Raw genomic sequence first — 72,089 nt, forward strand, 5'->3', positions numbered from 1 at the left:
TTGATCTGTGGTTTTGTGGACCTGCTGCCATTGAGTGTCAATTGGCACAAGGCAGGACTTTCATCTGTACATGGAAAGGTGTCCCACCATGGAGAATTGCCAATCTATCCAATTAGCCGACAGCTCTTCAATCCCCGCACAGGCAGGAAGGGGGCGCTGCAGTGATTTGCCAGAGGCTAAGTCTTAGGGCCACATTTCAGGTTAGTAGCAGGGGACTCCCAAAAGGGAGGGTAGGGAATGCCTCAGTGACTCAGGAGTGAGGACCAATTTTGGCGTTGGGGGTAGGCTGAGGAGTGGAGGGTGGGATGGGGAGGAGGAAGGGCTGGAGTACCCAGGTCCCTGAATAGAGGAGACTGCCTATCTGAAGGGTCCTTATGATTGAGGCACCACTCTTCCCCCTTTCTGGCCTGAGATCAAGGGTGAAATGAAATCCTGTTTAGTTTCCGACTCTGGGCCAAAAATTGAGGCTGGCCAGAAGTGACCATTAAGTGGCTGCACTTAACAGGGAGAAGGGCTGGCTTGTTGTCCAAGTTCCTGCCTGTTCCACCATAAAGTACACATTGCTATCTCATTACCATAATATTACCACAATGCTACATCTCCCCCAAGTATAATATCAATTGCAAAATTAAACTATTTCTTCAACTATTTATGATACTTTTTTGAACTTCTGTAACTTTCTTTACTATTACAGATGCCATTCAAATACTACTTCTCTCTCTCCTTGTTATAAAGGATTCAGTCTCCCTCAGTCTTTTCTGCCATCTAGGAGAACATTGTTCACCTTTCCCCTGGAAGATCATTGGCGGAGTGGGGCAGAAATTTTCCACACTACTGGCAATCCTGCATTCCGTGCTGCTTCTTAGCACCGCTGTGTAAGCACCCCAAGGTACCTGCTACAGGGTTTCCCACTCTGAATTCTATGAGGACAAGAAGATCCCATATCCTGGTCATTTATATCTAAAAATGTGTCAAATGTCCCTGTGATGAAAGATCAAAAAATTGGGATTACAATATCAATGGATGCAAAGTAAACAAATCCCAGGACTTCTGAGAGGAAGGAGATAAAGCTATCCTTATCATTTCCATCAGGATGCCAAATAGCTATCATGTCTTTTATTCTTCCCCCTTGTCCCTTTCTCTGCTTAGTAAGAAGTCTCACAACACCAGGTTAAAGTCCAACCAGTTTATTTGATAGTAAACCCACAAGCTTTCGGAAACGGTGTTCCTTCGTCAGGTGTGAGATTACGATCAAATAAACTGGTTGGACTTTAACCTGGTGTTGTGAGACTTCTTACTGTGTTTACCCCAGTCCAATGCCAGTATCTCTACATCATGACGACCTTTTTCTGCTTGGCAGAGCTGGTCTAATTTCTCTATATTCCTGGGATTTGTTTACTTTGCATCCATTGACGTTGTAATCCCAATTTTTTTGATATTTCATCACAAGGACATTTGACACATTTTTGAGATATAAATTACCAGGATATGAGTTATTTTTGTCCTCCACTGGAGGTTTTGAATGTCTGGTAGGGTGTAACTGCCTGGATAGAAGTTTCCGTTGTCTTCACAGAATTATAGTGGATGAGAAGTCCAGTATTTTGTATTTTTAACCCTTTCATTTCAAGAGTCGCTGTTTGTGGTGGACGCCTCCAAAAGACTACAAGACATAGGAGCTGGAGTTGACTATTTGGCCCATCGAGTCTGCTCCATCGCTCAATGAGGTCATGATGGCTCTGATGTGGAAACCTCAACTCCACTTTCCCGCTTTTTCCCACAACCCCTTATTCTCTAACAGGAAAAAAAAACTATCTTTCTCAGTCTTGATCGTACTTAATGACTTAAACTCTACTGTCCCACAGGTTAAAATTTGTAACAGGTTTGCAATGCAACTTAAATGGACTTTCCACCATACTGACACTACAGCTAAGAAAGCCCACCAACACCTTTACTTTCTCAGGAGACTAAGGAAATTTGGCAAGTCAGCTGCAACTCTCACCAACTTTTACAGATGCACCATAGAAAGCATTCTTTCTCATTGTATCACGGTTTGGTATGGCTCCTGGTCTGCCCAAGACTGCAAGGTGTGCTGTTTCTGTATGATGTGGGAGCTGGTGGACCCCAGGGTCCTTCCCAGTGACCATGTCTGCAGTAAGTGCAGGTTGCTGGAGGAGCTCCAGCTCAAGATAGATGAGCTGGCCTCTGAGCTTCAGACACTGAGGCTCATCAGGGGGAGACAGGGTGCCATTGTCAATGGGCTGCAAGAGACATCCACCCCCCCTAGACTGGCTAACTCTAAGGGTCAGGAACAAGAGGGGGCTGCTGAGAGGAGGAAGGAGGGCGGGGACCGGAGGAAGGAGAGTGGGGACCGGAGGAAGGAGGGTGGGGACCGGAGGAAGGAGGGTGGGGACCGGATGCCTCAGCCTCTCAATCTGCATAACAGGTTTGAGGTTCTTGCTTCCAGTGTGGACGAGAACGAGGGAGGTGAGGTTGGAGAGCAAACTGCACACGGTACAGTGATGCAGACGCAGGATATAGGCAAAGAGAAGGTGATAAGGAGCGTAGAAGTAATTGGGGACAGTGGGGTTAAGGGTATTGACACTGTCCTTTGTCACAATGACAAAGTGCACAGAAGGGTGTGTTGTCTGCCTAGTGCTCGGGTCCAGGATGTCACATCTGGGCTGCAGAGGAACCTGGAGTGGGAGGGTGAGAATCCAGTCGTTGTAGTACATGTGGGTGCCAACGACGTAGGCAAAATGCAAACTGAGGATCTGGGGAGGGAGTATGAAAAGCTGGGAATGGAATTAAAAAGTAGAACCAACAAGGTGGTTATCTCTGGACTACTGCCTGAACCGAGTGCAGACGGGCGTAAGGTTGATAAGATTAAGGAAGTGAATGGGTGGCTCAGGGATTGGTGTGGGAGGAATGGGTTTGAATTTATGGGGCATTGGCATCAGTATTGGGGTAGGTGGGACCTGTTCGGGTGGGATGGGGTTGGTCTGAACCGTGCTGGGACCAGAGTCCTGGCAAATCGTGTAAATAGGACTGTAGGTAGGGCTTTAAACTAATTGGGGGGGGGGGGGAGGGTGTGAGGGTAGGTGACATTACAGGATCTAAAGTTAAGGAGAGGGTACAGGTAAGGATAGAGGCCGAGGATGTCCCAATAATAAAGGGAGTTGGGGGCATGAGTATGGTTGGTGGCGTTCTGGCAAATAGGGTCCAGGTGAAGGCTGGGATGAAGGCACTTTATCTAAATGCACGAAGCATTCGGAATAAAGTGGATGAGCTGGTGGCGCAGATCAGCACAAATGGATATGATCTGGTGGCCATTACAGAGACGTGGCTGCAAGGTGACAGGGACTAGGAGCTGAATGTCCAGGGGTATCAAGTGTTTAGGAAGGATAGGCAGGAGGGAAAAGGGGGGTAGCTCTGCTGATTAAGGATAGCATCAGGGTGGTAGCAAGGGATGATATAGGAACCAAAGAGCAGAAAGTGGAATCGTTGTGGGTGGAGATTAGGAACAGCAAAGGGAGGAAGATGCTGGTGGGTGTCGTCTATAGGCCCCCAAATAATGATCTTGAGGTGGGGCGGGCTGTTAACGCACAAATAAATGCAGCGTGCCGGAATGGAACGGCGATAATTATGGGGGATTTCAATCTACATATTGATTGGTCGACCCATGTTGGACGCGGTGGGCTCGAGGAGGAGTTCTTGGAATGCTGCCGGGATAGTTTCCTTGAACAGTGTGTGTTGGAGCCGACGAGGGAGCAAGCTATCTTGGATCTGGTGTTATGTAACGAGGCGGGTAGAATTAGGGACCTTGTGGTGAAGGATCCTCTTGGGGAGAGTGATCATTGTATGGTGGAGTTTCTGGTGCAGATGGAGGAGGAGAAAGTGGGTTCCCGGCCACGCGTCCTTTGTTTGAACTGAGGGGAGTACAGAAGGATGAGAGAAGAATTGGCAAATGTGGACTGGGGGAGCGCATTGGAAGGTAGGTCTGCTGAGGAGCAGTGGAATATCTTTAAGGAGATCTTTCTTGGTGCTCAGCAGAAATTTATTCCGATGGTTAAAAAGGACCATAGGAGGAGAGGTAATAAGCCGTGGATAACGAAGGGGGTGAAGGCAAGTGTTAAATTAAAAGCGGAGGCGTTTAGAGTAGCTAAGAGTAGTGGACGAGAAGAGGATTGGGAGAGGTTTAAAAATCAACAAAGTTTGACAAAGAAGTTGATAAAGAAGGGTAGGAGAAACTATGAAGCTGGGCTAGCGCTTAATATAAAAAAGGATAGCAAGAGTTTTTATAAATATATAAAAAGGAAGAGGCTGGCTCGGGTGAACGTTGGAACCCTAGAGGATGAGAGGGGGGACTTAGTGGTAGGGGATGGGGAAATGGCTGAGGCCTTGAATAACTTTTTTGTTTCGGTCTTCACGGAGGAGGACGTGAATAATTTGCCGGGTGTTAGCGATGGAAAGATGGTAGGTCAGGAGGGTCTCAATTACATTATTATTACCAGAGAGGCGGTGCTCGACAGACTGGAGGGACTGATTGTGGACAAGTCCCCAGGACCGGATGGAATGCATCCAAGGGTTCTGAAAGAAATGGCGGAGGTGATAGTGGATGCCTTGGTGGTTATTTTCCAAACGTTGCTGGATTCCGGGGAAGTGCCGGAAGATTGGAAAACGGCTAATGTTACGCCGTTGTTTAAGAAGGGTGCCAGGCAAAAGGCAGGGAATTATAGGCCTGTCAGTTTAACGTCTGTTGTAGGTAAAATGTTAGAATCCGTCATCAAGGAGGAAATAGCGAGGTATCTTGAAGGGAATTGCTTGATAGAGCAGACGCAGCACGGTTTCGTTAAGGGGAAGTCGTGTCTGACAAATTTATTGAGTTCTATGAGGATGTGTCTAGGGCGGTGGATAGAGGAGAGCCGCTGGATGTGGTCTTTCTTGATTTTCAGAAGGCGTTTGACAAGGTACCTCACAAGAGGTTATTGCAGAAGGTAAGGGGGCATGGAGTTGGGGGTATGGTGTTAGCGTGGATAGAGGATTGGCTGTCAAATAGGAGGCAGAGAGTGGGGGTTAATGGGTGCTATCCGGATTGGCCGTTGGTGACTAGTGGAGTGCCCCAGGGGTCGGTGTTGGGGCCTCAGCTATTTACCCTTTATATAGATGATCTGGAGGAGGGAACCAAGTGTATGGTGTCGAAATTTGCTGATGACACCAAGATTGGGGGAACGGCAAATTGCGCGGAGGGTGTGGAGAGTCTGCAGAAGGATCTAGATAGGCTGGGCGAATGGGCCAGGAACTGGCAAATGGAATTTAGCGCTGGCAAGTGCGAGGTGGCCCACTTTGGTAGGAATAATGGTAGGAAGGACTATTACTTACGTGGCAAAAAACTGCAGCAGGCGACCGTGCAGAGGGACCTCGGGGTCCTTGTGCATGAGTCGCAAAAACCCAGCTTGCAGGTGCAGCAGGTGGTCAGGAAGGCGAATGGGATGCTGGCCTTCATAGCGAGGGGGATTGAATATAAAAGTAGGGAGGTCTTGCTGCAGCTGTATAGGGCACTGGTGAGGCCGCAGCTGGAGTACTGTGTGCAGTTTTGGGCGCCGCACTTATGCAAGGATATTTTGGCCTTGGAGGGAGTGCAGAGGAGGTTTACTAGGCTGATGCCGGAGTTGAGGGGGTTGAGCTATGAGGAGAGGCTGAATAAACCAGGCTTGTACTCATTAGAGTTTAGAAGAATGAGGGGAGATCTCACTGAGATGTATAAGATGATGAATGGGATGGATAGGATAGAGGTGGAGAGACTCTTCCCGCTCAGAAAGGACAGTAGGACTAGGGGGCACAGCCTCAAGATAAAGGGGGGGCGGTTTAGAACGGAGTTGAGGAGGAACTTCTTCACTCAAAGGGTGGTGAATCTCTGGAATTCTCTGCCCGTTGAAGTGGTGGAGGCTGCCTCGCTAAATATTTTTAAGACGCGGGTTGATGGGTTTTTGATAAGCGAGGGGGTTAAGGGTTATGGGGAGAGGACGGGAAAGTGGAACTGAGCCACGACAGATCAGCCATGATCTTATTGAATGGCGGGGCAGGTTCGAAGGGCTAGATGGCCTACTCCTGCTCCTATTTCTTATGTTCTTATGAACTACAAAAGGTTGTGAATGCAGCCCAATCCATCATACAAACCAGCATCCCATCCATTGACTGTCTACACTTCCTGCTGCCTTGGCAAAGCAGCCAGCATTATTAAGGACCCCATGCATGCTGGACATTCTTTCTTCCACCTTTCTCCTTTGGGAAAAATATACAAAAGTCTAAAGTCACGTACAAACCGACTCAAGAACAGCTTCTTCCCTGCTGCTGTCAGGCTTTTGAATGGACCTATCTTGCATTAAGTTGATCTTTCTCTACATCCTAGCTATGACTGAAGCATCACATTCCGTACTTTCTCGTCTCCTTCTCCATGAACGGTATGCTTTGTTTGTATAGTGCACAAAAAACAACACTTTTCACTCTATGTTAATACATGTGACAATAATAAATCAAATCAAATCGTTATGCTATTAACTATTAAGTGATTCATGGCAGCCATTTTTAATCAGTATTTCTCTTGTTTTTTTTAAAAGAAGCAGGTCTTTAAACAGTAGAATATGTATGTGATCAGCTGCTCAAATTGAAGATAGTTCTTGTTCAGTGAGTTTCCTATGGTGGTGATAAAATGAGACTGAGAATTTTAAAAGAGGGACATGACTTTACTCAGAGCCAATATGGGTCTGTGAGCCCAGAGATGATCAGAGAACAGGGCGTGCTGTGAGTAACGAGTTGGACAACAGACTTTTGAATCACCTCATGCTCACTAAGACTGCAATGTGGGCAACCAGCCAGAGGTGCATCGGATGAGTCAAGCCTAAAGGTAACAAAGGCATGAATGAGGGTTAGAGCAGCAAATGAGTAGAGACAAGGGTGAAATGGAACAACGTTATGGAGGTCAAAATGGGCAATTTTAAGTGATGACACCAATATATGATTAGAAACTCATCCCACAACTAAAAAGGACACTAAAACTGGTTTGGTCTCAGTAAACCGTGATGATGTAATAATTATTGTTCACCAGTTAGATAAATAATAGAATAGAATCACTGAATCCCTACAGTGCAGAAGGGGGCCATTTGGCCCATCAAGTTTGTATTGACCACAATCCCACCCAGGCCCTTATTCCTATAACTCTCATTTACCCTGCTAATCACCCTGATGTAAGGTTCAATTGAGCATGGCTGATCAACCTAACCCAAACATCTTTGGAGTGTGGGAGAAACCAGAGCACCCGGAGGACACGGAGAGAAATACAAACTACACGGTGACCCAAGGCTGGAATTGAACCTGCGTCCCTGGTGATGTGAGGCACCAGTGCTAACCACTGTGTCACCATGCCACCCCAAACAATTGCAATGTTTATTTATATGTAGTGATAATACAAAGACTTGCAACCTCCTGGATGCCAGTCAGCTTCCCAGAAGCTTCTGGAACAGAAACCTGAACTCATCAGGGTGATCCCCCACACTGCTCCCTCTTGGTTACCCAGATCATGTGACACTTATTCTGCAGCTGGATCCTTAAAGGGACAATCACCACAGGTAGTTTAACAGGAGCAGTAAACAGGGACACAGATTTAAGATAATTGGCAAAGCCTGGGGAGATGTTTTTTTAAAAACTAAGTGAGTGGCACAGTGCTTTGCACTGCTGCCTCACAGCTCCAGGGACTTGGGTTCAATTCCAGCCTTGGGTGACTGTCTACGCTGAGTAGGTACATTCTCCCCGTGTCCATGTGGGTTTCCTCTGGGTGATCCAGTTACCTCCCACACTCCAAAGATGAGCGCGTTAGGTGAATTGGCCATGCTAAATTGCCCCTTCATGTCCAAAGATGCGTAGCTTATATGGATTAGCCATGGGAAATGTGTGGGCTTATGGTGATAGGACTGGAGAGAGGGCCTGGGTAAGATACTCTGTCAGAGAGTTGGTGCAGGCTTGATGGGCCAAATGGCCTCTTCTGCACTGCAGGGATTCTGTAATGATTCTATGATTGAAAATGCAATGGTGGTGAAAGCAGATTCAATAACTCCTTGATTTGTGGGGGTCGCCAACAAGGCTGGATTTATTGCCATATCTAATCTCAATTTAGGATCGAATATATACTTAACAAGGAAAAAAACCTGAACAGCAGAAGTATAAGACGAACTGGAGAGCCAGCACAAGTACAATGGGCTGAATGACCTCATTCTCTGCCATACGATCCTGTGCTTCTCTTCACATCCAAGCAACCCCTTGTGATAATTCACGCACACAGAGAAGGCTATTTCCCTCCAGCTTGTGCCAAGGTCAGGAACATAAGGTTGAGCCATAGGTAGTAATGAAGGAAGCAGCCTGATTAAGACATTCTGATTGTTGGCCATGTTGGGGGCACAGCAAATTGCTGGAATGTAATGAGCAAAGATGTAAGTTGCTTGTGCTGTCTTAAAAGCCATCTGTATTGTGAAAGCTCTGCCAGCGTGATCCAGCTGAATCATTCCTGGAACAGCGTGCAGCTCTGATTGCACACAAATTGGATATCCTGCTCTCCTTGTGTTTGTGAACTGCTTTTGCTTGTGCTACAAAGGCGGCCAGAGTTTGGTGAAGGATTTTCTTAGACCTGAAGCTGGGCTGGCAACAGAAAAAGAATTGCACAACTTTAATATACGGAAAATAATAGCATCGTGCTAACTATGGAGCCAGCTCGCCATTCATTCATCATTCATGAGGATATGGGTTCAACCTTTTAGAACTGAAGTGAGGAGAAATGTCTTCACCCAGAGGGTGGTGAATATGTGCAGCATGCACTATCACAGAAAGCAGTTGAGGCCAAAACATTGTCTGACTTAAAGAAGGAATTAGATATAGATCTTGGGGTTAAAGGGATCAAGGAATATGGGAGGGAAGGGGCATCAGGATATTGAATTCCATGGTCACCCATGATCAAGATGAATGGCAGAGCAGGCTTGAAGGGGCAAATGGCCTACTCCTGCTTCTACTTCCTATGTTTCATTCCAGGATGGTGAGGAAGGCTTGCTATGTGATGTCCCGTAAGTACCACTTCTATATAGTCATTGTCACAGTGATACTGTAGCTTTGCATTTCTCACAAGGGTTAACCTTAAAATGAAATTATACCTCTCATTTTCCCAATTTTTTAAAAAAATAAGTCAGAGCTTTCCTTCAGTGAAATGTTGTACAAGTGCAGCAAAATATTAATATGTTCACTTTTCGTCAAACATGCCAAGGAAATTCAGCATTTTTTCATTTAAAGTGGAGCAAGTGTTTCTTCAATGTGAATGACTAAATTTGACAATGCCGTCCCATAGGCGGTAAGTCCCACCTTTGCAAAACTTGAAAGTAATAATGAAGTAAAAAAAGATCCTGAACATTAAGCATTCTAATCGCTTAATGTTAATTGTTGTTGAGTAAAATGGCAAAGGCCGAAGCAGCTATCAAAATCACAGTCCGGCTATGTGACTGGAACCAGCTGTGAGTTTAAGTATAAGTTTTAAGTTAAAGTTTATTTATTCGTGTCACAAGTAGGCTTACATTCTCACTACAATGAAGTTACTGTGAAAATCCCTCAGTTGCCACACTCCGGCACCTGTTCAGATGCACCAAGGGAGAATTTAGCATGGCCGATGCATCTAACCAGCACAACTTTCGGACTGCGGGGGGGAAGCTAGAGCATCCGGAGGAAACCCATGCAGACACGAGGAGAATATGTTTACTTGGCACAGACAGTGGCCCAAGCCGGGAATTGAACCTGAGTCCCTGGTGCTGTGAGGCAGAAGTGTTAACCACTGTGTTGGGATATTGCAGGAAAATGACATCAGATTCATAGAAACATAGTGCAAAAAGAGACCATTTGACCATTGAGTCTGCACCGATCACAATCCCACCCAAGCCTCTCCCCATAACTCCACTTATTTTCCCTGCAAACCTCCTGACACAAAGGGGCAATTTAGTATAGCTAATCAACCGAACCCATACATCTTTGGACTGTGAGAGGAAACTGGAGCACCCGGAGGAAACCCACGCAGACATGGGGAGAACATGCAAACTCCACACAGGCAGTCACCCAAGAATTGAACCCGGGCTCCTGGCACTGTGAGGCAGCAGTGCCAACCCATTGTGCTACCGTGCCACCCCACATTGCTGGGGCTTTGAGGTAGATCAACCATGATCTAGTTGAATGATGGAGCAAAGCACCATGCCACCATGTTCAATGAAACAGGGTGACCTGTTTTATCAGAAGACGCCTAAAGTATACGTATCTTTTTTAACGCTATAATGCATTGAAACGCACGCCTCGCTTCAAACACCCACCTCATTTAAAATCAATCCCTTGGAAACATCTTCATGACTTATACCGAAGTATTGCACATTGCTCACACCCCACCGGCAACTTCAGATGATAATCAGTGTGTTGAAATGTCGCCCCTTAATCCAGGTGAAGGTTCGCACTTGATCTGCGCCATCAAACTATTATTGTATTTGCAGGCCATCAGCCAGACTGGCAGCTGGCTGTTAAGCCAAGTGTAGGTTTTGTTTAATTAAATTAGAAACCTATTGGTTTTGAGAAAATTAGCTGCTGAAGGTAGGCAGCTGTTAAATCAAGGTTGCCAGAAGGACACGTTTTATTGCATGAAATTTAATACTCGACTAAAACACAGAACATCACAATACCTTTGGGCTTAGTGCATGTTGCACTGCCATATTTAGCAGGGGGAGAATTTTAAATGGGAGCATGGCTCAGGTCAAACCTCATTAGGAAGGGGCGTCTGGGTAGTCCAGACTCTGGGCTTCACTGCGTGCCTCCTGTTGGTCCCCCAGCGAAAATTGGCGGAAAGCAGCAGCTGGCTGGCAGACCGGAAACTCTGTTTGGGTGACAAGCGGCCACTGGTTAAGCAGTATCACCAGGAAGAAGGAAGCTGTCAGAACTTTGGCTCACCAGCTGGCTGTGAAACAACTGACATTTATTTACAACATGCCACCTTACAGAGTCTGGTAGCTTAGTCGCCACCAGTTAGCGTCCAGGATCAATCTGAGGCAAAAGCTTGCTATGGTGAACCCCCACCTTGGTCCCGTGATTGGTTTTCCGAGTGCCAGAAGCCATGAACGGAATTTTCCCATCCTGCCCGCTATGACATGGAAAGGTCCATTGACCTCGGGCAGGATTTTACAGTATTGGGGTGGGCGCGACCAGAAAATCCCACCCCACATCCCTCCCCCTCTAAGTCCTTTTATACAGTGGTTCCCGAAAAATGTAAAATTTATCCCTTTCAAACAGGCCGTCAAAGATTTTGTCTCTCTACACTTTTCCACTTTCTGGTAGAGCGATGATGGGTGTAACTCCACTGACTGAGGTGCTTCTGCTGGGGTACCTTCCGGGGAGGCGATGGCCTAGTGGTATTATCGCTAGACTATTAATCCAGAAACTTAGTTAATATTCTGTGGACCTGGGTCCAAATCCTGCCATGGCAGACGGTGGAATTCCAATTCATTACAAAAATCTGAAATTGAGAGTCTACTGATGACCATGAAGCCATTGTCAATTGTTGGAAAAACCCATTTGGTTCATTAATATCCTTCAGGGAAAGAAATCTGCTGTCCTTTCCTGTTTGGGTCTATATGTGACTTCAGAACCACAGCAATATGGTTGACATTCAACTGCCTTTGTAAAAGTAGGGATGGACAATAAATGTGGGCCAGCCAGCAACACCCATGTCCCACAAATGAATAAAAAAAATGTTCCTTTTTACGGTGGCGATAGGCTATCCTGCCACAGGTTAACTTGATACTTCACTACTCTGACAACTAACATTGTTTCCTGCTGAAATATAGTTTCAGGCTGCAGTACTGGCTGCCGGGGCAACTCACATCCACCTAAGTGGTCCACATGTTTCCTGACAATCCTATCTTGTACATTCACTTGATAAGACAGCAGTCCTGTCTTGACTACAATGACACCTGGGGCCAGCTTGGTCTGCTTCTGAAATTTCTGACATACACTGGTTCATCTATTATAAACCATCTTGCTGCTTCCCCTAAACCCTGGCTTTTCGTCTGACTGCTCCGACTGGCCTTGACCCTCTAGTCGGAAACACCAGATTAAGTCTGCTCCTCGGATGCCAGCCCATCTATAATTCTGCTGGTAACACTCCTGTCTTAGAACGTAGCATTGTCTGGTATCCCAGAAGAAATTGAGACACTCGGGTTTCCAGAGTCAGATCGTACTGCTTTTTCAGATCTGCAGTGGGAGCTTTGGTCTGCTCATTCAGCCAGTCCACTGGATGCCAGATGGTGTGGCACACTCCTAATATGCTTCATACCACTCATGGAGGTAAAGCTTTGACAATTCCCCAAATATGGAGGTGACTTCATTTCAAACACTTCCATCCATTTCGAATGGGCATCTGTCAAGAGGAAAAGCATCATTCCCAGAAATAGTCCCACTTACTCAATGCAAACGTGGCTGAACAGGCCATTCCCAATGGTGTAAAGGGGCTGCAGCAAGCAACTCTTAATGTCGGTGTCAATGCATCCAAGAAATTTAGCGCCATCACAGTTTCCAAATTCCTGCTTTATTGGGTGGTGAGGTGGGGTGGGAGAGTTTTGGTGCTGGTCAGCGTTAGAGCGTAAATTATTCTGATAAAATTAATGCCCAGCACTGAATCCTTGCTGATGCGATTGGCAGATGGTCTTGTCTTCCTTAAAAAGACTCAAAAGAGGTTTGTGGTCCATTATGATGGTAAAATGCCTTCCATACACGTATTCTTTACTCCACACATGGCAGCCAAACCTTTCTTTTGAATCTGAGAATAGCCCTTTCCAGGCTCTGAGAGGGTTCTGGAGCCACATCCTAAAGGTCTTTCAGACCCAGCATCGATTATAGGAGACAAAACTGAACCAACAGTGTGAGGAAAGCCTCACAAGTTAACATCGAATTCTTGGACAGGTTTTGTGAGCTAGTGAATCAGGTATGATAGTAACTTTTAAGGGGTGTCTTGACAAATACATGAATAGTTTGGGAACAGAAGAATATAGTCCCCAGAAGAGTTGGGGATTTTAGTTCACACGGGCAGCATGGTCAGTGCATGTTTGGAGGGGAGAAGGGCCTGATCCTGTGCTGTAATTTTCTTTGTTCCTTGTCTTAGGTCAAAGTGCACCATAAACAAGACAAAGGTATTAACTGCTTTACTTTGTCTCTCAGAAGCATCCTCCAAAACCAACGCTAATTCTTTTTTAGTAACAGAGAGCAACAATGTAAACAAATTCAGCAGGAAACACCTATAATAGTTCAGCATTCTTAAAAAGGATTTAAGCTTAGGTGTGTTTCTGAGGGGTTGGTGCCTTCTTTATTGCTCTAAACCTGTCCTCCATGGAGTACAACCCTTCAGTATCTACCTGGTAACCCAGGAAAGCCACTTCATTGGTCTTGAGGTGAACTCCTCCTGAAATATTCTTAGCATTTCCTCCAAGTTAGCTAGGCATTCAGTTTCCATTGATCCCATTATCAATACATCATTCAGGTACACTATTACACGTGGCAATCCTTGCTGCAAACTTTCCATTGTTCTTTGGAATAGGGCATAAGATGATGACACGTTGAAAGGCAGGCATGTTTATTGAAACAAAGTCATGTGCGTGTTAATTGTAACATAAATTCAGGAAGCATCATCCACCTCATGCTGCTGATAAGCATGCACATGTCTAATTTAGTATAAAATTGGCTTATAGCCAACTAAGCATACAAATCTTCTCTACTTGGAATGGGGATACCTGTCCAGCTTCAAAGTCTAATTCACTGTCAATTTATGGACTGTCAAAGAGCTATGGGGGCTGCCCATTTTGCAAACTTGACTGGTTGGATGATTCCCAGTTCTTCCAGCATTTTCAATTCTGTGTCTACCTTTTTGAACAAGATAGAGGGCAGGGGTCCGGCCCAAAAAAAACACTGCCTCAGGTTAAACGTGGATCTTTGACACCCTTAATTTTTCCAAGCTCATCATAAAATGCATCTATGTACATCTTCATTAATCCCAGCAGGCCTCTTTCTTTAATGTGAAAAAAATTTGCCCAATTGAATTTGATTTCTTTGAGCCAGTCCAGTAGACTTGACCACTGGCCTGATACAACTATTAGTAGGAGTTGTACAGATTGCTGCTGTTGTTTCACTGGTAGGATGGTTGCACTGATGGTCTTGATTGCCCCTCCCTTATAGGTTGTCAATTTTGCCTTAAACTCAAAGGCTGAACCTCTATGACAGTAACAGATGCTTCCTGTGTCTATTTCCATCTCTATAGGACAATAAACTCTCCTTCAATGTCAGTAAAACAAAGGAGACAGTCATTGACTTCAGGAAGTATAGTGGAGGACATGTTCTTGTCTACATCAGCGATGATGAAGTGGAAATTGTCAAGAGCTTCAAGTTTCTAGGTGTCCAGATCACCAACAACCAATCCAGGTCCCTCCACACTGACACTATAGTTAAGAAAGCCCACCAACGCCTCTACTTTCCCAGGAAATTCGGCATGTCTGCTACAACTCCGACCAACTTTTACAGATGCATCATAAAAAGCATCTTTTCCAGATGTATCACAGCTTGGTATGGCTCTTGCTCTGATCAGAAACTACAAACGTTGTGAATGTAGCCCTGTCCATAACGCAAACCAAACTCCAATCGATTAGCTCAGTCGACACCTCCCGCTGCCTTGGAAAACAGCCAATATATTAAGGGTCCTGCGTAAGTGGACATACTCTCTTCTATCTTCTTCCATCGGGAAAAGATGCAAAAGTCTGAGATCATACAACAACAAACTCAAGAACAGCTTCTTCCTTGCTGCCACCAGACTTTTGAATGAACCTGCAATATATTAAGCTGATCTTTCTCTACATCCTAGCAATGACTGTAACACTACTTTCTGCACTCTCTCCTTTCCTTCTCTATGTATGGCATGTCTGTATAGCATGCCAGAAACAATACATTCTGCTGTATACACGTGACAATAATAAATGAAATGAAATCAAACCAAATCAGGTTCGCCAGTAATCAACAACACCACTGCGACTGGAGTTACCTTGTCTGCTTTCACGTTGTTCAATGAATGAATACTCAAATCATTAACGGGGAAATCTTCTACACTGTGTTTCTGAGATATGATACTATCTTTGGCACTGAGCAGATCTGGATTACTTTTACACTGGTGCCACTTCCCATAAACAAATGAATTAAAAAATTATTTTTTAAGGAACCAACAAAAAAATCAAGTCTTCAATTTCATTTCTCTTTTCTCCAAATATTTTTTGAATGCAAGCTAACTGATCATGTTGAATTATGAATATTCAAGCACTTAATGACCTTTTCATTACTATTCAATTTTTTCCAACAGGTCCATTTCATTATCACCCAAGCAGAAAGTTACACTGTACCATTATTTAATATGATGAAAAACTGGCATTGTATTATGATTCCTCTGCTTCCTTTTTACCTGTTATCTCTCAGTTCCTCCAGGTTAATAGCTCCACATTTGATTCAAAATTGTTGCCTATGAAACTTGATTACATAACTCAAGCTGACATTTCAAGCAATACATGGGATAAAAGCAAATTACTGTGGACGGTGGAATCTGAAACAAGAAGAGAAAATGCTGGAAAATCTCAGCAGCTTTGACAAAGGGCCATCCGGACTTGAAACATCAGCTCTTTTCTCACCATGAAGATGCTGCCGGACCTGCTGAAATTTTCCAGCATTTTCTCTTTTGGTTTCAAGCAATACATTGTTAGATAAATGCGAAATACTGCAGTTACTGGAATCTGAAACAAAAACAGAAAAATCTCAGCAGGTCTGACAGCATCTGTGGAGAGAGATAATGTGATAAGGTGGGTCTACTCTCTCTCCACTGTCAGACCTGCTGAGATTTTCCAGTATTTCTCTGTTTATTGTTGTTATACATTGTTGGAATTGTTCTTTCAATTGATAATTTTGATGGAATACTCCCAAGCCCCCACTGACAAGTTCGATGGTGGGCTTGAGGGGAGAATATGGTTAGAGGCTCGGAAATCAGTTTCGTGCCAGTGTGAATTTACAGAGGCGAAAGTCCCGTTACTTAGTTACTTTATTTACACGATACATCTGTACACAGCCAGCTCTCCAGTTGCTCCCTGCTGAATGCAGGCTGGGAGTCTGACATACCTGATTTAAATAGGGAGCCTGAGGCTTCCTGAGTTAAGCATCAATTAGGACCCATCAGGGAGTTCATACTCCAGCAAGCCAACCTCATTAACCTGGCTGAAATCATCACACGAACCTTCCACCATGCCCACTATGTGGGTCAGGGAAGCCACTGCAGGTTGTCTTGTAATTAACGTGCTTCACATTAATCCCTCACAGCAGATTCCCCATGGTGCCAGTGGGAAAATTTGCCAATGAAACAATGTGGCGTGCAGATATCTGGGTCTCACCTGAAAAGTGCTTGGGGGTGCCTCCGGAGTTCAGGATGGAGGTCACCCACAACTCTGAACTCTGGAACACCACAACACAAAGTAGTGGACCTTCTAGGTTTGGTGGCCTGTATGGGATCCATCTTCAGGCCCCAGAATGTGGCTGGAGATCTATCTTCTTGGTCAGAAGCTCCATCTTCAGGCCTCAGAGTCTTCCCAGAGATCCCACTTCACTTTCAGGTGGTCCACAACCTTTCAATAGTGGGTCAGTAATGTCGGGCACCTATTTAACATGGTGCCCGGATAGGAGAGCAGATTCTACACCATCCAAAACTGCCCTGCTACAGTATATGGTGTGAAATAAACCCATTGCATAATTAATGAGGTTGGGGCCAGAAGATTTATCATGTTTTTCTGTTGCCCCCCTCTGTGTGAAGCACTCCACATTCCTGCCCCTACATTTAGTTGCAAAATGGGAGAATTCTGGCCTTGAATACTTCATCCCAATGCACTTGTCTACAGAAAAAAAGCTCTCCCAGTCTCGTAACCACACTCCACCCTCAACCAACATTAGCAAAAACAGCTTAATTAGTCATTATCTCATATATCATCATTGGAGCCTTGTCCCACACACATTGGTTGCTGAGTTTACTAATGGAACAATAATAACTCTTGGAAAATAATTCACCAACAGTTAAACACTTCCAATAATTTGAAAGCTACCATTTAAATGTAAATTATTTATTTCTTTTTAAGAGGTTTCACTTATTTATTTGACACTTAAGATATACTCCATTCAAAATCTTCACTGGCCATTTTGCCAGTAACTGCTTTTCCTTTTTTTTTCATTTTAAGGTTTTTAAAACTAGTTATGTAAATTTTTGAATTGATTCCTCATCTCACTTTCCATCAATCTTTCCTAATTTATTACTTTATCTTGTCACAATTTAATTTTTTTTTACTTAATTGTGCAGGTCCGGGTTTTGATATTGTGTTTCTATTGTGAAATGTGAAACATAATAAGTTACAAAAATGTCTTTACTTCTGTTTTCTCACCAAAAATTACTCCCATTTTGATCTGTTAAACAATCCTCATTCCACCTGAAATAATTAAATTTGAAGTTTATTTATTAGTGTCACAAATGAGCTTATATTTACGCTGCAGTGAAGTTACTGTGAAAATTCCCTAGTCACCACACTCCGGCACCTGTTTGGATACACTGAGGGAGAATTTTAGCACGGCCAATGCACCAACCCAGCAGATCTTTCAGAATGCGGGAGGAAACCGGAGCACCCGGAGGAAACCCAATGCAGACGCAGGGAGAATGTGCAGACCCTGCACAGGCAGTGACACCAAGCCGGGAATTGAACCCAGTGCTGTCAGGCAGCACGGGTTACCTTAATGCCATATGGTAGTAGTAAAACATACTAAGCCTTGTATTAAATTATACAACATTACAGCACAGCAATCGGCTATTTAGACAATCAAATTGCAGCGAGCAAGTCCACAAGTCATCTAAACTATTGATACCACCCTGCTTGCATCCCATAAACTTCAATATGTTTTATCTATTAAGCATAAAAGCACGTGTGTGCTAAACTTCAAAAACATTCTGTGACAGAAAGTTCCTTATTCTAACCACCCTCTGTGTAAAGATTTCTTTTTCTGACACTTCTTCTTTAATTCTTCTGACTTTATCTTAAAAGCGTCTTCGCTTTTTTATTGATGAGTGAAAACAATCTGTCACTATTTACCTTATGATAGCCCTTCATAATGTTGAAGACCTCTTTCAGATTTCCCTTAACCTGCTCAGCTCTGGTCGAATAAAGCTTCGGCTTTCAATTTTCTCTTGATAACAATAATCCCTCATCCCTGGCGATATTTTATTGAATTTATGCAATCCTTTTCCCAATGCTTTTATAGAGTCAGAAAATAATACAAAAGGAGGCCATTCAACCAATTGGCCCTGTGCTAGCTCTTTTGTGAAGCTGTCCAATTTGTTTGATGCCCCTGCTGCATTTTCTCTTTGTTGTTCAGGTGGTTGTCCAATTGTCCTTTGAAGGCTATTATTGAATCTGTTTCCACTGTCGCTTTGAGCAGAGTATTCCTGATCGCAACAATAAAAGTTTCCTCATGTCATCTCTGGTCCTTTTGTTAATCATCCTAAATCCTTTGATTACCAATTCTTCTGCAAACGGTACCAGTTTATCCTTAAATCCATGAATCAATGATTCTGAATGTCATCAAATATCTTCTTCGCCTTTGTCGCTCCAAGGAGAACAACCCCAGCCTCTCCATGGTACCATCCCACTAATTCTCCTGTTTGCACTTCCTAAAGCATTCTTCCTGAATAAAGCCCAGAATGTTTTTCTTATTCAAGCCCAAAACATTGCCCAGAATATTTTTCTTATTCAAACGTGGGACATGGGCATCACTGGCTGGCCAGCATTTATTGCCCACCACTAGTCGCCCTTGAGAAGGGAGTGATGAGCTGCCTTCTTAAATCGCTGCAGTCCACAAGCTGTGGGTTGACCCACGATGCTATTAGGGAAGAAATTACAGGATTTTGACCCAGCGACTGTGAAGGAATGGTGATATGTTTGCAAGTCAGGATGGTGAGTGGCTTGGAGGGGAACTTGCAGGTGGTGCTGTTCTCCATGTATTTGCTGTCCTTATCCGACTCGATGGAAGTAGTTATGGGTTTGAAAGGTGCTGTCTAAGGACCTTTGGTGAATTGCTGCAATGCATCTTGTGGATAGTGCACGCTGCTGCTACTGAGTATTGGTGGTGGAGAGAGTGGATGTTTGTGTATGTGGTGCCAATCAAGTGGGTTGCTTTGTCCTGGATGATGTTAAGCCTCTTGAGTATTGTTGAAGCTGCACCCATCCAGTCAAATGGGGAGTATTCCATCATATGCCTGACTTGTGCCTTATGGATGGTGGACAGGCTTTGGGGGAGTCAGTAGGTGAGTTATTTGACACAATATTCCACGCCTCTGACCTGCTCTGATAGCCACCATTTGCACATAGCTCTCAGGCTATGGCTAACTCTCTTTGTTCATATATCACCTTTGGTTGTCTGATGGTTTACCAACTATGGCTCTCTATCACACATCTCTACCTCCAGCAGCCTTTCCACAATGTCTCGATATCACAGTAGGGCAAGCAAAAGAAGCAGACCCCAAGAATTACCTCAGTTTATATGGGGATTGAACCTGCACAGTTGGAGTTATTGTACATCACACTTCAACCATTCGAGATAGCCAGTGGGACAAAATAGCATTTTATAAAGTTGGAGCCGAAGTTCCTTGCTTTTGAACTATACGCTTCAGTTAACATATCTGAGGATCCAAAATGACTTTTTTGACAACTACTTGAACTTGCACATTTGTGTACATGCATTCCATGGGTTCTGTGTTCTTGCACCCACCATTGCACCAAATTAAAATTTGACATCTATCTTCTGATGATAAGTGCACAAAAATCTCTAAATGTTGTACAGGTTCAACATTGTCTCCTTGCTAAAGGCAAAATACTGCAGATGTTGGGATCTGAAACAGAAAATGCAGGAAAATCTCAACAGGTCTGACATCATCAGTGGAGGCAGACTAGAGCCAACGTTTCGAGTTTGCATGACCCTTTGTCAGCCTGAACCTACTCTGACGAAGGGTCATCTAGACTCGAAACATTGGCTCTATTTTCTCTCCACAGATGCTGTCAGACCTGCTGAGATTTTCCAGCATTTTCTGTTATTGTCTCCTTGCTGTTGTATTCTAAGCCTCTGGATAAAAATGCCTTTGAATGATTATCTCTTAATCCACTGCTACCGTATGTGACCTGTATGCAGGTTGTATGAATCCTTTTCAAGTGTTATTATCTTTAGTAGATTACCTTTCCCTTCCTTCACACTTGAATATATTACCATTTATTTTGGCATTGTAGTTAAGTTTATTATACTAAGCTGCATTTTCCATTTCTCCGCCCATTCTGCTAAACTTTCCATGTCCTACTGAAGTTTTTTTTTAATTTCGTGAACATGTAGCTGAGTGGGATAGTACAACTGAATAAGTTTTACTCAAGGCACGGGTTCTGCCCCAGCAAAGATAAAATGATCAGGAATTATTTTGTTTTTACTGGGCCTGCATTAGATCATGTGGTTCATTTCATCACATGGGCAATGCACAATGCTCAGTAATTTACACTATACCAGATACCTGCCTCTTCAAATAGTCATGGTATCATCTCTGAAGGTTGCATTTACAATCATAAAATTTAACTGTATTAAAATCCCACCATATAGATTGCCTCATGTTTAAGTTTTAAGTTAGAGTTTATTTGTTGGTGTCACAAATAGGTTCATGTGAACACTGCAATGAAGTTACTGTGAAAATCCCCGAGTCGCCACACTCCAGCACCTGTTGGTGTACACTGAGGGGGAATTTAACATGGCCAAAGCACCTAACCAGCACGTCTTTTTGCCTCTGGGTCGAAACCGCAGCTGTTGAAGAAAACCCACAGAGACACAGGGAGAACGTGCGCAGGCAGTGACCCAAGCCGAGAATCAAACCTGGATTCCTGGTGCTGTGCGGCAGCGGTGCTAACCACTGTGCCACCACGCTGCCCATGTTCCTGTATAGAAGAAAGAACGTATTGAATTCAGAGATGACTTTAGCCTCCGTACATGAACTGCCGCAAACATACAGCGGCGGTTTCTTTAATGGTCTCAAATAATTTAGCATTCAGCAGCTTTAGGGACCTTTAAAACCTTAGGCTGATCATTACAATCATTTTACTTGCGGCATGTGTTAAAATGTTATCTTTTATGTGAGAGACCTAAGAGAAATCTGTTATGCAAGTTCCATTTCAACTGTGATTAAATACAGGAATGTGTAAGCTCCCAGGACTGTTACTGTGCTTGATTTTTAGTCAGATGTAGGCATTGTTTTGAAGCAAATCTGATCAAGACTGTACTTGGGCATTTATTTTCAGTCAGTTTTCTTTCATAAGCTTGCGTGTGAAAACTTGCATAGAGTCAGTGACCAGTCAGACATCAACAAAAATTCATAAATAAGTTAGGAGTGCACAGTCATTAATGAGTGTGAAATTTGTTACCCAGGCAACCAAAGAACACACATTTTAGCACTTGCTGGTTAGTATTAAAAAAATCCATTACTACAGTCAAAGGTCACTGTTCAAAGGCGACAACTGATCTACTGTGCATGACGGTAACGCTTCCCGTTTAGATACATTGGTCCAGATTTTGCTTTTGCAGTATCTCTAACAACAGCTGCCACAAGATGCAGCTGCCTTCACAAGATTAGGTTCCTGTAAAAAAAAATTGCGGCAAGCCGTTGTAAGCGTGAGCAGGTAATATAGCCGATGCTATTGTTAAGAAAGCCTACCAATGTCCTGACTTTTTCAGGAAGCTATGGAAATTCGGCTAATTTGCCAAGATTTTCACCAATTTTTACAGATGCATCATAGGAAGCATCCTTTCTGGGTATCTCACAGCTTGCTGTGACTCCTGCTCTGAGCAAGACCTCAAGAAACTAAAAAGGCTCGTGAACGTAGCCCAGTCCATCATGCAAATCAGCTTCCCATCCATTGACTCCGTCTGCACTTCCCACTGCCTCAGAAAAGCAGCCAGCAGAATTAAGGACCTCACACACCCCGGATGTACTCTTTTCCACCTTCTTCCGTCAGGATGAAGATACAAAAGTCTGAGATCATGTACTAACCAATTCAAGAACAGCTTCTTCCCTGCTGCCATCAGATTTTTGAATGGACCTACCTTATAATAAGTTGAACTTTCCCTACACCCTAGCTATGACTGTAACGCTACATTCTGCATCTTTCCTTTTTTTTGCCCCCGTGTACTCCATGCTTTGTCTGAATAGTGAGCAAGAAACAATATTTTCACTGTATACCAATGCATGTGACAAAAACAAGTCAAATCTTCAAAACTATCGCGAGGGAAGTTAGGATGCCTGGAACTTCAGTGAAGAGCATAAGCAATTGTGTACATGTCTTCAACCAATCAGATTAAAGGATTAGAGGCATGCCATCATAGTGTCACTGAAGGAGGCCAATCAGCACGTTAAGATGAAGAAATAAACAGCACTAAGGCAAAAAAGGCATGGACAAGTTGGGCCGAAGGGCCTGTTTCCATGCCATAAACCTCTATGTCTATATGACTCCAGCGGGTGGAATTTACCACCTACCATCCTGCATCCCATGGTGTACTTACTGGTGGTGGAAATGCCTTACCATTGGCCAGGGGCAGGATCTTCCATTCCTGCTGATGTCAATGGCGTTTTGCATTGTTCACCGGTCACACAGCTGGGAGCCGCCATCAGCAGGACTAGAAGATCCTGCCGGCAGCGAGAGCCGAAAATTCAACCCGGTGTCAAATCAGAAAATCAAATAAAATGAGGAAAAGAGATATTGAAGGGAAATGCAAAAGAAAAGCACAAAGGAAAAGTAAAAAATAGTTTCAAATTCATTATCCTTCACATCTTTAACAATCAGCAGCTGAAAGAATGAAACTCTTTGATTTTTACATTTAATTTTCAATGCAGCGTGATTGATTGGCAGTCAGTCATAGTTCCTGAGTCAATAAAGAGCTACCTTCACTTGAAATGACAACCATAGAACCCCTATAGACAAGAGAGAGGCCATTCAGCCCATCAAGTCAGCACCAACTCTCTGAAAGAGCATCCCACCCAGACCGTCTGTCCTTGCCTAATCCCCATAACCCCGTGCATTTACCATGACCAATCCACCTAACCTACTCATCTTCAGGCATTAATTGGAAATTTAGCATGGCCAATCAAACTAACCTGCATATTTTTGGAGTGTGAGAGAAAACCGGAGCACCCAGGGAAAACCCATGTAGGCATGGGGAGAATGTACAAACTTCACACAGTCACCCAATCGAATCGAATTGACACAGAGATTGCTCTCTGTGGCAGCAGTTACAGAAATTTCACATCATCTGCTGTATTTTAGTGGTGAACCAGATAACTAGATACCATATCCTTAAAGCCAGTGGAACTCTGACAGAGGCCTTTGGATATTTGTCTTTAACCACACATCTTTTTCATGCCTGAAGTTGCTGTACCATTTATGCCTAAATAATGCTGCATGCCATTAGTTGCATCGTGTTCATCACCCTGCCCTGTTATACCCACAACCAAAATGGATTCCCCCCTCCCCCCAATCTCACTGCTGAGGTCAAACCCCTTTGCCAACTGCCTGATAAACTCCTGTGAATTGAAGCCCTCCCTCTTCTCTTCACCCACCATCTCCTCCACCTCAGTGTAAGGGACCACATTTTTCTGACTTCTAGGTTCCCAGCACTCAACTGAACACATACCAGCTCCCGTATAAATACACTACATTGCACAACAACCATCCCCTACCCCTCTCACCTCTCCCATTGCCCAACGGTGAAAGTTAAAGTTCATTTATTAGCCACAAATAGGCTTACATTAACACTGCAATGAAGCTACTGTGAAAATTCCCTCGTCACCCCACTCTGGCACGTGTTTGGATACACTGAGGGAGAATTTAGCATAGCCAATGCACCTAGGTAGCACATCTTTGGAGGAGGATACCGGAGCATCCAGAGGAAACCCACGCAGATACGGGGAGAACATGCAAACTCCACACAGGCAGTGACTCAAGCCGGGAATCGAACCTAGGTCCCTGGTGCTGTAAGGCAGCAACGCTAACCACCGTGCCGCCGTATGGAGGGGGTCAGGTAATTAAAATCCCGTCCCTTCACTCTGTTTCTCCACAGATGCCGACTGACCTGATTGATGTTTCTGGCATTTTCTATTTTGATTTTGCATTCCATGGTTACTGAAACAAGGGCATCAAGAGGAGAGCAGATGGATAATTCCTCAGTGCATGAATAAAATCTAATCTTTCACATAATTCACAACAATAAATAGATTGAATCAACTGGACTAACATCAGTCTCTCTCTGAGAGGAATGATGCCATACTTGAACTGATCTGGTCTTGGCATTCCAACACAAGAATGCGTTGTTGTGACCTGAACTTAAGTAACATTTGATTACAGTTCATACCGAACTGAAAAGCCGCCTTTTTTTTGATCTAGCGGCTGAGTGTTTTCCTGGTTACTATTATCCAGAAATAACACACTGGATCAGCACCCAACCCTAACTCTCGCACGCACAATTGATTTAACTCATCACAAAGACAGGTTCCAACTCAACTGATTGATTAGCAACAAGTGATTTGAATAAGAAAATATAAAATCTGCCATCTGGCCACAAATTCCAAACCTCCGAATGCTAAACGCGGTGCAGCAGAGATTTGCAACAGCAACAATTAAGGTACTTGATCATAAAGCAGATTGGAATGTCACTCGTTCCCTGAGTGACCCTATAAATATAATTTGAACATTGACTGTATTCACCTTTAATACTGTTGCCCCCGTATAAATACACTAAATTGCAGATGCCATAAATAAATGCTTCCAGCTCTCTGGTACGTTCCCTTGCAGCGCCCAGAAGGGGCGGAAGCACCCTATTTAAGGGGTTACGTGAATTTAAGCGCTTCAGCTTTATCACCCAGTTTGCAAATGTGAACATAGTCTTGTCACAGTACCTGTGCAAGCCATGTTTTTCTCCATTGTTCTTTATGCTACTCGATCTAATGTGGAGGGATTGTCTCTCTGGAATCGCATTCAGCAGTTTCATAGAATCATAGAATTCCTACTGTGCAGGAGGAGATCATTCAGCCCATCGAATTGGCTGTTACCACAATTCCCACTCAGGCCCTATGCCCATAACTCCGTGTATTTACCTTAGCTAGTTCTCCTGACACTGAGAGGCAATTCAGCATGGCCAATGCATCTAACCCGGGCATCTTTGGACTATGGATGGAAACTGGAGCACCTGGAGGAAACCCAGGCAGAGAATGTGCAGACTCCGTGCAGACAGTTACCCAAATCAGGAATCAAACCCAGGTCCCTGGTACTGTAAGGCAGCATGCTAACCACTATGCCACCAAGCCACCCCAGTTTACCTGCACACTGGGCCAATGTTTGCAGCTATTTGGTGAAAAGATAAAGTCATCTGCAGCTGACAGATAAGCTGCAAATGTGAAGTCAGAGTGTGGTCAAAGGAAAACCAACACCCCGTATCATACCAGGGATAAAACAATGTGGATAAAACCGTATTGCCATATTGTAGGTTGGGAGAAAGTTGAAAGACTGTGGGCAATTGTACTGCAAACATAAAACCAATTCGTTGTGAATCGTCTAATACTGAGCCTGTTGGAAACAAATGTAAGGATCTGTCGTGGACTGACCCTTGTGAAGTCAAGACAGGTCATAGATAGTGACAAACAATACATTTCAAGATAGTACCTCAATTAACATGGTGGCACAATGGTTAGCACTGCTGCCTCACAGTGTTAGGGACCCAAGTTCTATTCTCAGCTTCAGTCACTGTCTGTGTGGAGTTTGCACTTTCTCCTAGTGTGAGTTTCCTGCGGGTGCTCTGGTTTCCTCCCGCAGTCCAAAAGATGTACAGGTTAGGTGAATTGGCCATGCTAAATTCTCCCTCAGTGTACCCGAACAGGTGCCAGAATGTGACGACTAGGGGATTTTCACAATAACGTCATTGCAGTGTGAATGTAAGTCTACTTGTCCTGAATAAATAAGCTTTAAAAAAAACAAGTTTAGTGAAAGTTTAAATCCAGGGCCACATGTTGTGAGTGCATTCAGAAAGACTCAGCAGGCAGTCATCAAGAGCTAGATTCTCAACTGTTTCTTCATGACACAGGAATACTGAAGTCTATTGTAGAATCTCTACCATTAGAATATAGACAGTGCAGAGGAGGCCTTTTGGCTCATCGAGTCTGCCAGCTGTCTGACAGAGCTTCTCACCCAGGTCATCTCACCCTCCCCATCCCCGAAGCCCCATGCATCCACCATGGCTAATCTAACCTACGCATCTTTGGACACTAAGGGGCAATTTGGCACGGCCAAGTCACCTAACCTGCACATCTTTGGACTGTGGGAGGAAGCCAAAGCACAGAGAAGAAACCCATGCAGACACGGGGAGAAGGTGCAAATTCCACACCGACAATGACCCAAGGTTGAAATCCCTAGAAATTTTGTCCGGGTGCTCCGGTTTCCTCCCACAGTCCAAAGATGTGCAGGTTGGGTTGGTTGGCCATGCTAAGTTGATCCAAGTGTCAGAAAAATTAGCAGGGTAAGTATATGTGGTTACGGGAATAGGGCCTGGATGGGACTGTGGGTGATGCAAACTCGATGGGCCAAATTGCCTCCTTCTGCACTGTAGGATCCTATGAATCTATGATCACCTCATCAGGCACATTCACCAAACACACACATGAGGCACACTTATCACCTTCCCTGGCATGCACCAAGGGGTGGTATGATGGCACAGTGGTTAACACTGCTGCCTCACAGTGCCAGGGACCCAGGTTCGATTCCCAGCTTGGGTTACTGTGCTAACCACTGTGCTGCCCACAATTGGCTGAGATTTTCCCCTCCCGTTGGCATTAGGCGAGATCAGCAATGGGAACAAAACATTTTGCAAGAAGGTCGAAGGCTGTTTTAAGGCAGCGTGAAAGCTTGCTGCTGCCCCCCGCCCCCCCCCCCCAGGCTCCCGAACCCCATTAGTACAGATCTGTGTGTCCCATTGTTCAATGTCAGGAACGTCATTATAGTAGATTTGCACCTTATTATCGGGCCCATGCTCCTGAATCGTACCCAGCATTTAAAAATCCATTGCACAGAGGTGTGATATCAGAACGGCACAAATTATCACTGGCTTCAAAAGGAATGCAGCAGGTGAGCAGACCTTGGACATGGGCGCAGTGCTTGTAGAGGGACTCTATGTATTAAAGGGGCTGACCCAGGGGTACTGGCTCTGATTCAGGGGTAACTAACCTTTGACTGGAAAGATATGTCGAAGTGTTAACAATTTATAAAAGTTTATTTATAAAGTTTACTTATTTATTAGTCACAAGTAGGCTTACATTAACATTGCAATGAAGTTACTGTGGAAAATCCCCAAGTCGTCATACTCCGGTGCTGTTCAGGTATAGCGAGGGAGAACTTAGCATGGCCAGTTCACCCAACCTGCACATCTTTGGACTGTGGGAGAAAACCAGAGCAGCCGGAGGAAACCCGCACAGACACGGGGAGAATGTGCAAACTCCACACAGACAGTAACCCAAGCTGGCAATCGAACCTGGGACCCTGCCACTGTGAGGCAGCAGTGTTAACCACTGTGCCACCGTACCACCCCTTCAGGCATGCCAGTGAAGGTGATAAGTATGCTTCACGTGTAGGTTTGGTGAATGCGCCTGATGAGGTGATGAGGACATGGCCTGCGGCTGAGAAGGTATTTGTGGGAGAGCAAGTGATGGTACCCATGGAGTTTCCATAGAATCCCTACAGTACAGAAGGAGGCCATTTGGCCCATCAAGTCTGCACCAATCACAATCCCACCCAGGGTCCCGTAACCCCACATATTTATCCTGCTAATGCCCCTGACACTAGGGTCAATTTTAGCATGACCAATCAACCTAACCTGCACATCTTTGGACAGTGGGAGGAAACTGGAGAATCTGAAGGAAACCCACACAGACACATGGAGAATATGTAAATTCAGCACAGACAGTGACCCAAGCTCGGAACTGAATCCAGGTCCCTGGCACTGTGAGGTAGCAGTGTTAACCATTGTGCCACCGTGCCACCCTTGAGATGGCAGTGAGTGAGATCTCTGCGGATGTGTACTGAGTGTGTGAATTGAGACTGATGAGAAACGTGAGTCACTCTAATGGAACGGAGATCATTCATCCTCTTGCGGCACTGGGTGGCTGCCCTCTTCTGCAAGGCACTGGCACTCACGACTGCTGTAATCACCTCTCATGCTGGGTTCGTGACCATGCTGCTAGGTTTCCACCCTAAGCATGGGTAGATTCTGTCATGGCAACGTCAACGGCATCAAAGAGTCTTTCCAGGGAACCATCAGAGACTTTTCAGACTGATTTCCCGACAGCCATCACATCCCAGTGACCTGTGAAGTGTGGTTAGTGTTTTTTTAACATATTCTTCATGGGATGTGGATGTTGCTGGCAAGGGCAGAACTTGTTGCTCATCCCTAATCCAAGTGACTTACTGGGCCATTTCAGAGGGCATTTTAGGAACATTTGTTTACAGTTCATATCATTGCTGTGGGTTTGGAGTCACAAGTAGGCCAGACCAGGTAAGCATGGCAGATTTCCTTCCCTAACATTCATTAGTGAACCAGATGGGTCTTTTTTTCACAATAATCAAAATTAGTTATGTCACCACCATTCAACTTTTATTTTACTCCAGGTTTTTATTGAATTCAAATTGCACCACATGCTGTGCTGAGATTTGAACTCAGAAGCTCTGGATTACCTGTCTGGCAATAATCCCACTGTGCCACTGCCTCCCCCTGTGTGCATTGGGGCGTCCTTTAAATGTGGCACATTGATGATTGCAGAGCTGACATGATGATGGGGCGGGCAAATCTGGCCCACCAGCGATACAATGTGGAACACAGCAGAAAATGTTTGGAACTAAATGCCACACAATACGGCTGGAAATGCTGCCATTGCCATCGGCAGACTCAACGTTGCATTTCCTGCCCAATAATTGTTTGGTAACTGAACTCTGATTAGTTATGGCCAAGACTGATAGAATCATAAGAGGACATTCGGCCCAGTGAGTCTGCACTGACCACAATCCCACCCAGGCCTGATCCTCATACCCCTACATATTCCCCCCCTATCCTTCTAACCTATCAAACCTCAGGACATTAAGGGGCAATTTTAGCATGGCCAATCAACCTAACCCACACATCTTTGGACTCTGGGAGAAAACTGGGTTTCATTAAAGGGAAGTCGTGTCTGACAAATTTACTGGAGTTCTATGAGGATGTGTCTAGGGCGGTGGATAGAGGAGAGCCGGTGGATGTGGTCTTTCTGGATTTTCAGAAGGCGTTTGACAAGGTACCTCACAAGAGGTTATTGCAGAAGGTCAGGGGACATGGAGTTGGGGGTAGGGTGTTAGCGTGGATAGAGGATTGGTTGTCAAATAGGAGACAGAGAGTGGGGGTCAATGGGTGCTATTCGGATTGGCGGTTGGTGACTAGTGGAGTGCCCCAGGGGTCGGTGCTGGGGCCTCAGCTATTTACCATTTATATAGATGATCTGGAGGAGGGAACCGAGTGTATGGTGTCGAAATTTGCTGATGACACCAAGATTGGGGGAAAGGCAAATTGTGCGGAGGGTGTGGAGAGTCTGCAGAAGGATCTAGATAGGCTGGGCGAATGGGCCAGGAAATGGCAAATGGAATTTAATGTTGGCAAGTGTGAGGTGGTCCACTTTGGTAGGAAGAATGGTAGGAAGGACTATTACTAACGGGGCGAAAAACTGCAGCAGGCGACGGTGCAGAGGGACCTTGGGGTCCTTGTGCATGAGTCGCAAAAACCCAGCTTGCAGGTGCAGCAGGTGGTCAGGAAGGCGAATGCGATGCTGGCCTTCATAGCGAGGGGGATTGAATATAAAAGTAGGGAGGTCTTGCTGCAGCTGTATAGGGCATTGGTGAGGCCGCAGCTGGAGTACTGTGTGCAGTTTTGGGCGCCGCACCTGCGCAAGGATATTTTGGCCTTGGAGGGAGTGCAGAGGAGGTTTACTAGGCTGATACCGGAGTTGAGGGGGTTGAGCTATGAGGAGAGGCTGAATAAACTAGGCTTGTACTCATTAGAGTTTAGAAGAATGAGGGGAGATCTCATTGAGACGTATAAGATGATGAATGGGATGGATAGGATAGAGGTGGAGAGACTCTTCCCACTCAAAAAAGACAGTAGGACTAGGGGGCACAGCCTCAAGATAAAGGGGAGGCGGTTTAGAACGGAGTTGAGGAGGAACTTCTTCACTCAAAGGGTGGTGAATCTCTGGAATTCTCTGCCCGTTGAAGTGGTGGAGGCTGCCTCGCTAAATATTTTTAAGAAGCTGGTTGATGGGTTCTTGATAAGAGAGGGGATTAAGGGTTATGGGGAGAGGGCGGGAAAGTGGAACTGAGCCACGACAGATCAGCCATGATCTTATTGAATGGCGGGGCAGGCTCGAAGGGCTAGATGGCCTACTCCTGCTCCTATTTCTTATGTTCTTATGTTCTTAAACTGGAGCACCCAGAGGACACCCACGCAGATATGAGGAGAATGTGCAAACTCCACACAGACAGTGACCTAAGCCAGGAATCAAATCCAGGTCTCTGGAGCTATGAAGCACTGCACCCATTGAAAAATGCAAAGGGGAACTTCAGGTTCATCAATTCAATGGGTAATTCCAAAAAATGTCAAGGCTTGAGCATTGTCCTTTTATTTGCAGATCACTGGTCACTGCATATGAATGTGTGTCACTTTGAGCATGTGTAAATGAGATATTTTACAAGCTCAACTGATTATCCAAAATTGGCTGTTAGTGCAGCTGTTGGCACACTTAGGGTTATTCGACCAGTGCTGCCCAATTGCAGAATTATATCGAAGAGTAGGTGTTTTGTTTTGTAAGTGTGGGCTAGTTGAGCATGGTCTATACTCATTGCAAGCAGCCAAAGGCTGTTTGACTCAATGAGCCAGTTGTTGTGACACATGGCCCACATACCTGGCATCACACTGGCACTGACATTCATACATTACACAGACACCACTCTGAGTGGTTTATTTGATTTGATTTATTTGATTTATTATTGCCATATATATTCGGATACAGTGAAATGTATTGTTTCTTGCACGGTATACAGACAAAATATACTGTTCATAGAGCACAAAGGGATGAAGGAATGGAGACAGTGCAGAATGTGGTGTTATAGTCATGGATAGGCAGAAGAGAATGATCAGCTTAGATCCATTCAAAAGTCTGATGGCAACAGGGAAAAAATTGTTCTTGAATTGCTTGGTACGTGATCTCAGACTTTTGTATCTATTTTCCGATGAATAAAATTGGAAGAGAGTACGTCCGGGGTACGTGGGGTCCTTGATTATGCTGACTGTTTTTCCGAGGCAGCAGGAAGTGTGGATGGAATCAATGGATGGGAGGCCAGTTTACTTGATGAACTGGGTTACATTCACAAAATTTTGTAGTTCCTTGTGGTCTTGGTCAGAGCAGGAGCCATACCAAGGTGTGATACATCCAGGAAGGATGCTTTGTATGGTGCATCTGTAAAAATTGGTGAGAATCGTTGCGGACATGCTGAATTTCCTTAGCCTCCTGTGAAAGTAGAGGCGTTGTGTGCTGCAGGTACTGGAGTACCTCTGATTGGCTGGCTGTACTTGGGGGCAGGATTTCAACCTGCATTTAGCTGAATTTTACCAGTGACACAACACAACTCAGCTGGGTACCTCATTGTTACAAAATTCTGCTGCGCCTCCTGAAAATGATCAGCACAGAGTTGCCACCACTTTCCCAGCTGATGGATAAGAGCCCCAACTTGAATGCCAAATTCCAGCCAATGGAATTCTCCCCGCAGTCATGTAGCTTGCAGAATTGAAGGCTTTTCATTATCTTTTATTGATGGCCAAATTCTAAAATCCATTAGTTGCTCGAACATGAAGTGTTAAATCAAACTAATGCAAAATCATGATTGTATAGAATGGTGATGCACTCAAATATAGACCGTCTGATGAATATACTTTCATCATCAGGTTCTAATGCACCAAATAACTTGCCTAGAGATAATGGCTTTTCTTAATTATTAAACTCTTTGAGTACTGGAATTATGGATAAGCCATTATAAATAATAGAAATATAGGTGGCGTTCTTGACCTGGTGTCCGTCATTAACAAATTGCAGCAACATGATGATGATATCAAGTTTATGCATGTATGTTATAAATAAATTGTGAAACATGGAAAAGAGTGAAATGAAAAGTAAAATAGGGTGAACAATAGTGCATTGTGCTTTAACAGAAGTGTTGAAGAATATCATAGATTCATAGAATCCCTACAGTGCAGAAAGAGGCCATTCGACCTATTAAGTTTGCACCGAGCACAATCCCACCCAGGCCCTATCCCCATGATTTACCCTAGCTAGTCTCCCTGACACTAAGGGGCAATTTAGCATGGCCAATCCACCCAACCCACACATCGTTGGACTGTGGGAAGAAACCAGAGCACCAGGAGGAAACACATGCAGATACGGGGAGAATGTGCAGAGTCCACACAGACAATGACCCAAGCTGGGAATCGAACCCGTGTTCCTGGCACTGTGAGGCAGCAGTGCCAACCACTATGCCACCATGCCAATAAGACTATGCTCTCAAGTTTGACATTTTCTTTCTTCAAATTTTGCGAAGCAGTAATCAGTATAACCAATACACACTCCTGCAAGAATGTTCCAGCCTTCACATCCTATTGCTGCTGCCAGAGCGGACAGAGAATTTGGCGTGCAACCAAATCTCCAGCGGATTGGGAGAATCCTGCTGGTGTGAATGACTAAAGAATCCCACCCAACATATATTATTCTAAGCACCAAGTGTGATCATAAACGGGACACAAAATTTCAGCGTTCTAAACAGTTCTCCTGAGAAAGTCCTGGAAATGATGCACGTGACACTGTAGCACAATGATGATACCATGCTCAGGAGATGGTTTGTCCATCCAGAACATAGGAACATATGAATTAGGAGCAAACATAGGCCACTCAGCCCTTTGAACCTGCTCTTCCAATCAATCAGATCATGGCTGATCTCTTCCTGCTCTCAAATCCACCTCCCTGCCTCTTCCATATCCCTTTAGCCCATCTTTATCAGAAATATATCCGTCTCCTTCTTGAAACCATTTAATGTTTCAGACCCCACCATGCTACGGGGCGGCAAGTTCCACAAATTCACCACCCTCTGCAAGAAGTAGTTCCTCCTCATTTCATGTTTTAAATCTACTGCTTCTCAACCTATACCTGAAGCCAGCTTTATTAACATCGCGTAAAATTTAAAAATCAACTTTGACAAACTGGACATTGTGGGCAATGTTCTGCAAGAAGCGCAGCTCCTGAGAGGAGCTTGTTACCAAACATTCAAAATAGCGACAACTTGTCCATCAAACTGCATCATGCTTTGTGTCAAAACCCTTTAATAATGAAGCAAAGTGGCGGCAATAAAGGAAGGGAAAGTAAATAAACTCGGAATTCCGGGTCCCACTAACATGTGGGATGGCCAGTCCCATCTGCCCAAAGATCTGAGGGACAAGAATTGGGCTATTCGGTCACATGAAAGCAACAATCCTGGGTAAATATTATCCTCGAGTTGAGGACAATGCTCGTGTTGCTGCATAATTTCAGAGTAATTTGTATTGTCACAGGAAGATAAAGCTTTAGTCTGTACAATGCTGCCTTTGAAATGAGAAGCACATCTTATGGAGCTCGATGAAATTTGAGTGATCGGGTTTTCGATCTCCCTAGTTCTCTCAGAAGATGAATTGTTGCTGCAATTTTGATCAGCAACAGCATAAAATAATGAAAAAGAAATAATGTTCCTCTTACAGTGATGATTTTATGCTTATTGGAAGTGTTCTTTGACTGACACAAAGCATGACTGCAGTCGATTCTAATCCCAATGTCAGACCCATAATATCAATTAGCTTTGTCCCCTTAGGAAGAGAGTACATGCTTCGATTTTGACACAAATAGAGTTGTAACACTGATCTATGAGAAGTACATGGATTGGATGTGGACGGTGTGCCAGGAGGTGGGAATTGCTGCTTAATGATGAAACCAATATATTCTGCCAACTGATGTTGATTGCTTGCACTGCCTTGATGTTCACACACCTGCCAGAGATTACACAGAGCGCATTCATCAGCCTCAGAGACCATAATGACAATATCCAAGATGGTTACCTATCCTCCACAATTGAATACCATATTTGGTTTGCTACTGATATCTTACATTTTTATGACTGACAAAATCACACATTAATACGGGTGACACAGTGGCACAGTGATTAGCACTGCTGCCTCACAGTGCCAGAGACCTGGGTTCAATTCCTGTCTCAGATCACGATCTTGTGTGGACTTTGCACATTCTCCCTGTATCTGTGAGGGTTTCCTCTGAGTGCTCCAGTTCCCTCCCACAGTCCAAAATTTTGTGGGTTGATTGGCCATGCTGAATTGACCCTGGTGTCAGGGGGTTAACAGGGTAATTATGTGGGGTTACGGGAATAGGGCCTAGGTGGGATTGTGGTTGGTGCATACTTGATGGGCTGAATGGCCTTCTGTAGGAATTCTATGTATTTCAGTTATCATGGATAAACAGTTATATATTAGCAACGAATATTACAAATAGGAGAGCTAATATGCAATAGAGCCATAGCTGGCAACAACATAGTGCATTTACTTAGGATCCTTCAGGACTAAACTCTATGGCTGGTACTGTCCTGACCCTCTGCGGAACTCAAACTGCACTTTCTGCCCTATCCCACCACCCTCGTCAAATTTATCACTCCCCCACGATACTCCCTCCGCAGCCCAACTGCTCAAGGAACCCTCGGACTGCTGTCCTCCCAACTACCTCCACACTCCCACACCCCATTGCCCACCCCACAATTTACCTGACGTTGATTGCTTGCATTGACCACACACCCCTACTGATCACAAAATCCCATCCTCACTGACCAGCCAGCCCTCCCATCCAGCCAACTGACCATCCATTGCCGCACCCCCCCCCTCCAAACAACTGATCTGCCTCCCTCGCTGGCCATCCCCCCGCAACCACCTGATTCCCCGAGTGTCCCACCACGCAACATTCTTCAACCATCTGACTGGTCACCCACCAATCCTACATATTCACCTTACAAACCAACCTTCTCCCTGGCTTCTCAAAGCATTGGACCTTTAAACATTTCTGTTGTATGACAGCTCGTACCGTAAAAACAGGGGTGTAACTTCCTTATGTCAGGCTGAGCTGTCCATGACACAAGCGGCCGAATTTTACCGCCCTGCCCACCACGGGAATTGGAGCAGCCGAGGGACGGACAGTGGGAAGGTCTGTTGACCCTGGGTCGGATTTTACGGTTTTGAGATGAGAAAGACCATAAACTCCTGCCCAATGTCTCAGGAATCTGCTGAGACATTGTTCTCACCCAGCTTGAGTTGGAAGGTTGGATGAGAAAAGAAGGGCTTCACTTCCAGGTATATAAATAGGAATGGAATGGCAACCCGACTCTGATTAGCATTCTGTGGGAATCATGGAACATTTTTGAAAAAGTACAAAATAGTTTCATGTTTCTTACCTCCAGAGCATTCAACTCAAGAACAGCTTCTTCCCTGCTGCTATCAGACTTTTGAATGGCCATACCTCCTATTAAGCTGACCTTTTTCTACACCCTAGCTATGACTGTAACACTACATTCTGCACGCTCTTGTTTCCTTCTCTATGAATGGTATGCTTTGTCTGCATAATACTTTTCACTCTATACCAATACATGTGACTGTGACAGCCTCCCACCCTTTGATTCTGTCGACACTTCCAGCAGCCTAGGAAAAACAACTAATATAATTAAGGACCCCATGCTCCTGGGTGTACTTTCTTCCACCTTCTTCCGTCATGAGAAAGATACATAAAACTGAGGACACATATCAACCGACTCAAGAGCAGCTTCTTCCCTATTGCCATCAAACTTTTGAATGGACCGATCTTGTAGTAAGATGATCTTTCTCCAACCCCCAGCAATGACTGTAACACTACATTCTGTACCCTCTCGTTTCCTTCTCTATGAATGGTATGCTTTGTCTGTCCAGCACGTAAGAAACAATACTTTTCACTATATACTAATAAATGTGACAATAATAAATCAAATCCAATCAAAACAATCCACCCTCAAACAATGTTCTCAAATGTCATTTAAACATTAAATGTTGAGTGTTAGTGAAATAGGTTTGACACTGAAACAGTATCAGATCCCAGCATCTGCAGTAATTTACTTTGATACTGAAATAAGTTTGTGAAATAGAACCATGACTTTGTGGCCCACATCTCACAGAGAAAACAAGGATTGGTATTTATATCGTGTCTTTCTGACCTCATGATGTTTCAAAGAGCATTACAGCTGATAAAGTAATGTTTGAAGTGTTGTCACTATTTGCATTGTCTGAAGCGCTACATTTTGTCCACATCAGAATTTCATAAATGCGATCATGCCAAGATAATTTGCTTTATTGATGGTGTCTGAGGAATTGATGGAGGCAATTTGAGAACTTTGCACTAGGCAAGAATTTTCTACACCAGCTAAAGTATATATATATATTTTTTGTGATCAGAATTAAAGGAAGATTTGCTGGACAAACTTCTTTCCTCTCCAGAAACAACTGCAACTCCATCCATTCCTTGATGTGCTCTTTAATCTTTGTGTGTGGAATTACTTCACTGGAATGTGAAGCTTGTAAATGTTGTTGCTCATTAGCTAGATCAAAAATTATTTGCAATACTAACATTTACCTTGCATCTAGTCACATCAAAGCGCCTGATAAAACTAATTACTTCAGAAATGCAGTGACCCTTATGTAGAGAAATACAGTAATCTACCATCAACAAGGACGGCACAGTGGTTAGCATTGCTGCCTCACCGCGCCAGGGACCCAGATTCGATTCCCAGCTTGGGTGACTATCTTTGTGGAGTTTGCACGTTCTCCCAGTGTCTGCGTGGGTTTCCTCTGACTTCCTCCCACAGTCCAAAAATGTGCAGGGTTAGGTGGATTGGCCGTGCTAAATTGCCCCTTCATGTAAAGAGATCTGTAGATTCGAGGGATAAGGTGCTCTGCCAGAGAATTTGTGCGGAGTTGATGAGCAGAATAGCCTACTTCAGCATTGTAGGGATTTCCTACAGAAAATTCAGCCCATCTTGGTTTGCTGAAAGCGTAATCAAATTAGCCTTAATTTTAAACAGCTCTCCATTATTCATCCCTCCACAAACATGTATCTAATTTTTTTTTGAAAGTTATGATTGAATTTGCTTCCACCACCCGACAAGCTACAGGATCATTAAACGTGCTGCTTAAATGAACTGTTCATCACCTCTGCCTCTGGTTCCACTGCAGAGAGACAACTTCCTGACATTTCTAACCAATTCACTAATTTTAACACTGCCTGTTCCCACCTTTGAAACATCTCCCAAAGTTTCCCCTGTCTCAACTCATCTGCTGCTAAAAATTCATTCATGCCTTCCTTGCCTCTCGACTCAATGATCACCTGATTGCTCCTCCCCACCCCCCCCATTCTATGTTCTGTAAACTTGAAGTCATCCAAATTTTGCGGCCTGTGTCTTAACCTGCACCAACTTCCGTTCCTCTGTCACCAGCATCAGGGACCCCAGGTTCAACATCAGCCTCAGGTAACTGTCTGTGTGGAGTTTACACGTTCTTCCCGTGTCTGCGTGGGTTTCCTTCCACAGTCCAAAGATGTGTGGGTTAGGTGGATCGGCCATGCTAAAATCGCCCCTTCGTGTCAGGGGGATTAGCAGGGTAAAATACATGGGGACTATAGGATTAAGGCTCGGGGGGGATTGTTGTTGGTGCAGGCTCGGTGAGCTGAATGACCTCCTTCTGTACTGCAGGGATTCTATGATATATTGGCTCCAAGTCAAGCCACAGCTTGGTTTTAAAATTCTTATCCTTGCTTTCAAATCCCTCAATCGCTTTGCCTCACCCTATGTTTGTAACCTCTCATCCAGTCACAAAACTCCTGTGGCTATCTGCACTTCTTTTAATTCTGGCCTCCTGTGTACTCCCATTTTTAATCACTCTGCCACAGGTGCCGCACCTTCAGTTAACCAGGCCTCAAGCTCTGAAATTCCCTTCTTGCCCCTCTCCATCACCTGTAAGACACCCCTTAAAATCTCCTACCTTGGACCAAGTTTTTGGTCATCTAACCTATGTGTCTTCATTACAATGTTTCTGTGAAGCATCTTCATATGTTTCATTCCATTAAAAGGGCTATATACTCTGAATTTATTGCCACTGATGTCATTTTTTTCAAATAGATCTTTGGGCTGCAGCTATATTGGCAGCAAAGACCATGGATTAGTGTCTCCATTGAAGGACAGTATCTTTAACAATCCAGGTTTCCCTCAGTGTTACAGTATTTATCTATTTTGTGTAGTTATGTCTTACTGTGAAGTTGAAACCTTCAACTTTCTGAGTCTAAGAGCATCCGATAGACTGTATGGTATTAACATATTCCTCCCTTAATGATATGGCCTATCATCTCCGTAGTTTAGGATTGGTCACTCCTATTCTATCCTCCATAAACTTGTATCCATTAGAGTTTAGAGGAGTAAGAGACAACTTGACAAACCTTTCAGAGGCATTGATAGGTTGGATGTAGGATGGATATTTCCTGTTATGGGAGAATCTGGAATTGGGGTGACTGTTTAAACAGTGTATGGATCCTGTCTGGATCCCACTCCAAAAGGGTCAAAAGGCTGGAATCTGGAACCAACGTAAGCATCTTTGGTTTCTTTGCTGAGTGGTCCGAAAGAAGGAGTTTATGTCTGTGGGGGATACCACCAAATTGGAACGAGAAAAGCTAGTTGTTAAAAATTACATTTTGTCATGTTTGAGTATTTTTAATTTGTAGGAGTTATGCTATTTTTACATTCTAACTGTGTTCTTCTTCAATAAAGTTTGTTTGATAAAAGTTTCATGGTGGGTCACATGAGGCATACCTGGTGTGAAATATCTTAAGCTCACCCTAATGCCAAAATCAAATGTAAAAATTAGGGTCTCGGCTAACTCCACAAAATACCTTGAAGTTTCTGATCTGGCCCTTACCAAATCCAATTAGTGCTGGATACACTGTGGTAAAAATAATTGAAAGGAATTTCAAGAAAGATGTGCAATACATAATCTAACATTCCACAGTGTAAGTCCAATAGCAAGGGTGGAGGTGTGTTGGTGGGGGGGGACATGCTAATTTGAGAACATGACTGAGAAATCAAAGCAAAGGAGCAAAATGAAGCTCAGAAACAAGGCTGAAGATAGTCAGAGAGAAGATGAGCTCAATTAGAAAGCAGACAACAGTTACATCCAATTAAATACAATTTCACAGCGTAGAAACAGGATGTTTTGCCCAATAGGGCTGTGCTGGTGTTTAAGCTTCACATAAGCCTCTCCCATCCTATTTCATCTGATCCTATCAGCATATCTCTTTCCTTTCAGTTTTACTGTATATATTTATCTAAATGCCCCTTAATTCTTTAAGCTTAAGTTTATTTATTACTGTCACAAGTAGGCTTATATTAACACTGCAATATAATTAGTGTGAAAAGCCCGTAAACACCACATTCCGATGGCACCTGTTCAGGGACACTGAGGGAGAATTGAGTATGGCCAATCCACCAAACCAGCACATTTTTCGGACTGTGGGAGGAAAGCAGATACCCAGAGGAAACCCACGCAGACACAGGGAGAACATGCAGACCCCCACAGGTAGTGATCTAAGCCGGGAATCAAACTCGGGTCCAGGGCACTGTGAGGCAATGGTGTGAACCACTGTGCCAATGTGCTGTCCAATTGTATCTAGGCTATTCACCTCACCCATTCTTAGCATCATTCTGGTGGTTAATGATCGGAAGAACTGAGAGTCACACGATAATAGACTTTGTACAGTGGTAGCCTAGCAGAAGTCAGCATGGAGACGGCACCCATTCAGCACTGCGCCTTGGAGATATGCATAGCTTTCAGCTGTTAATAAACACAGAATGTTCAACCATACCAGCCCTCAGTCCGCTCCATGCAATAGCTAACAACGCTTACAACAGTAAGTAGTGTAACAAGTTTCACAATTTAGAGATCACATGTCATTGGAGACACTGGCAGCAAGCAAGAGATAAAGTAACATCATAATTTCTACTCGGCAGTTTGAGGATTATGTTGCCAAGTGACGACTTAAGAATGTGATGAAGGGTGAGTGAGACGGTAAGGATGAGTGAGACAGTGGACATGACAAAAGCAAGGGCCGGTAAAATAAAGCAGACTTTATATTCTGCCCTCGGATTATGAATAAAAAAATCCCCACAATATTAAGAATAACATAAACCCTTGAATTAGGAGTGATATCAGAATTTCTTTCTTTTCATCAAGTGTCTGCAAGCTAAAAATCCTCCACAACGAAGCGAGAAATACAAAGAAGATGAGATCTGTAATTATACAACACTTTATCATAATTCCCAATAATGTCTTCGAAGTACTTTGAGGCAATTACTTCAAAAGGCTGTTAACTGTTGTTATACGTGTAGACAAATACATTCACTTTTGTCATATCTAATTGAGATGAGGGAATCTCTGCCAAGAACGCATCATGAGGACAAATGGTGGCATAGTCGTTAGTTCACTAATCCAGCAACTCAGGATAATGCTTCTGGGAGGATGGGTTCAAATCTGATCATACAGCTGGTGAAATTTAAATTCAATTCACAATTCTGAAATACAAAGTAAATCTCAGTATTGGTGATCATGGCATCTCCAGTTATAGAAGTGTGGGGTGATTCATTTTATGAGTAAGAATGGTACAAAATAAAGGGTTCAAATATAAAGGCTGTGTTGGAGCAGAGGGATCTGGATGTATCTGTGCGTAAATTGTTAAAGGTCACAAGACAGGGGATACCAGGACAGGTACTATCAAGTTACCATCAACATGTCTCCTGTTCTACCAGAGGCCCAAATATCTTAGACCATTGCTACACAAATATCAAACCTGCTTACCGCTCTGTTGCCTGCCCACACTTTGGCAAATTAGACCACAAGGCTGTACTCCTGCTCTTGCTTACAAGCAAAAAGTGAAATGGGGGAATCCATCAAAGAAAGTTATGCAATGTTGGTCTGAGGAATCGGATGATCACCTCCGGGGCTGCTTGGAGTCAGTGGGCTGGTCAGTATTTAAAAATTCTACGACCAGCCTGAACGATACACCACTACAGTAACTGACTTCATTAGTATGTGTGTAGAAGACTGTGTGCCAAAGAAGCAAATCTGTACATTCCCCAACCGGAAAGCATGGATGAGCAGGGATACCCACTGTTTGCTGAAGTCCAGGTCTGAGGCGTTCAAGTCAGGCGACACTGAACTAAACAAGAAAGCCAAACACAATCTAAGGAGATTCATCAAAGATGCCAAAAGACTGTACTGGACCAAGTTAGCGTCCCAGGCTAACCACACCGACCCCCTCCCCACCCCCCAACTATGGCAAGGTCTGCAAGACATAACAAGGTGAAGACATGTAAAATCGCCGGCTCCACTGCACCCCTCCCTTGTTTTGAGCAAGAGGTCAGCGAGAGCATGCCCTTCATCTTGGAAGCCCTGGATGACCCTGTATCTGGGGTCACTGTTGCAGATGTCAGGGCAGCTTTCTCGAAGGTCAACCCACTGAAAGCGACTGGCCCAGATGAGCACTCAGATCCTGTGCGGATCAGCTGGTGGTAGTATCGCAGACATCTTCAACCTCTCTTTACAACAATCTGAGATCCCTATCTACTTCAAGAAGATGTCCATCATCCTGGTACCTCAGAGAAACCAAGCAGCGTGCCTTAATGAATACTGGCTCTGACATCCATCATTATGGAGTGCTTTGAAAGGTTAGTCATGGCACAAATCAATTCCAGTCTCCTGGACTTCCAGGATCCACTACAGTTTGCCTATCGCTGCAACAGGTCCACAGCAGACACCATTTCCCTGGCCCTGTACTCAACCCTGGAACACCTAGATAACAACAACACCTATGTCAGACTCCTATTTATTGACAAAATCAGCCTTCAGCCATTATTCCAATGAAACTCACCTCCAAACTCTTGGCCCTTGGCACCTCCCTCTGCGATTAGATCCTGAACTTCCTAACTCGTAGGCCACAATCTGTAAAGATAGGCAACAACACCTCCCCCATGATCATCCTCAATACCGGTGCCCCACAAAGCTGTGTTCTCAGCCCCCTACTATACCCCTTATATACTCCTTATACATCTGTGTGGTCAAATTCCCCTCCAATTCGATTTTCAAGTTTGCTGACGACATCATCGTAGTGGGTCGGATTTCAAGCAATGACGAGACAGGAATGAGGTAGAGAATCTGGTGAACTGTGTGGCAACAATAATCTCTCCCTCAATGTCAACAAAACGAAGGAGATTGTCATCGACTTCAGGAAGCGTAATAGAGAACATGCCCATTCTACATCAACGGGGACAAAGTAGAAAGGGTCAAGAGCTTCAAGGTTTTAGGTGTCCAGCTCACCAACAATCTGTCCCGATCCCTTCATATCGACACTATATTTAAGAAAGCCCACCAATGCCTCTACTTTCTCAGAAGACTAAGGAAATTTGGCATGCCAGCTATGACTTTCACCAATGTTTACAGATGCATCACAGAAAGTATTCTTTCTGGTTGTATCATAGCTTGGTATGGCTCCTGCTCTGTCCAATAACACAAGGAACTAAAAAAGTTGTGAATGTAACCCAATCCATCATTCAAACCATTGACTATCCATTGACTCTGTCTACACTTCCTGCTGCCTTGGCAAAGCATCCAACATAATTAAGGACCCCATGCAGCCCGGACATTCTCTTCCACCTTCTTCAGTCTGGAAAAAGGTACAAAAGTCTGAGGTCATGTATCAACCAACTCAAGAACAGCTTCTTCCCTGTTGCTGTCAGAGTTTTGAATGGACGTATCTTGCACTAAGTTAATTTTTCTCTCTGTCTTAGCTATGACTGCAACACACATTCTTCACTCTCTCATTTCCTTCTGAATGAACGGTATGCTTTGTCTGTATAGCGTACAAGAAACAATACTTTTCACTGTATACTAATACATGTGACAATAATAAAACAAAAAAAGGTGAAGGAGCAGTTAATAAAAGTTTAAAGTTTATTTATTTGTGTCACAAGTAGGCTTACGTTAACCTTGCAATAAAGTTACTGGGAAAATCCCCTAGTCGCCACATTCCGGCGCCTGCTCGGGCACACTGAGGGAGAATCTGGCATGGCCAACCCACCTGATACAGGCTGGAATCCGACCACTGATGAGATTTTCCCATCCCGCTGCAGTGAACGGAGATTTGGCCAAAGTCTCTGACCTCACTGCCATGGAGCGTGACTTGAACGGGTGATAAGATCACACCCAGAGTATCCTAGGTTTTATTAACAGGAATAAAAAGCCTAAGAGTAAGGAGGTCATGCTGCACTTGTACAGGACAAGAGTTAGATCTCAGCTGAAGTAGTATGTAACAGTTTTGTGTGCCATACATTGGAAACTACATTGGAAAGAATTTACAATAATGGTTCTAGGGATGAGAATCTGCAGATATGAAGATAGATAGGAGAATTTAAAACTGTTCTTTTTGGAGAGGAGAAGGTTAAGAGAATATTTGATAGAGATGTTCAAAATCATGATGAGGCTGGAGAGATTAGATGGGAAGAAAAAGTTCCCGTTCATAAAAACATTGAGAATGAGAGGGCACAGATTTAAAGCAATTTACAAAAGAAGCAAATGTAATGTGAGAAATAAACATTTTCACATAGTGAGTCGTTTGAGTCTGGAATGCACTGCCTAGACATACACTGGAGGCAGGTTCAATGAAAGCATTCAGGAGAGAATTAGATGGTTATTTGAATAGAAGCAGTGTGCTGAATTGCACATAAATGGCAGGAAAATGGCACTACATGATAAGGTTCAATCGGAGAGCCACAGCAGACACGATGGGGCAAATAGCCTCCCTTGGCAATGAAACAACTCTGTGATTCTGTGATATGAGGCTTGGCTGGGATCCCAAACATCCTTTAGACTGTTGCTTGACTGTCAAATCTTGTTCTCGAATCCATTCTGTCAATTGCACGATGTTCATTCGCAAAAGATAAAGAGGTATCAAGTGTTTGCAGTTTTTGCTATAGATGCTTTAAAGAGACCAGATAGCTGACACTGTCATAGGGCTAGAGAGAAAGGAGTTTTTTTTTAAAGAACGTAGAAAGTTAGGAACAAATAGCTCTTAAAAAAAGACTTCTTTACACATCCTGTTGTCATTATAGGATTCATGTACGGAGTGTCCAGGACATGAATGGGCATGGTGCCACAGATTGGCATATGGGATATGAGGGGGCTTTGAAAGTGAGTGGGAGTCAAAGCATGACATGGAGATCATGAGGAACCATTAGAGGTAGTTGGGGGAAAGGAGGTGGCATGAGTTGGCATAGATGGGCATGGGTTGTGCGTTGGTGTGGGTGAGGTGTGGGGGCAAGAGTGCTACTCTTTGTTTTAGTGTCATTATTACAGCTGAGGCAAAGTCCCAGAACACCAAGGCAGGCTTTTAAGCAGGCAGCCTCAGCACTTGGCAGATCTGATGGCTGCCTCTGAATTCTTTCTGGGAGGGATGGTGGGTTCAACACCCGTTAGCGCCCTACCCATACCACACCTGAACAAAAATACCACCTTCATAGTGTCAAGGTGCACTTACTGCCAAGGTGGGCAGGCTGAGCTGGAAAATTTCCCAACTCCCTCCACCCACTCTAAGATGAAAATCCAACCATATACACTGCGTGTGGAGCTTTCGTGAGGTCAGGATCACTGTCAAAATTTGCCAGCTCAGACTGGAGCTGTGCACACATGTACACCCCAAAAATAGGCAGGATACACAGTTAGCCTCAGGGATTTGATTTTCAACAGTTTGATGTGCACTGGCTGAGAGTGGAATCAAATATCTTAACTGTTCGCTCAGAGACGCAATTAGAGTGCCTTTTTTTGTAGGTATTGGTTTCTTATTTGTTTATTTATTCGTGTCACAAGTAGGTTTACAGTAACACTACAATGAAGTTACTGTCAAAATCCCCCAGTTGCCACACTCCAGTGCCTGTTTGGGTACACTGAGGATGAATTTAGCATGGCCAATGCACCTAACCGGGATGTTTTTTGGTCTGGGAGGAAATCGGAGCACCCGTAGGAGGTCCCTTAGAGGATGAGAAGGGGGACTTAGTGGTAGGGGATGGGGATATGGCTGAGGTCTTGAATAACTTTTTTGTTTCGGTCTTCACGGAGGAGGATGTGAATAATTTGCCGGATGTTAGAGATGGAAAGGTGGTAGGACTGGAAGGTCTCGGTGACATTACTGTTACTAGAGAGGTGGTGCTCGACAGACTGGAGGGGCTGATTGTGGACAAGTCCCCAGGACCGGATGGAATGCATCCGAGGGTCCTGAAAGAAATGGCGGAGGTGATAGTGGATGCCTTGGTGGTTATTTTCCAGACGTCGCTGGATTCCGGGGAAGTGCCGGAAGATTGGAAAACGGCTAATGTTACGCCGTTGTTTAAGAAGGGTGCCAGGCAAAAGGCGGGGAATTATAGGCCTGTTAGTTTAACGTCTGTTGTAGGTAAAATGTTAGAATCCGTCATCAAGGAGGAAATTGCAAGGCATCTTGAGGAGAACTGCTTGATAGAGCAGACGCAGCACGGTTTCGTTAAAGGGAAGTCGTGTCTGACAAATTTACTGGAGTTCTATGAGGATGTGTCTAGGGTGGTGGATAGAGGAGAGCCAGTGGATGTGGTCTTTCTTGATTTTCAGAAGGCGTTTGACAAGGTACCTCACAAGAGGTTATTGCAGAAGGTAAGGGGGCATGGAGTTGGGGGTAGGGTGTTAGCGTGGATAGAGGACTGGTTGTCAAATAGGAGGCAGAGAGTGGGGGTTAATGGGTGCTATTCGGATTGGCGGATGGTGACTAGTGGAGTGCCCCAGGGGTCGGTGCTGGGGTCTCAGCTATTTACCATTTATATAGATGATCTGGAGGAGGGAACCGAGTGTATGGTGTCGAAATTTGCTGATGACACCAAAATTGGTGGAAAGGCAAATTGTGCGGAGGGTGGGGAGAGTCTACAGAAGGATCTAGATAGGCTGGGCGAATGGGCCAGGAAATGGCAAATGGAATTTAATGTTGGCAAGTGCGAGGTGGTCCACTTTGGTAGGAATAATGGTAGGAAGGACTATTACTTACGTGGAGAAAAACTGCAGCAGGCGACGGTGCAGAGGGACCTCGGGGTCCTTGTGCATGAGTCGCAAAAACCCAGCCTGCAGGTGCAGCAGGTGGTCAGGAGGGCGAATGGGATGCTGGCCTTCATCGCGAGGGGGATTGAATATAAAAGTAGGGAGGTCTTGCTGCGGCTACATAGGGCATTGGTGAGGCCGCAGCTGGAGTACTGTGTGCAGTTTTGGGCGCCGTACTTACGCAAGGATATTTTGGCCTTGGAGGGAGTGCAGAGGAGGTTTGCTAGGCTGATGCCGGAGTTGAGGGGGTTGAGCTATGAGGAGAGGCTGAATAAATTAGGCTTGTACTCGTTAGAGTTTAGAAGAATGAGGGGAGGTCTCATTGAGACGTATAGGATGATGAATGGGATGGATAGGATAGAGGTGGAGAGACTCTTCCCGCTCAGAAAGGATAGTAGGACTAGGGGGCACAGCCTCAAGATAAAGGGGGGGCGGTTTAGAACAGAGTTGAGGAGGAACTTCTTCACTCAAAGGGTGGTGAATCTCTGGAATTCTCTGCCCATTGAAGTGGTGGAGGCTACCTCGCTAAATATTTTTAAGACGCAGGTTGATGGGTTTTTGATAAGAGAGGGGATTAAGGGTTATGGGGAGAGGGCGGGAATGTGGAACTGAGCCATGACAGATCAGCCATGATCTTATTGAATGGCGGGGCAGGCTCGAAGGGCTAGTTGGCCTACTCCTGCTCCTATTTCTTATGTTCTTATGTCCATTCAGACACGGGGAGAACGTGCAGACTCCGCACAGACAGTGACCCAAGCCGAGAATCGAACCCAGATCCATGGCGCTGTGAGGCAGGGGTTCTAAACCCCTTGCCACACCATGCTGCCCTACTGGCAAACAAGTTGAGATTACTCTGCAGACCACTCTGATGCACCTCACAGTAGCACCATTGAGAAAGTACGAGAAACAGGCAAGTCAACTATTTACATCGGGAGTATTTATTGACTAAAGATAGCTGGAAAAAGAAACACAATGCCCTTGCCATCCCCTTCCCCCTCCCATAACTTCTGATTAGAAAAAGAAAAATGAGAAACAAGGATGGAATCAGGGAGGCAGCAGTCTTATCACCATAGAAACACCTTTGAATAGGTAACATCAACTGCAGTGGAGAGATACGGATTCCTACAATACAGAATTCCACAGGACATATAAAAGTAAGAGCTTCAATCATTTTTGTCCTGGTTCCACACTTGAAACTCATGGCAACTACCTCCAATTATTGATTCTTGAAGAGAAAATCTACATTTTGCTGCAAATCTTCACAATAAGCCAGTTTGTTTATGAACACAAATGTGTTTAAAAATTAAGTACAATATATATCTATATTATACTATATATTATATATATAACACATATATATGTTGTATATATATAGTATATATATTACAGCATTATATATATGTTGAGTGTCAGCAGCAACAGGAAAACATGTTCATCATTTACAATGAACTGATGTTGACTTAAGCATCCACAATTTGGACAACTTCACAGTGAGTGAACAGGCTGCTCAGAAAGGTAGATGAAGATGGATAGTGTCAGATAAATCAAAAGGCAACTGGATATATCTTTGTCAGGAAAGGGACTGAGAAGTCAGGGAATGTAGCAGACTAGGCTTTATCAGATTTTGGAACCTGGTAGATGGTCCATTATGAATCTTTTCTGGTGGCGCAAACTCTTGTGTTAATGTGTCCTTTTGCAAGAAAGCCCTGAGAAATCGGAACACTGCAGAATATAAATGAATAATTTTCTGCTAAACACATCTCATTGACTATCTTTACCCTTTGATTCAGTCACCAAATGTGTAAGGAAACCAAGACTGTGCAAAGCGAGCCCCAATGCTTACTTAATCTACAACGGGCTCTCCTGGTTGGCTATCTTAATTTACCTGTTCAATCTTGTTTATGCTTTGAGGCATAGAAATAACAGAAGCTGCAACAAATAATTGGACGGCAGCACGGCCAAGTAACAATAACCAGAGGCTCTCTCAATGTTCGGTCACAGATTAATGTAAAACTAAATCGCATTATTAAATGTAATGCCCCTAAATTCTATACTCAGTGTAGCTTTTTTTTCACCAATCTCTCCACTCCCCCCACAAAAGTGCTTAAATCGCTGCAAGGGTACAGTTCCACAGTCAACAGCTGAAATAGCAGAGTGGAAAATGCTGTTTCAGATATCGGCTCACTGCAGAAGAGAAATGAATAATTTTCTTCTGAACACACCTCATTGGCTATCAATGTCCTTTACTTTAGTAATGAAATGAAAACATAATAGTGAAAGTAAAACATGTCTTTGCAAAGCACATCTTATTTTATTTACAGTGAGCTCTTCTGGTTGGCGATCCCCATTTTCCTTTGGCAAGGCAAGACCTCAGTCTATTCTAGTGACAATACAGTTGAGTTGAATCTTCATGCCAAGCCCTCCTGCACATGTTTCCAATCACGGTCACTCATAGAGAGAACCATATAAAATTCTAACAGGATTAGACAGGGTAAATTCAGATGTTCCCAATGGTGGGACTATAGGGGTTATAGTTTGAGGATAAGGGATAAACCTTTTATAACTGAGGTGAGGAGAAATTTCTTCACCCAGAGGGTTGCAAATGTGTGGAATTCACTGCCACAGAATGTAGTCGAAGACAAAACGTTGTGTGATTTCAAGAAGAAATTAGATATAGCTCTTGGGGCTAAAAGGATCAAGGGATATGAAAGGAAGGGGGGGATAAGGATATTGAATTCGATGATCAACCATGATCAAGATGAATGGTGGAGCAGACTCAAAAGGTTGAATGGCCGACTCCTTCTTCTGGTTTCTATGTTTAACTCCTGCCATTTTCTTAATCTGGGTTGAAGAGGGAAATTGGGGTGCCCCTTCCACACTTCACTTCGCCACATCAGCTTCTTTCACGTATTGTGGGAAAGATCTCAATCTAGATTAAGGCTGGTATTGGGAGCTCAGCCAAGAGGAACAGCTAGCACCAGATATTGCCAACTGGAAAACTTGTCCTTTTGTGTTTTAAAGGCTAAACAACTGGTAGATACAATACATTCCCCAGCCTGCTTCCCAGATCCCTAGCCACACCAAGTGAAATCATGGCAAAAAAAATGGAAAAACGTTGCCTACTGTTCCGAGATGATTTTTCTTGCTTCCTGTCTGTATGCAAGTGTAGCAGGCAGTAAAGAAGGCAAATGGTATGTTGGTCTTCATTGCAAGAGCTTTCGAGAAGCAGGGATGAGTGGTTGCAATTCTACAGGGCCTTGGTGAGGTCACACCTTGAGTATTGTGTGCTGTTTTGGTCTCCTTTTCTGAGGAAGGATGTTCTTGCTGCTGAGGGAGTGCAGCGAAGATTTACCAAGCTGATTCCAGGGATGGTCGGACTGCTGTACGAGGGGAGATTGACTAGGTTAGGATTGTTTTCACTGGAGTTCAGACAAATGAGGAGGGATCTCATGGAGACTTTCATAGTAATTCCATAGAGACTTTCACAGTAATTTCACAGGAATTTCACAGTAACTTCATTGCAAAGTTAATGTAAGCCTTACTTGTGACTAATAAATAAACTTTAAAAAAAAATTGAAGAGGATTAGACAGGGTAGATACAGGGAGGATGTTCCCGATGATGGGGGAATCCAGAACCAGGGGTCACAGTCTGAGGATTCGGGTAGACCATTTAGGACAGAGGTGAGGAGACATTTCTTTACCCAAAGAGTGGTGAGCCTGTGGCATCCACTATCACAGGAAGTAGTGATGCCAAAACATTGACTGAATTCAAGAGGCAGCAAGATATAGCACTTGGGGCGGATTATGGGAAGAAAGCAGGATTAGGCTATTGAGTTGGACAATCAGCCATGATTGTAATGAATGGCAGAGCAGGCTCAAAGAGCCAAATGGCGTCCTCCTGCTCCTATTTTCAATGTTTCTGTGGAATTCCCTAAAAAAGGACAGAATATCAAAATGGCAATACAATGGTTAAAGTAATGCAGAGGCAGATAATTTGGAAATATCCCCTGAATGTGCGGACCTGTTGGAATAACTTTTGACATGAAGTGAATGAACCAGATTTATCAGCGACAATATTAAGTAGATAAATCACTATTAAAATGGAAGTGTTGAAAATAGAGGAGAGATGAAACACTTTGTTTAAAACATCTCAAGGGAGAACTGGTTTTATCCAAAAATCAATAGTAACTCAGTGGAAGACAATTTGTAGGCCAAGTGTAATGTAGATACATTGTATGCAGGTTATTAGGACATGGCTGCTTATTGGCATCAGTAGAAAATGGACTCAAAATAGTCTTTTTCAGGAATTGTATTCTTGGAGGATTGAAAATACCTGGTTTCCAATTTTGGTATATCATTTAAGAAAGCTTTGACATCCCTGGGGCTAGTTTTAAAAAACAGTCACGAATGGTTTTTTTGTGAAGGACAATGGACACTCAGTGAACTAGATTTTAGATACGCCAACAAAGCCTTGAAAATACTTTCACAATAATTATATTCACAACTTGTCATATTAATAACTATTAACTAAAAGGAGCGACCCCGCACTTAAAATCTAACCATACTGACAGAAGACTCTCATGTTTAAAGTCCATTTATTCATGTCACAAGTAGCCTTACATTAACACTGTCATGAAGCGACTGCAAAAATCCCTCATCGCCACATTCCAGGACCTATTCAGGTACACTGAGGGTAAATTTAGTATGGTCAATACACCGAATCAGCGCATCTTTCAGACTGTGGGAGGAAACTGGAGTACCCAAAGGAAACCCACGCAGACACTGGGAGAATGTACAGACTCTACACAAGCCGGGAATCAAACCCAGGTCCATGGCGCTGTGAGATGGAGCCCCAGTTCCCTCAACCTTTCCTCATAAGACCTGCCCTCCAAACCAGGCAGCATCCTGGTAAATCTCCTCTGCACTCTCTCCAATGCTTCCACTTCCTTCTTATAGTGAGGTGACCAGAACTGAACACCATATTCCAAATGTGGGCTCACCAACATCCAATATAGTTGCAGCATCACCCCACAGCTCTTAAACTCAAACCCCCTGTTAATACAGCTGCCAATATGTTGAATCACATCTTCACCTCCATCTTTGATGTCCTAGTTCTCATTTGTAGCTTTTTTTTTCATTCATGGGACTGGGTATCGCTGGGTGTTGCCTTGGAGGGTAATTAAGAGTCAACGACATTGCTGTGCCTCTGGAGTCACATGTAGGTCAGACCAGGTAAGGACAGCAGATTTCCTTCCCTAAAGGACATTAGTGAACCAAGTGGGTTTTTCCTGACAATCGACTATGCTTTCATGGTAAATTCTTAATTCCAGACTTTTTTTTATTGAATTCAAATTCCACCATCTGTGATGGTGGGATTCGAACCAGAATCCCCAGAACATTCACTGAGTTTCTGGATTAATAGTCTAGCGATAATATCACAAGGCCATTGCCTCCCCATAGCAACGATTACTGTCTCTTATGCTGGCCACTCTCCCACATCTCCACACACTGAAATCCAAGGAGCACAGATTTGAACAGATTCATGGCCAGATCTGGCTGGGCCACATAAAGCACTGTGAAATGCTTCAGTGAAATTGGTTGATGCTTAGTGTTTCCTGATGTTTTGGTGGGTTGTTGAGAAATCGCTGGGATCTGTCTTGGTTGCTGCTAAGATGCCCACAAGAGATTACAAACAGATCTCACTGTGGGCTTCCTATGAGCTCCCCCTATTAAGTGAGCGGAGACTTGCGCAATTGGAAAGGAGCAGCAGGAGTTCAAAATCAGCTGTCTCTACTTGAGCCGGAAGTTAAAGGACTCCAGAGCTTGCGCCGTCTCCAGTAGCTGCAGAAGCAGTGCTTTATTCATTTTATATATATACACATAAAGTATGTTGGCAACGGAAGACTGGCCTTGGCAAGATTATTACAGTTGCATGTGATATTTGTTGTGCAGTGTGATCATAGAACCTCTGCAGTACAGAATGAGGCCATTCGGTCCATCGAGTCTGTACCAACCACAATCCCTCACAGGCCCTATTCCTCGAACACCACACATTTACCCTGCTAATCTCCCTGACACTAGGGGCAATTTAGCATGGCCAATCCATCTAATCCGCACATCTTTGGACTGTGGGAGGAAACCGGAGCATCTGGAGGAAACCCACGCAGACATAGGGAGAATGTGCAAACTCCACACCGACAGTGACTCGAGGCCGGAACTGAACCCGGATCCCCGGCAGCAGTGCTAACCACCGTGCCACCCAATGGTTCACCATATACTTTATATTAACTCTGAATGTTAAGGGTATAAGATAGATATTGGAAATGGGTATAACATCTTGCCCTTGAACAGTAAAATGTATTCTTGTTTGTTCAAAACTCATGGAATCTTGTGGCTTCTCTTAGCAATTTGCTTGCAACATAAACTTTGTCTACTTTAAGCAAAAGATATTGGTCTCTAACTGGATCTTACCAAAAATTTGAGAGCCTTGGTCTACAGGATCAAACACAGTTAAAACAGTGGGCAGGATTTTCCAGCTGAACACACCCCAAGACCAGAAATTCCCATGAGGTCAATGGATCTTTAAATGTTTGGCAGAATTTTATGTACTGCTGTTACAATTCCCGTGCTGGACAGGACCAAAAAAACTCTCCATTTTCTCTATAAAATCTTCATAATCTCAGAAAAAAAAACGCTTTTAAATTTCCCCTTAATTTTCTTTGCTCTAGGAAAACACCCTCAGCTTCTCTTGTCAACAACAGAACTGAATTTCCTCAGCTCTGATACTATTCTGGTAAATCTGTCCGCTCTCTAAGTCTTGACATTCTTCCTGAAGGGTTATGCCGGAGCACAGTGGTCTTCTATGCATCTACTCTGAAAAATAAGGATCCCATCTGTATTTTTAACAGCCTTCTCAGCTTGCCTTGATACTATCAGCAATTTCAAATTTGGTTACTCTCGACTTTTCTTCGAAAATGCATCACCTTATACTTCTCTGTATTAAACTTCATCTGACATGTATTTGCATATTTTGTCAAACTATCCATGTCCTCCTGACATCTGTTACCATTATCCTCACTGTTCACCACCTTTTCAAGCTTTGTTTCATCCACAAACTATGGAACTATGCTGTCCATCTCCAAATCCAGGTAAGTAATACACAACAAAAATGGCAATATTAACAATTCTCGCTCTTGGAGGACACCATTGAATACTTTTTTATTCATTTGCGAGCTATGGCGTTGCTGGCTAGGCCAGCATTTATTGCCCATCTATAATTGCCATTGGGAAGGTGGTGGTGCCTTTTTGAATCACTGCAGACCCCCTAGTGTCGGCCCAAAATGTCGCAGAAGTCCAAAAACAAAATATTGAAATATTGTTTTCCCATTTTCCCTGCCCCTTGCCAGTGATACAATGGGGTTGGGGCTCCCCTTATGTTTAAGGGGGTTGCTCTGGTGCTTGTGTGGTGGTGGGGAGAGGTTGCCAATTGCCCCAGTATATATAGGGGTGCACGGGCTAGGGGCTCACCTCTATGGTTGTCCCGGTGTCCGTGGCAGGGAAGGGTGTTTTGTTTTCATGCTGATCATGGCACACTTTAAAGATGGTGCCTAATTTCTGTGGAGCTGGCATTGCCAGCTCTATCAAGCCCCGCCCCACCCCACCAGCTTGACGGCAAAACCCACACCACCAGATTTTCTGTGCTGCAGAATCTGTAGAGAAAACTCAGCTGTGCATTTGGAGTGCTGCACCACTAGTTTTCTCACTCAGACATTGCCCCAAGATTCCATCCATGAATTTTAATTCCCATTGCCAGCATGTAAAGTCACAAGTGCAACAAGCTGAAGGCGCTAAATTATTTACACAAGAATATCACACGGGCACACTTCCAGGGTAACGTATCCAAAGTTATGCTTCTTATCTAATTCACAATTCAACACCTGTGGAATCATTTTCAGTATTTGTAACTTGCTGCTTATGTATTTCTGCCATGTATTTCCTTAAACCTCTGGACTCCAGCTAATCCTTGTCAGACCCCACTTGGAGTACTGCGTGCAGTTCCGGTCGCCTCATTACAAGAAGGATGTGGAAGCTATTGAAAGGGTGCAGAGGAGATTTACAAGGATGTTGCCTGGATTGGGAGGCATGCCTTATGAAGATAGGTTGAGGGAGCTGGGACTCCTCCCTGGAGAGACGAAGGATGAGAGGCGACCTGATAGAGGTTTATAAAACGTTGAGAGGAATAGATGGGGTGGATTCTCGGAGGCTATTTCCCAGGGCTGAAACGGTCGCCACGAGAGGACACAGGTTTAAGGCGCTGGGGAGTAGGTACAGAGGAGATGTCAGAGGTAAGTTTTTCACTCAGAGGGCGGTGGGTGAATGGAATCGGCTGCCATTGGTAGTGGTGGAGGCAAACTCGTTGGGGTCTTTTAAGACACTTCTGGATGAGTACATGGGATTTAATGGGATTGAGGGTTATAGATAGGTCTGGTAGGTAGGGATATGATCAGTGCAACTTGTGGGCTGAAGGGCCGGTTTGTGCTGTACTGTTCTATGTTTAATCACAACACCAAGAGAAAGTTTGAGGTGTCAATAAATTCTGACTGAAGATTTTTAAGAATTAATTCATGGGATACAGATGTCGCTGGCTGGCAAAACAGTTTGGTAGATTAATGAACATGTTCTGATCTTATCTATCTGGAGTTTAATGGACAAACTGCACATTACTTCTGGAGACTGTGGATTCAACATATAAACTCTTGTTTATCTGGAAGAGCTCCTACCCACAAATAGATTCTAATAATGAAAATGGCAGGAAGATATCCCACTCCTGAGTTTAAATTCATATCTAGACCGAAGGAGCAGTAGTGACTGTCACTGCCTCTTCCGTTTGTTAGAATAGTCCAAGATGAAATACGTTTGGAAATAGATTCTAATGGCCATAATTAGGCAGCACAGGGCAGTGTAAGTTAGCTGCGGAACAGCAGCCGTACTCAAAGGTCATCATCGTGCCATAAAAAAAAGAAAAGAAACGCGAATGCAAAATCTCAGCCGATATTCTGTGCAACCCCTGAGGGAATCGAACACTGCCTGAGATGCCTTATCTCAGGCCAGACATTCGGTATCGGCTCTTTCAGTCTGCACTCGCAGATGGGAGTTGAAAGATCCCTTGCCTCTATTTTGAATAAGAGAAAGGAGAGTTCTGCCAACTGACCTCGTCAACTACTATCCCTCAGCAATCATCATTAAATGTGATCATCTGATCTTTGTGGCACTGCTATTTATATTACTTGGTTGTGCACATTGCTGCATTTCCCATGTTTAATTTTCATCATCTTTTCCCTGGCTGTAAAGCACCATTCTGAGATAGTGAAATGCTCAAAATAAATAGCAGGCTTATTGTTTTGTGGCAGACTGTTCACTTAGGGGAATTCCGGGATTGGAGCTAAGAAGCAATAGCGTTGGTAGTAGAACAAAACAGAGTCTACCTTTCCTCTGGCCCAGGCACTGTCGTCCATTCATTCATGCTGATAGAATCCTCCAGTCCCAGCGATGGTGAACCCTGCCACAGGTTTCATGATGGTAAGAGATGCATTCAATAGGAAACATTGTTGGAAATGGACTAGAAGATCCCTTACCAGCCAAAAATCGTATGCCTCCCACTACTGAGAAACAGGTGCAGGTTATGCTATAAATATGGCCCAGAGTGTTGGATGCTGATGTCTCATGTGGAAGGGTGATTCAGCATGGATAACCCTCAACTGGAAGGTAGAATAATTTGATAAACTGAAAATAGAGTGTTGCAATTTTTACTTGGTAAAACTCGAATGCAATGTCACAGTTCTGAATTTGTATCAGGCTACCTGGTAGACCCAAATGAACTTGAGTGTGGATTAAATAATGCCATTGTGTTTATTTTCCAGTTGAACACAAAATGGTTCTCATATATAGAAGCAAGATTGAAAAGAAACTATCAGAAGACAGTTTCAAAAAGAACCTTGTTGAAAAGGGTTGAGTGATTGAATCTTCTGAACATTTTGGTGTTGAGGAAATGTAACACATCATTGATCCAAATAGTCCCAATGGTTTTTAATTATTTCCTATCAAAAATATCTAACAGGCCAAGGTTGACACATTTCATGGATCCAAACCCGGTGCCGGGGGAGGGTGGGGGCTGGGAGGTGGAGGAAGGGTGGTGGCATGAAAGGCAGTATCTCTTCATGAATCTGCTCCTGGATCTGGCCAAGCTTGCCATAAACACATTCAGGCAATGGGTGACCGAGCGGGGTGGTCATCCGACCCGACTGTCTCCCCACCTATCGCGGCTATACTCATGGCCAGGTGTGCCTGGAGATGCAGTGTCCAGGGGTACCACAAAGACCTTCCATGCACTTTGGGCTCCGCAGGAGGCTGGGGTGTACTATTAATCACATTTTAATTTGATGTGTTAAGTTTCTTTAATGCTTTGTCTTTTGTTTTATGTGGTTCCCTTCTTTGTGGGGGCTGCCCTTCTTGCTTTGTCCCTGGGTTTGTTTGAGTTAGTTTCTTTGTTTAGCACAGAAAGTATTGCCAAATTGTGCTAAAATTCCACTATGAATGCCATTAAAAAAAAAACGAATCAAGGGAAAACTAAACAGTTGGCTAGCAGAGGAAGACTTTAAGAGTTGGCAAAGGATAGATAGGAAGGCACAGGGGATGGGTAGTGTTAATTATATAATTTGGGGTTTCACTTGAGAACATGCAAAATGACACTTATTGAAACTGTGGTTGAGTTTGAAGATTAATGCTTGTAATGTTTCCCTCTGTAAATAAAAGAGAACCTAAGTAAAGATTAACTCCGGTATTATCCTTCAGCAGCTGGCTTTCTGGAGTATAACAGCAGGTAATTTTAGCCTAACCTTCCCAACTAGAAGCTGATGGTTTTAGATTGGATCAGCCATGATCTTATTGAATGGCGGAGCAGGCTCGAAGGGCTAGATGGCCTACTCCTGCTCCTATTTCTTATGTTCTTATGGTCTTATGTTCTTATCATACTTTTACGCTATGCAACTAATTCTAATTTCCACTGACTTTGGTAAAATGAACCCTATGGTATATTTAAAACTTTTTGAAGCTACCAGATACAGTCCAATATAAAAACACAAAAAACTGCAGACGCTGGAATCTGGAACAAAGATAGAAAATGCTGGAAAATCTCTGCAGGTCTGACAAAATCTGTCACAATGAAGCCCAATGTTAACTGGAGGAACAACACATCATCCTCCAATTAGGCACTTGACAACCTTTAAGAACATAAGAAATAGGAGCAGGAGTAGGCCATCTAGCCCTTCGAGCCTGCCCCGCCATTCAATAAGATCATGGCTGATCTGAAGTGGATCAGTTCCACTTTCCTGCTTTCTCTCCAAAACCCTTAATTCCCTTGTCTGTCAGAAACCTATCTACCCGTGACTTAAATATATTCAGCGAGGTAGCCTCCACCACTTCAACGGGCAGAGAATTCTAGAGATTCGCCACCCTTTGAGTGAAGAAGTTCCTCCTCAACTCTGATCTAAACTACCCCCTCCTTTATCTTGAGGCTGTGATCTCTAGTCCTGCTGTCCTTTCTAAGTGGGAAGAATCTCTCTACCTCTACCCTATCCATCCCCTTCATTATCTTATATGTCTCTATAAGATCCCCCCTCACCCTTCTATACTCTAATGAGTACAGACCCAGTCTATTTAGTCTCTCTTCGCAGGCCAACCCCCTCATATCCGGTATCAGCCCAGTGAACCTCCTCTGCACTCCCTCCAAGGCCAATATATCCTTCTGCAAGTGCGGCGACCAAAACTGCACACAGTACTCCAGCTGTGGCCTCACCAGTACCCTGTACAGTTGCAGCAAGACCTCCCTTCTTTTATATTCTATCCCCCTCGCTATAAAGGCCAAAATTCCATTTGCCTTCTCGATCATCTGCTGCACCTGCAGACTGGCACAAGGACCCCCAGGTCCCTCTGCACTGAAGTACGTTGCAGCTTTTCGCCTTTTAAATAATAACCCCTCCTACTATTATTTTTGCCAAAGTGGATAACCTCACACTTCACGACTTTACAACTTCAGAACATGACCTCTCTCCTCCACTTCCACTCCTTTTCCATTTATTTAATTTCATTTCTTCTTTTCATCTTATTCATTCATTTTTATTACATTATATTCCTATCTTTACTTTTTACACACTAAAATCTTACTTTCAATCTTGTTTCCCCCCACCCTCCCCATCCCATGGCTGTGTTCCTACACTCTGTACTACTGTTCGACTGTTTACACATTCTAATCTCTTAATGGATGTGCTTAGCACCATTCTCAGCAGATGGTGAGGGGTGCATTCACTGTTGGCAATGGCAGGACTAGAAGGTCCCTTGCTGGCCAAAGATGGTATGCCTCCCACTACCTAGAAACAGGGGCAGGTTACGCTGTAAATGTGGCCCAGAGTGTTGGATGCTGATGTCTCATGTGAAGAGGTGATTCAATGTGGATAACCTTCAACTGGTAGGGAGAATAATTTGATAAACTGAAAATAGAGTGTTGCAATTTCTGCATGGTAAAACTCTAATGCAATGTCACAGTACTGAATTTGTATCAGGTTTACTGGTAGACCCATGTGTGGATTAAATCATGCCATCGTGTTTATTTTCCAGATGAATTCAAAATCGTTCTCATTAATAGAAGCAAGATTGAAAAGAAACTATCAGAAGACAGTTAACGTCATCTTTGTCTTTTTGTCTGTGCTACTCCTATCAAGTGCAGCTCTCTCCCCACTCCCTTCTTCACCCGCAGAGTATAAATCTTGCTCGATCTTTCTTGTATCCAGTTCCGATGAAGGATCATTAGGACTTGAAACGCTGGCTCCATTCTCTCTCCACAGATGCTGTCAGACCTGCAGAGATTTTCCAGCATTTTCTGTTTTTGTTTCAGATGCAGTCCAGTGATCTATTGGGGCTCACTGGATATGGTGCTTGACTCATCGATCGACATTTCTGACGCGCCACAGTGAAATACCGCACCAATCTCCTCAGAAGGCAAACATGGGACATGGCAGACAGAGTACCCTTTATTGTCCAGTACCTCCTCAAAGCAGGGAAGCTATGACATCTTCTCCGGAGCCTTCAACATTTCATCGATGAAGATGAACATCTCCCAAGGCTGTCTGTATGCCTCCACATAACTGCACAACCTCAAACAGACCATTGTCTGCAGCAAACTACTAAGCCTTCAGGAGAACAGTGAGCATGACACCACACAACCCTGCCATAGTAGTCTCTGCAAGGCACGCCCGATCATCGACACAGATGCCACCATCTCTCGTGAGAACACCATCCACCAGATATACGGTACATACTCTTGTGACTCGGCCAACTTTTGTCTACCTGATACGCTGCAGGAATATTCCGAGGCATGGTACATTGGGGAGACCATGCAGACGCTATGACAATGGACGAATGAACACCGCTTCACACCAGGCAGGAGTGTTCTCTTCCTGTCAGGGTGTGCTTCAGCATTCCTGGGCATCCAGTCTCTGATCTTCGGGTAAGCGTTCTCCAAGGCGGCCTTCATGACACACAACAACGCAGAATTGCTGAGCAGAACCTGATAGCCAAGTTCCGCACGCATGCAGACAGCCTCAACCGGGATCTTGGGTTCATGTCACACTATCTGTAACCCCCACGACTTGCCTGGCTTACAAAATCTCACTAACTGTCCTGACTGGAGACAATACACATCTCTTTAACCTGTGTTTAACCCTCTCTCCACTCACATTGTCTGTATTTTTAAGACTTGATTACCTTTAAGACTGGCATTCCAACTATCATCTAGTAAATTGAATTTGTGTCTATATATGCTCTATTTGTGAGCACAACTCCCACTCCCAATGGAGAGTTCTGGCCAGAACTCTCCATTCACCTGACGAAGGGGCTAACCCCGAAAGCTTGTGAGTATATTATCAAATAAATAGGTTGGACTAAAACCTGGTGTTGTCAGACTTTTTACTATTCTTATAACCCCATGCTTTTCCCATGGCTAATGCACCAAACCCACACATCTTTGGAGTGTGGGAGGAAATCAAAGCACCTGGAGGAAAGCAACACAGACACAAGGAAAATGTGTAAGCTCCATGCAGACATGATGTGGAGATGTCAACATTGGATTGAGATGGGAAGAGAATGAAGTCTCACAACACCAGGTTAAAATCCAACAGGTTTATTTGGAATCACGAGCTTTCAGGGTGCTGCTCCTTCATCTGGTGAGTGTCCTTTCATCACTCACCTGATAAAGATGCAGTGCTCTGAAAACTCCGAAAGCTTCCAAATAAACCTATTGGACTTTAACCTGACATTGTGAGATTTCTTACTGCATCCACAGAGACAGTCACCCAAGATAGGAATTGAACCTGGGTCCTTGGTGCTGTGAGGCAACAGTGCTAACCACCAGACCATACTGGTTGTTTTACATCTGGAAAAGCTCAAGTAAGTACTTGAGAAATCCTTTTCTTTGATAAAATTGGTTCAATATTGGAAGTACCACAAAAGAATGGATTTATACTGTTAGCCCTGCACCGCATCTTCTTGGCAATATACGATAGACAAATCTTGGCATTCTTTAAGCCGAGGCACAAATCGCTGCGCGCCACTTTAAAAATAAATTAGCGAATTAGATGCTGTGAGGCTGCTGACACATCCTTTCAATTACACCGCAGGACAGATCATAAAATACAAATACATTTGCAACACATCCATTTTTTATTTCTCATAATTTGGTTTTTATTGGTACATCATTCAATAACATATTACAACTTGTGTTTAGTAGAATAAATACACAAATTGTAAAACTATCGCTACTTAATGCTTCCCTTGCAAAATGATATTTTTCAAGCTGTGTTTTTATATTACATTCTATTCAGGTGTCAGCTAGACGGTTGTTAAATTTCCAATTGCATTTTTTTTCAAGTAGAACAGAAGAGTTCTTCCTGGCACCCAAGCCAATATTTATCCCTCGACCAAAATCACTAGAACAAATTATCTGTTTGTTATCTCATCACAGTTCAAGGAACCTTGCTGTGCGCAAATTGGCTTCCTCATTGCATACTTTACAACAACCATTCAAAAATACTTAATTGGCTTTAAAACGTTTTAGGACATCCTAAGCCTATCAAAGGTATTCCATAAATGCAATACTTTCTTTCTTTCGTTGTAGTGTTTTAAAAATATATTTATACTACATCGTAATCGAGGTTGTTCTTTGTTTTTTCACATAAACACATAGATTCCCTACAATTCAGAAGGAGGCCATTTGGCCCATTGAATCTGCATTGACTATCTGACAGGCCCCTCTCCCTCGTCCTATCCCTGTAACCCACACATTCACCATTGTTCATCCATCTAACCTACACATCTATGACACTAAAAGACAATTTAGCATGGCCAATTCACCTAACCTTTGGACTGTGAGAGGAAATCGGAGCACCTGCATTCAACCCATGCAGACACAGGGAGAACGTGCAAACTATCCAGTCATCCAAGGCCATAATTGAAGATGGGTCCCTGTTGCTGTAAGGCAGCAGTGCTAACCACTGTGCCACCACGCCACTTTTGATACCTTTCTCCCCTTTGGAACAGGTCTTCCCTGAATCTCAGGTGGTTGCTTTTATTTAAACTCAATGCACATTTCTCACCAAGTTGTAGAGTCATTAATGTAACAAACATCCCAATGTCCCCTATGTAAGAAAACAGAATTGAAAACTGGAAAGGACGGATTGGAAAAGATGAGCATAGATTTACAAAAGCATCTTGAGGAAGTCTTTAAAAGAACAAAGAACAATACAGCACAGGAAACAGGCCCTTTGGCCCTTCAAGTCTGCGCCGCTCATTGGTCCAACTGGACCATTCTTTTGTATCCTTCCTTTCCCAGTCTGCTCATGTGACTATCCAGAAAAGTCTTAAACGATCCCAGCATGTCCGCCTCCACCACCCTGCTTGGCAGTGCATTCCAGACCCCCACCACCCTCTGTGTAAAATATGTCCCTCTGATATCTGAGTTGAACCTTGCCCCCCTCCCCCCTCACCTTGAACCTGTGACCCCTTGTGTTTGTCATCTCTGAATAGGCAGGATAGGAAACAGAGATGGTAGCTTTTTTGATTTGATTTGATTTGATTTATTATTGTCACATGTATTAACATACAGTGAGGAGTATTGTTTCTTGCGTGCTACACAGACAAAACATATCGCTCATAGAGAAGGAAATGAGAGAGTGCAGAATGTAGTGTTGCAGTCTTACCAAGGGTGTTAATAAAGATCAGCTTAATGCAAGGTAAGTCTATTCAGAAGTCTGACAGCAGCAGGGAAGAAGCTGTTCTTGAGTTGGTTCGTATGTGACCTCAGGCTTTTGAATCTTTTTCCCGAAGGAAGAAGGTGGAAGAGAGAATATCCAGGGTGCGTGCGATCCTTAATTATGCTGGCTGTTTGGCCGAGGTAGCGGGAAGTGTAAACAGAGTCAATGGATGGGAGACTGATTTGCGTGATGGATTGGACTATATTCAGGACCTTTTGTAGTTCCTTGCTGTCTTGGTCAGAGCAGTAGCCACACAAAGCTGTGATACAATGAGAAAGAATGCTTTCTATGGTGCATCTGTAAAAGTTGGTGAGAGTCGGAGCTGACATGCCAAATTTCCTCAATCATCTGAATATAGGAGTTGCATCAAAAAGGCAAATGATGCCATTAATTGTACAGAAACCAATGTATTTTTTTAAAAAATTCTTCATGAGATGTGAGTTGTATGGCAGTCCAGCATTGGCTACCCATCCCTAATTGCCTTTGAGAAGGTCATGGTGAACTGAATTCTTGAACCGCAGCAGTGGATCTCTTGCTGTGAGGAAGAGAATTCCAGCTTTTTGACCCAGCAACAATAGAGGGACAGTGATCTAGTTCTAAGACAGGATGATGTGTGACTCAGAGGAGAACAGGCAGTTAATGGTGTTCCCATGCATCTGCTGAACCTATCCTTCTCGATAGGAGAGGTTGTGGGCTTAGAGCTGCTGCTGAAGGGGCTTTATTAATAGGGCCATGGAATACAAAGGCATGAAGAATTTCAGTCACGTAAAGAGATTGGAGAATTTGGGACTTTTGGAAAAGAGAAGGTTGAGAGGAGATTTGTTCGAGGTAGGCAAAAGCATGAAGCGCCTGGAGAGAATAGATAAGGAAAAGCTGTTCCCATTGGCACAGCGATCAAGAATAAGAGGGCACAAAGTGAAGGTAATTGGCAAAAGGTGCAATGGAGGCACGAGGAAAATCTTTCTCACACGATGAGTGGCTGGGATCTGGAATGTGTTGCCTGAAATTGTGATGGAGGCAGGTTCAATCGAAGAGGGAATTGTATTCTTATCAGGAAGAAGAATGTTCAGGGCCATGGGGAGAAGGCCAGGGAGCAGCGTGAGGTAATTTACTCCTTTTGACAGCAATCACAGACATAATAGGCCAAATGGCCTCCTCTATGCTGCAGGTATTTTGTGATTCTATGTAAAGGGACCCAACTTGCTCATTGCCGACACAGATATTTCTGGTGACATCCTTGTTAATCTTTCTCATGCTCTCTCGCATGCTTTTCTATAATAGGGCACTGGAATTCACAAAGAATGGAAACATAAAATGGATACAACACAGCAGGAGACCATTCAGCCCACTGTGTATTTGCCAGCTTTCTGCGAGAGAAACACAGCCAGTCCCGTTCCCCTATCTTTTCCCCGTAGCTCGTCAGATTCTATTCAGTGTTCCCAAGAGTGATGTAAGCAAAATTCAAGGCAGTTTCAGTATAATTACTGGATTTCTGAATATTTAAGGTATCAACTGGTCTATTTTAGTTCCAGTTTATTTATTAGTGTCACAAGTAGGCTTACATCAGCACTGCAATGAAGTTACTGTGAAAATCCCTTGGTCGCCACACTGCTACGCTTGTTCAGATACGCTGAGGGAGAATTTAGCATGATTCGGACTGTGGGAGGGAACCAGAGCATCCAGAGGAAACCCACACAGACGCAGGGCAAATGTGCAGACTCCGCAGAGACAGTGACCCAAGCTGAGAATCGAACCCAAGTCCCTGGCGTTGTGAAGCAGCAGTGCTAACCACTGTGTTGGCATACTCTGGGAAAATGGCTTTGAGGCAGATCAGCCATGATCTAGTTGCTTGACAGAGCAAGCTCAAAGATTAAGTGACCGAGTCCTCATACTTATTTCCTTTGTTTCTATGCAAAAGACAATTTGGGGCGATGGAGAGTGACCAGGTCAGTGAAATTAGTATTTGATTGTACTAACATAGAGCAAGGATGGGCTGAATGGACTTCCGTGTGCTGTAAATGTCCATAGTTCTATCTGAGGTTGTTTAAGATACAGTCAGGATAAAACCTCTAACTCAGCTTTTCCATTCTTGGTGTTAATCATTGCTCAAGATCCCTGACTTTGTTTCTTTCATGTTAAAATTAGCTTTATAAATCCAAATCAATTAAGTTTGTTCAATCTTACACAAAAGCACGTAATGCTTGTCAGACTTTTATGCTGATTTATCATCAAACTGTCTCCCATTCTTGAAGGATCTTTCTTTCCCCCTAGTGAGATTCATCTGTTTTTAATTACAAATGAATTGATTGCCTATATTGGCTACAGCCAATCCTTTGACACTTTCTCTGAAGCCGCTCCTGTTTGGTGCTGTCAATTGCTGTCCTGCCGGCTCAGGGAGCAGATCTCGCTTGTAGTAATCACAAGTGCTCAACTTCTGTTCCATCTGAAGCGTCCAAAGTAACCCTCCACCCTTAAATCAATTTTTCTCTGCTTCCTCCTTGCACGTCTGAAAGAATTAACTTTGTCCTGCAATTGAGTTCCCATGATTATCACAGATGAGGAGTGCAAGCAGGTTATTCAATCAGTTGATATTGTGTGAGAATACTGACCATTACTCTGTTTAAGACCAGTTAACTCACAATGGATCAAAATGAGAATTTGGCATTCTCCTGTTCAATATAGCTCAGTTATCTACTTCCTTCACCAGTTGTAGTACGAGAGAGCTTTTCACATTACTATGTTTTTACTTTTGTCCAAGTGCTGCTCTGCTAACAAATTGTTGCACTTCCGTGCTGAGATTTTGTCAGCAACAGTGAAATTCCAATGACAGGATGTAATGGAGTCCTGTGGCTGTGGGGATGGGGGTTTAGAAACAACAAAGCAATATGATCAGGGCTGTTTAATTAACAAATTAAATTAAATTAACAATTCACAAATTAAATTTAATTAACCTCACAGACCTGACGAAGGAACAGCGTTTCCGAAAGCTTGTGGGTTTACTATCAAATAAACTGGTTGGACTTTAACCTGGTGTTGTGAAACATCTTACTGTAATTAACAAATGATAGACAAGTGTGGATCCAATTACAAAGGGCAGGCTTCTACAGAAAATGCTTCAGAATCCCAGCAGGTCTGACAACATCTGTTGGGAGAGAATAGAGCCGATGTTTCGAATCTGGATGGCTCTATTCTCTCTCCACAGATGCTGTCAGACTTGTTGAGATTTTATAGCACTTTCTGTTCTTGTTTCAGATTCCAGCATCCATAGTAATCTGCCTTAACCTTCCACTGAGCTGGCTGAATCACTGACAGCCTCAGCAGTGCTACTGAGAGAAGGGATTGCTGCCCAGGTAGTGAGGACAATGTGAGGGCATTTCCACTTTGAGGTGCTCTTGCAGGGATGATGGAGGTTTATTTATTTATTCGTAGGAAGGAGGAGACAGGCTCTGATGATCTGAGGGGAGAATCCTTTGCAGCTGCTGGCCCACAACCACCACCTCCCCCCCCCAAACCTCCCACCACCACCTCCTCTCACAAGATGCCGTTGGGAGGAGACCTCTCAATATCACAAGAAATAAAAACAGGAGAGAGTCACTAGGCTCATCAAGCCTGTCCCACCATTCAATACAACCATAACTGAAACCCATGCATTTCCCTCTGCACTGGCAACTCCTTCCGTGCTGTAACCGTTGCATAATTATGTTCCTTCTTTTTGAACATGATGGTGAACCTATTGAACAACTTGAACTTTTCACCATTAACTTTACATCCAAGTCTGTTGAACAAAGTATTCCACCAGAACCACACGTCTTCTGGCTCCTAGGGTTCTCCAAATAACAGGAATTATTGTTATGAAAAGTACAAGCCTTCTCGAAGCTTTTGACCTTGTACTCATTGGGATAATTTGCAAGAAAACCAAGTGTAAAGAGAACAACAATTTATACTTCACGAGAAGAGTGTGCTGATTGGTTTGCTTGTAAATTTTAATTGGTGAAGGCACTGCCATGGAGAATGCACCAAATGATATGTATTGACCAGTTGGTGGGGCAAGTTACTATGGCCGGTTTGGAACAAGTTTTCCACCTCCACAATGAAAAGGATTCCTTTACATTTGCGAAAACCATACAGAACTTGCTTAGCAATCGCCGTTCTATGGTTATGTCCACATCTAACATGGCTAGCCTGTAGAGGAAGGTGCTCAAGGAAGCCAAAGACATTTGCACTGGAGCAGTATATCATAGCGATCTAGATCCACCAACATTATGTCACTCAGTAGTCATTGCTTTGAGTTGAGTTTTAACAACACCAAGACTAGCATTTTCTTGTCTTGTTTGAGGGACAAACATTGCTCGGCAGAGGAAAGATTAGTCATAAGTAATCATCTTTCACTGACTGTTTTCAGTACTGATGTGAAGACACGCATTCGTATTTCACTTGGTTTACTGTTGCGAACTGCTTCAATATAATGCAGTCATACAATTCTTAGAAGATTGAGTGTCTAGAAATAGGCAAATTAATTTTCTGAATCTCTCAAGATCCAAATAGTTTCAAATGAAAAACCAAAAACATCCAACCTTGCCGGTAGCTGGTAGTCTCCAGTGCCACTGCATTGGATGGACTTTTGGCTGAGTGCCATCATTCTCCATTCTCGCTGCTGGCAGCGGGTCATGCTCCGATAAGATCGGAGAATCACGCACTAATACTTTATTAATGCATTGAGCAGAATACATTGGTATGTGTATTGACTCTTCAACATGTGTTTTAAGAAAGATAAGCACTCCACCTGTATGTACATCCACTCATTCAGATTTTCCTGTATAACTTAATTGGTATTATGAAGTGATGAAGAGAATGTCACAGAGATTTGTTTTTGACATTTAATCTATGTAGGTCAACACAATGGTATTTGAAAGTATTGAGTTTTACTCCCTAGACATGCTTGATAGACAATATGATCCAACGCATATCACACTTCACTCTACACCAACTTCACACTTTAAAAATGTGAGGAATGTGAAAAACAATTCTCTGGCCAGCTGTTTGAACAGCTGGGCCACTGTCATCTGTCGACAATAGTCTTCAAGGTATTGCAAACCTCACTTCCCTGTCAGATTTCATACTCTTCACTGCTAAATGAGCTAAGGTGTCAAAACGTTTAGATTATATGAATTATAAATTGCACCAGATGCCTGCGGAAACAATCTCTTTAACTTCAGCAGCCTCTACACATGCTGACATTCAGTGGAGGTCATACTACTTGGCACCCCAATCTGAAAACTTCTGTTCTGTGCTTGCACTTCAACAATAAGGCTGGGGCTTTCCCAGAAGGGGTTAAACCCTGGCGCCGAGACCATATCCTATGTGGGAAGGCAAATAAACTGCAGTGGCAACGTTCTCAGCAGAGGCCTCTCAATTAGCTGTGGCCTGGACTGCCATCCAGTTAAGGAAGGCAGGCTAACCTCCCACTCCACTGTCCTAACTGGAGTGCTAGCAGCTCTGTAGCCTTTGCAGATCCGCTGCAGGAGTTGGCTGCTACTGAGTCTCAAGGAAGCCAAGAGGGCACTCTCATTTTGAGTGAGAACGTCCTTTTTTTCCCCAAGCCCAGGCAGGAAGAGTCCAACAATCGAAAGGCTGGGTAACACATCGAGTAAGGGAGAAGTCTTTTGAAATAACTCTTCAGAGGCTGGCGCCCCTTCACCAGATTCCCTTCATTTACAAACTTTAGGGGAATTGATTGCCTAGTGGTATTATCATTTGACTATTAATCTATTAGACCCATCAAGCCTCCTTCAATAGTGCCTTCAAAATCATTACTGCTACAACCAAGAAGAATAAGGGCAGCACAGAACAGGGAATACCAACTGCTGCTTCACAGCTCCAGGGGCCTGGGTTCGATTCCCAGCTTAGGTCACTGTCTGTGTGGAGTTTGCACATTCTCCTCGTGTCTGCGTGGGTTTCCTCCGGGTGCTCCAATTTTTTCCCCACAGTCCAAAGATGTGCGGGTTAGGTTGATTGGCCATGCTAAAATTGCCCCTAGTGTCCTGAGATGCGTAGGTTAGAGGGATTAGCGGGTAAAATATGCAGGGTTATGGGAATAGGGCCTGGGTTGGATTGTGGTCGGTGCGGACTCAATGGGCCAAATGGTCTCTTTCTGTATTGTATGATTTCTATGATCTGCAAGTTCAATACCAAGCCTCACAAGAACCTGACTTGGCTCTACATCTCTGTACCTTCAATGTTATTGGATCTCTTTAACAGCATGGTGAGTGTACCAACATCACATGGACTGCAGCAGTTAAAGGGAAGGTAATGACCTCACTCGACTATTAATCCAGAAACTCAGCAAATGTTGTGGGGATCTGGGTTCGAATCCCATCATGGCAGATGGTGGAATTTGAATTCAATAAAAAAAATCTGGTTTTAAAAATCTACTGATGACCATGAAATCATTGTCAAATGTTTGGAAAACCCATTTGGATCTCTAATGTCCTTTAGGGAAGGAAATCTGCTGTTCTTACCTGGTCTGGCCTGTATGTGACCCCAGAGTCACATCAATATGGTTGACTCACAACTGCCCTCAGGCAATAAATGTTGACCAGCCAATGTCGCCCACGTCCCAAAAATGAACAAAAATAAATTAAGTCCACTCCTAAGAGTGCTCCATGTACAAAAACAGAATCCGGAGTGCCAGTTGCCCCGACATTCCTCATTATTTACAAAGGTGACATTCCTTCATTGGCAAGCAATCATTACCTCAATCAGGGAGCTCATACTCCAAGGGGCCCACCTCACGGGCCTCATTGAGGTCATTAGACTTTCATCTTTTATTCCAGGGCTGTTACCTTGAACAATGGAGTCTCAATGAGATTCCATTGCCTCCCCTGCATCAGGATGTTAGCAGCAGGGGGCACAGGACCACTGCCAAAATACCAGCTGTCCAGGAACATCTGGTCCTCAATCGCACCATTATCCAGCTAAATTGGCTGGCCTGTGTCTTGCTGGCAGGTAGGTGAGCTGCTGTTGTTTCCACTGCTGGTAAAATGGCCCAGCAGAGCAACTGTATCAGGGAGCTCTCCTGATGCGATGCCTGGCATTTTACCAAGCCATCTTGTCTGTTTCCTAGTCCTATCTGGGGGCCAACAAAATCACACCAGTGCTTAAGCATAAGAAGCCATGTGGGAAAGGTTTATGTGCACTGAGAGACAATGTATGGCTCGAGATGCAATTACCTGCTACGATCGAGAGAAACCCCACTCTATACAGTGGGAATTTGAATTCGCAATTTAGCATACACACTGTTGATTACAGTGCCTCTTTTTTCCAGGCCTTGTCTCTTCTGCCTGCTTCAGTAATGATCACATTTGTTATTATTCCTGATGCTGTACATCCTCCTTCAGGTGCATAGCTTCCCAACACACCCACATGACTTAAGCAAGCATCCCTGTTATAGACCCAGGAATGAGTTGGAGTTGCTGGTGTTGGACTGGGGTGGGCATAGTAAAAGGTCTCAGAACACCAGGTTAAAGTCCAACCGGTTTATTTGGAATCATAAGCTTTCAGAGCACTGCTCCTTCACCAGATGAGTGGACCCAGGAACACTAAGTGCATATTTGGAGACTTATATATCTTAATTTAAGTCTATTTCAAAGTTTTCTCAGCCCAAGCTGAATATTATTCTCATTAACATCTTTGGTCCAGACTGTAATGGCATATCATTTAGACACCCACTTTAAAAAGTTTATTTATTAGTCACAAGTCGGCTCATATTAACACTGAAATGAAGTTCTTGTGAAAATCTCCTTGTTGCCACACTCTGGTGCCTTTTCAGGTACACTGAGGGAGAATTTAGCATGGCCAGTGCACCTAGCCAGCATGGCTTTTGGACTGTGGGAGGAAACCAACCACCCAGAGGAAAATGACGCAGACACAGGGAGAACGGGCAGACTCTGCACAGACAGTGACCCAAGCTAGGCATTGAACCTGGGTCCCTGGCGCTGTGAGGCAGCAGTGCGAACTATTGTGCTAACGTGCTGTTAAGTCAACTTACTCTATTTAACGTAACCACTTGCAAGGTTGAAATTAGTATTTTTTCTGCTCTCCTAACATCTGAGCTGTTTCTCCCAGACATACTGTCTACCTGTAGAATAAAGCTGAACTTTAAACCATTCTTCTGAAACCTAAAAAAAAGTATACATTATTTGCACACTTTCATCACACCTGCCCCCTCATCTAAGTTTGTTTGCTCAATCCAAAAGTGCTGCTTGAACCAACCTTATAAACCATTCCAAGTGACCTCTTCCACACCCAGGAAAACATTAGCCACTTAGCCATTTTCACTAGACACTACCTATTTAAATGAACCAAATGCAACACTTGAGAGAAAATACCAGTTCCTCAACACCCACTGTCTTTAAATCCTATAATCTTAAGCCAAACAAAGAATTATATACTGTTTAATCTTGGAAAGAGCCCCAATTTTTGTTTGAGTCCTTGACCCTAAACCCAAAGTATATTGTGAAACCAGATAATAATCTCAACGATTTTTATATTTTGGCATAAATGAATAGAAAGGATGCTTCTCTCCAAGAGTAATTCCAAAGACAAATTAGGGAGCTTTTCTCAAAACAAGCTTTATTGTTCAAGTATAACTCAAACAAAATAAAGCAGCTTCACTCTTAACTGTGGCTTTAACACAGCCACTCGCTTGGTTGAAATAAGTAATTATTCTGCTCTCCCAGCATCTGAGCTGAGTTGCCATGAAAATCCGTCTGGATCACTAATATCCTTCAAGGTAGGAAATCTGCCATCTTTACCCGATCTGGCACACATGTGCTTCCCGATTCACAGTAATATACCCTCTGAAATGGCTTCACAAGATGGATAGTACAGGGTGGTGTGATGATACCCTGCCTTTAAGAAATGTATTTTAATCATGTTCCTTTGCAGAAGTTCTTGTAATCCTTGGCAATTTGTTAGCACTGTGTAGTCTTTCACAATTTGTTAGCACTGTGTTGTCTATAACTGGTGTCCTGTATTGTTATTCAGGTCGTATAACTGATAACATGTTGATTTCAATCTGAACTAATGCAGCATTCTGATGTTTTAATGTTCTCTAAACAT

Source organism: Carcharhinus amblyrhynchos, chromosome 5 (assembly GCF_965287045.1).
Source record: "Carcharhinus amblyrhynchos chromosome 5, sCarAmb.v2.hapA, whole genome shotgun sequence".
Lineage (NCBI taxonomy): Eukaryota > Metazoa > Chordata > Chondrichthyes > Carcharhiniformes > Carcharhinidae > Carcharhinus > Carcharhinus amblyrhynchos.